At 47.1% G+C, this 71,524-nt stretch overlaps 3 protein-coding genes across 3 annotated transcripts; 1 reads left to right on the forward strand and 2 right to left on the reverse strand.

The window, feature by feature from the left end:
- Positions 1–27,290: 27,290 nt before the first annotated feature.
- Positions 27,291–31,521, forward strand: LOC123156550 (nuclear nucleic acid-binding protein C1D). The gene is made up of 6 exons (XM_044574700.1): positions 27,291–27,625; positions 27,715–27,770; positions 28,161–28,215; positions 28,315–28,395; positions 28,476–28,721; positions 31,086–31,521. Exons 1-5 carry the CDS (start codon positions 27,403–27,405, stop codon positions 28,682–28,684), a joined length of 624 nt encoding a protein of 207 aa, XP_044430635.1. The 5' UTR covers positions 27,291–27,402; the 3' UTR covers positions 28,685–28,721; positions 31,086–31,521.
- A 1,611-nt stretch (positions 31,522–33,132) lies between these two features.
- On the reverse strand, positions 33,133–36,166 carry LOC123156548 (uncharacterized). Its single transcript, XM_044574699.1, has 3 exons — positions 35,702–36,166; positions 34,412–34,540; positions 33,133–33,991 (listed from the first exon to the last, which is right to left on the reverse strand). Exons 1-3 carry the CDS (start codon positions 36,037–36,039, stop codon positions 33,343–33,345), a joined length of 1,116 nt encoding a protein of 371 aa, XP_044430634.1. The 5' UTR covers positions 36,040–36,166; the 3' UTR covers positions 33,133–33,342.
- Positions 36,167–48,617: 12,451 nt separating this feature from the next.
- Positions 48,618–57,322, reverse strand: LOC123156547 (long chain acyl-CoA synthetase 4). Its single transcript, XM_044574698.1, has 19 exons — positions 57,070–57,322; positions 56,863–56,926; positions 56,621–56,710; positions 55,575–55,631; positions 55,374–55,422; positions 53,811–53,887; positions 52,686–52,725; positions 52,501–52,595; positions 51,837–52,004; positions 51,625–51,735; positions 51,461–51,548; positions 50,895–50,961; positions 50,716–50,791; positions 50,485–50,602; positions 50,109–50,354; positions 49,879–50,018; positions 49,187–49,369; positions 48,971–49,090; positions 48,618–48,846 (listed from the first exon to the last, which is right to left on the reverse strand). The coding sequence occupies exons 1-19, from the start codon at positions 57,204–57,206 to the stop codon at positions 48,811–48,813; spliced, it is 1,962 nt and encodes a 653-aa protein (XP_044430633.1). The 5' UTR covers positions 57,207–57,322; the 3' UTR covers positions 48,618–48,810.
- Between the last annotated feature and the right edge of the window lie 14,202 nt (positions 57,323–71,524).

Consider the following 71,524-nt stretch of genomic DNA (forward strand, 5'->3'; position numbering starts at 1 on the left):
GCAATTAAATGGGTGGTGGGTGGGCAACGAATTTCTTCGTCGTCCGCCTCCCACTCGAGCCGAAGATAGTTCAGCCAAGAGTCTCCTAACAAAGAGAGAGACCTTAATGAATTTAGCACGTCAACGAAGGGTGAGTGTTGAAAGATATCCGCGACGGTGAACTCCATGATTGGTGCCTAGTCAGATTCAATGGGCACGGACGCACGCGGTCTGGAACCTAAGACTGGAGACAAGTCCGGGGGTCCGGTGACACAGATTTCCTTAGAGGTGGAGTCTGTGTTCGGCTCCAACACCGATGAGTGTGCGGCCTCCATGGCGGGGTCCATCCACCCATCCTCGGATGGCGTGATCTGCTCCAGATTTGTCACATCCCTAGTCTGGTATGACCTAGACTAGCTAGCCATTTGTGCATCATATTTAAATTTCATTTAAATTTGAAAATGAGGATTGTTGGAACCCTCAGAATCATTTTTGAAAATGACCCAAATAAAAATTTCTCCAAAAGGGTCCAAGAAAATGCTCATGTTGCCCTCTGAAAATATTGGACAGAGATAAAAATCAAAACAATATTTTTAGGAGCTCATGGACATTTATTTTGGCCATTTGGATTAATTCGATAAATATTTGCATTGGAAATATATTTCTATATATAGGAAATATGGTCCAAAAATTATGCCAATTGTAAAAGAGCTCTGGAATAATATATCTAGCTCCTGCAAAAATTGGCATAAGGAAATTAAATGATTTAATATATTTATTAAATCAAAACAAATGTCAGAAAAATTAGAAAACAAAAATAAAAGAAGGAGGGGCTTACCTGGGCCTCCCCTCCCCTGCGCAGCCCAGCAGCAGCAGGCCGGCCCAGCCAGGAGGCGGCCCAGCCCGCCTGGCCCCCCCTCCTCTGTCGTCTTCCCCCCCGACAGGGGAACGGTGTGTGCTCGACGCTCGCCGGCACGCGCGCGCGCCACCTCCCCCCCCCCTGCTGGCCACCTCCTGCTTCCTTCTCTCGCCCTCGATGCCCCGGACGAAGCCACGCAGCTGCCCCGCACCGCTCTCACTCTCCCTCGCCCTCCTCCTCTCCCCCTGCTCTCTCTCTCTCACCCGAGAACCACCGCCGCCGCCGTTCGCCATAGCCATCACCACCGACCTCCCCTCGCCTCCCCGACACACGCGGAAGCTCCGCTCCTCCGCCCTGAAGCTCCCCGTCAAGCCGTGCCCCTCCGGATGCCCCGTGGAGCCGTCGCCGTCGCCAAATTCGACTCCGGCCGCCGTGGACCCTCGCCGGCGATTCGGGAGCTACCGGGCATCCCCGACCTCGCCCTCGCGCTCGCTAGTTCCGCGGTGAGCCCCCGCACCGAACCCCCTCCTCCCCGTGTCCGTTTGCCCCGTCTAGCTAGCTCGCCACCGCGCCCGTAAGCCCCTCGCCGCCGGCCATGGCGCCACGGTGGCACGAGCCCAAGCCGGTCCCTTCCGCGCGCGTCCCCGTGTTCCTGGTGACGCCAGGAGCCCGTAGGAACCCTCCGTCTCCACTGCCGTGCACCACAACACCGCGGCCGCAAGTTGCCGAACTCCGGCCGCCGCCCTGAGCTCTGCTCCGGCGAGCTCCGCCGCCCCCGCAGCCTCCCGCGTGTTCCACTGGATGCGCGTGAGCGCGGGCTTCGCTCCCGTGGTCTCCGCCGCCCGAATGGTCGCCGGAACGGCGATCCCGAGCCCCTCCGCCGTCTCGGGCCTCGCCGGCGGCTAAACACCGGCGGGATTGACCGGTCAACCGCGCTAACCCCCCCCCCCCCTGACGCTGACCAGTGGGCCCGACCCCCCCTAACCTTTTAATTAAACTAATTAACCCCTGTTAACCCCCCTGTCACTGACGTGTGGGTCCCACACGTCAGATTTGACCTGGACAGCCGCGTTGACCACTGACGTCGTGCTGACGTCATGCTGACGCAATAAGTATTTTCTGGAATTTAAATAATCTAAATGATTAATAATTTCAGAAAATAGCTAAAACTTCAATAAATCATAGAAAATTAACCCTAACTCCAAATTAAATAAATTATATATGAAAAATTATCAGAAAAATTCAAGGAATCCATCTGTACCATTTTCATGCATGTTAGAACAACTTATAGCTGCTGTTTAGCACAAATCAATTAAAGGGCATTTAAATAATCACATATGGAGTTTGAATTTGAATCTTGTATTCAAACCAACTTCATTTAATCTGTTGCTAGTTGCATTAGCTCAAAACACATTCATTTTGCCATGTCATGATCATGCATCATATTGTGCATTGCATTGATTGTGTTCCCTTCTGTGTTGCCGGTATTTGTCCCCTCTCGATAGATGTGATACCGATGATGTGATCGTTGACACTGATGAAGACTCAATGTTATCTTCAGAAGTGCCAGGCAAGCAAAACCCCCTTGTTCATTCCGATACAATCCCACTCTCTCGCTCCTGCTCTCTTTTATTGCATTAAGACAACAATGATTCGTCTGTTACTTGCTGCGGTAGCTGAACCCCTTTATCCTTTGCATGACCTGTCATTGCCACAGTAAATAGATGAAACCCACTAGCATGAGTAGGAGTTGTTTGAGCCCTGATGTGCCTACTCATTCATGTTTGTTCGTCATGCCTGCTACTGCTTAGAGTTGAGTCAGGTCTGATTCATCGGGGATGAATCAGAGGCGTGTGAACATGTCCCCATGTGTGTGAGCTAAGTGTGTGAACACGTTTTGGTAAAGGTAGCGGTGAGAGGCCATGTAGGAGTACATGGTGGGTTGTCTCATTGCAGCCGTCCTTAGGAACTGAGTTCTGTGTTTGTGATCCATGACCAGCTACTACCACACATTGGAATGCTTAAGTGCCCCTCTCGACTTATTAATCAACATGATCTCTGTCCAGGAGTTGCAACTAGTTTCTGGTGTTTGTAGGTAGTGTTAGTAGTCTACCAAGTGGCACCCGGTACAGGTGGGCTTGGGACAGACTAGGCACAGTGGCCCGGTGTACCAAGTGGCACCCGGTTGGTGGGCTTGGGAACCCTGCACACATCGTTTGGGGCCGTAAGCGACACCCCGGCCGGATCTCCTTGCGGATGGAACCTGAATAGGCGATAAACCTGGACTAGAGACTTGTTCGGTTAGTCAGGTCGTGGCCGACTCCCTCGCCCGGCTTCCGCTTGAAGGTTGCCGAGGTACATGACGTGTACAGGGCGGTAAGTGGCGAGAGCGTGTGTGAAGAAGTACACCCCTGCAGGGTTAACATCATCTATTCGAATAGCCGGATTCCTCGGATATGGAAACGTGGACCCCTTGTACAGTTCATAGACAAGTGAAAGTGGATACTCTAAAATACGCAAGATAAGCGTGAGTGCTATGGATGGCGTTCTCGTAGGGAGACGGGAGCGGATCCATAGTGGTGTATTGATATGGTGAATATGTGGACTCGTGTGCGCCACCTCAAAAGAGTTGCATTGCAGTCGTAGTTCAGGTTAGCCACCGAGTCAAAGCTGGCTTGCTGCAGTCAAACTCCACCACCCCCTTTGTTGATAATGATGCATATGTAGTTAGTTCTGATGTAAGTCTTGCTGGGTACATTTGTACTCACGTTTGCCTATTTTATGTTTTTGCAGAGAGACTTCAGTCTCACTAGTAGTTCCACGTGGACTTCGACGTTTAGCTTGATACCTCAGCTACGATCTTGTGCCCTCGGCAGGATCTGATAGATAGTCAGGCTTCTCAGCCTTTTTCATTTATAGATGTCTGTACTCAGACATGATAGCTTCCGCTTGTGCTTTGACTGGTATGCTCTGATTATTGGGTCGTGAGACCCATGTTTGTAATGTCTCGCTCCTCGGAGCTTATTGAATAAACTACTTGAGTCGTAGAGTCATTTTGTGATGCCATGTTGTATTGCACATATCGAGCATATTGTGTGTATGTTATTGAAATGCTTGGTATGTGTGGGATCTGACTATCTAGTTGTTTATCTTTAGTAGCCTCTCTTACCGGGAAATGTCTCCTAGTGTTTCCACTGAGCCATGGTAGCTTGCTACTGCTCCGGAACACTTAGGCTGGCCGGCATGTGTCCTTCTTCGTTCCTGTGTCTGTCCCTTCGGGGAAATGTCACGCTTTGAGTACCGGAGTCCTGTTAGCCCGCTACAGCCCGGTTCACCGGAGTCCTGCTAGCCCAGTGCTACAGCCTGGTTTCACTCGCTGATGACCGACACGTTCGATGCTGGGTCATGGATGCCTGTCCCTGTAAGTCTGTGCCACTTTGGGTTTACGACTAGTCATGTCAGCCCGGGCTCCTTATCATATGGATGCTAGCGACACTATCATATACGTGAGCCAAAAGGCGCAAACGGTCCCGGGCAAAGGTAAGGCGACACCCGTGGGAATACCGTGCGTGAGGCCGCAAAGTGATATGAGGTGTTACATGCTAGATCGATGTGGCATTGAGTCGGGGTCCTGACAGTGTTGGTATCAGAGCTTGACTGCCTGTAGGATTACCAAGCCAAACTGGTCGAAGTTGAGTCTAGAAACTCTTTAGTTATATAAGGGAATTGATTGTGGGATGGAACGTAAGGCTCTTTTTACTCCTTATACCTCATGGCCTTCTGATCTGAGTCATCATCTTTTCTTCTACGGGGATTAGGAACTAGGCTATCTCTTCTTTCTATTAGGATCACGTGTTACTAATCCGTAGGCTTATAAGATTGTTGGATTTAAGCTTGAATTCAGTTTCTACTACTTCTGTATGATTATTGTTGATCTCGAAACCTTGATATTGTGCTTCTGAGTGGTTATGCCACCATTTTTGTGAATGTCTCAAATCTTTTCTGAGCATTTACAGCCGTTATGCTGTCCGAGTCATCCCAGGTTTCTAAATAGTCTGATGTATTTGCAAAATCCTTTCCCTCTGGTTTCGATGTTCCTTTATGCCAGCTCAATCACACTAATTGTTGAGTTGAGGTATTCTAATGCCTTGACATTATGTTGGAGTTACTATTATGGCCTAGGTGTTTAGGGAGTCACCTAGTAATCTAGCAATGTTTTGTGATCCCAGTGTGATGATTCTGGCTTTTATTCTCGAAAGCATCCCGTGATGTTATTAGTTAATAGGCATTCTGTTCCTGGGTTTTTGAACCCGAGATCCACCCTACTTATTTCATGTTGATAGTGTTTGCTAGTTCCTTTAGGGTATTAGTAACCTTTGCGATAGTCCTCGATGTTCGTGGTATTCCTTTCTTCCAAATACTATGAACCGCTTATGGCAGATGTTCCTCGCTGATCGAAAGATCACAATCAGAGTGCTCTCGATGGGTTCTCGATTCTACATTGTAACTCTGCCAGTTCTACTTTTCTGCATGGGTTATCCGGAAGAAACATGTGGAATTCGTTCGACATGCTAAACCATGCATCCACAACTCAAAAAATCATAAGTTCCTTTGAGTTGTCTCTCTTTAGTTGCATTCTGACCCTCGTCTATCAATTGATAGTCAAGAGTATGCATACCTTCGTTTGTCGATGCCTATTACCCTTGTGCTCCGTCAAGCCATTCTATCGCAGAACGACTAGGAGAAACAAACTCCAGTACCTCATCCATATTTAGGATTGGGTCAAAGTAGTTGTGTTCCGCAGATCAAGTTACAATCCAGCTTCTGGTCTGCTCTACCCTGAAGTATTACCTTCTTTATGACAGGAATTTCATGAGAATTGCACCACCTTTTGTGAATTCTTGACATAGTGATACTTCTCGCCATCCTTTCTCATTCCTCGGTTCCGTGTTGTTGCAGCCGGAGTGCCGACAAGTGAATCATGGTGTGTGAAATCAATACTCCCAGCAACCTCGTTGCTTGGTAGCTAAAGGATAATAATTTCATCCTTAGCGTGTTGGTTTTTGAATCACCATTCTAAGATTGATCATGCCACCTAGTCCTTATTTCCTGGTGCACTCTTTGATTGATGAGTAGGATTTTGTCAAGTCCTCGCTCATTTGATCATATCATCTTGCCCTGAAAAGCAAGATTGTTCTCGAGCTTAGTAACATATCGGTGGTTCGTGATTTCCGAAGATCTTCTCGGAAGTATTACCAGGTTGTCACCTGACCGCTATGTTGAGCTCGTGATCAAGTTGGTTTCTTGTGAACCACCTTCTCTCCAAGAATCGGTGTTAGATATCCCTGAGCTAGTTGGTTAAGCTAAACAATAACTTGGAGGGTTGGAAGATAAAAGCTTGCCTGACTTAGTTCGTTCCAAAGGGATATTCTTGTGTAGTGTGTGTTGAAGAAAGATGATATCTTCATCGATTGGTCCCTGTGATCAGTTGCTGGACCTATTGTCTTATCAATCCTTTGATTTGAGTGTGGGCTATTGTCAAATCAAGTCAGAACCAACGATGTTCGTAATGTTGTCTTACTCGTGGTTGATCCCTCGAGCATACACCATTATATCTTTTGGGGCTGACCAATGCTATCACCGTGTTCACACGATGGTGGAAGTCCAGTGATATGGAAATTCCGATGAGTTGTTGTTGAGCCCATTGACAACATTCTTATCTCCTCCATGATGTTGTTGAACATTAAGTTAGTGTTGGAAACTTTTGAAAGCATTTTCTTCATGCCCCGTTCATGAAGTATATGTTTGGATAAAAGAAGTGACTTCCTTTCATTCACGTGCATTTGATGTAAGCTGCCGACGTGAATTCGAGAAAGCATGTTTTTGCCTCCTCTGGAACCATCCCAAGTCAGTTATGCACGTGCGAAGTATTCTGTGTTTTGATAGACTGATCATCTTCATTCCATATGTGTATCCCAGCACATCAAGCCACCGACTGATTTGTTCAAGGAGAAGGAGTATCTTCGTAAGAGCTAATCCGGACTTATGAAAGAACTTCGTTATCCACGGTGATGGTTCCCAACCAGAACTCGGTAGTGTTTTATTGTAAGACTACCACGTGGTCATGCTTGTCCGGGACAACGTGTTCACATGTTTGTAGCAGAACCAGCTCATGTTTTGGAGCTTACTATCGTAGTTCATTTCCCGAGAATCTCGCAACGTCATCTCGTCGATTTGTGTTGCAAACTTTCATTTTTCTTTCTAGACTTGATGAGTCTGGAATATCCTGACATCAACCAGATCTGAGTCTCAGGCAGATATAATGGTTGGAATATTTCCCAAGAACTATAATATTGGTTCCTCGATAACCGGTAAAGTGGATGTCGTGGCCAACACACCCAGCCGGAAGACTTCTTATTGTAGTATCTTGTTTGAGGAAGTTGGCCACCTCCCCATAAGGATTTCGCAGGATTACCGCCATAACTGTTCCTTATGGATTCTATTGCTCCCGAAGTCCGACCTTTTACCTGATGTTCTAGTTATCAAACCATATCTATGAATGGGATACACTAGCACATCAAGAAGAACATTAGAAGCGGAGTGCTAAATGTCTCTCGGTCAATCATCCAGATTTTGTTTCCTTGGCCTCGCTAGGGTGAAACCTGAGTTGATGTTATCTTCCTTTGCATCTGCATCTTCCATCACCATTCATCATGGTAGTAAGTTGTGTTACCGGACCCTTGACACGGATGTTGGTAAAACCTGGATGATTATGGAATTGCTCAAGTTCTTGAGAGCACGCACAAGCGCTACGTGTTATCATCGGCACTAACCGGGATTGCTTCTAGTCTCGTCGGTTATGCTATGACCTATTCAAACAGTGAATTCACTCTCTATTGTTGGGTTCTTCCCTAGTTACCAGAATCATTCCCATCGTTTGCATTTTGTTCCCAGCTTGCACCGCCAATGTGCCATTCTACCATGGGTCTCTTCCATTTCCGGTGATGAGCAAACTCATCCATTACGTTGTCTTCAACAAGGTAATCCACATCATCCAAGTCCGAGTATGCCATTCTACCGACCCCCTCCAAACGATCGCTCAAGAATTGTCTTAGGCTGGCTTAAAGAGTTTCAATGATCTCTGAATCAAAAGTAATTCTTTTTGCCACTTAAGGAAATATCTCTACGAGTCACCTTCCCTAAGGTGTATCGTTATGGTATTAAGGCAACTCAACTCCTCGCTACGTGGACAATCGTTCACACCTTCTTAGGTGTGGAATTGTTGTCTACCTAGTGAACCTTCGTCATCTGCCTCACTCCATTCTTATGGATGTGTGCTTCGTTCCTCAGCTCGAGAGATGTTGCTATGTCTCATTCCGTGAGATAATCCTGAGTTGTTCGACCTCCGAGAAGACCGATCCTTCCAGAGTTTTCCTTTCCTCTTCTTGTCATGATTAGCTGGAGTTCTCAGAGCAAGACGACAAGACAAAGATGGTGTTCAAATCAACGTTCATTTGAAGTGCAACCTGGATCGTGAAGATTGTACTAGTTTGCATTTCCCCTTCATCCTACCCTACGCTTGAATCTCGAGACGAGATTCTTGTTTAGTGGGGGCGAGTTGTCACATCCCTAGTCTGGTATGACCTAGACTAGCTAGCCATTTGTGCATCATATTTAAATTTCATTTAAATTTGAAAATGAGGATTGTTGGAACCCTCAGAATCATTTTTGAAAATGACCCAAATAAAAATTTCTCCAAAAGGGTCCAAGAAAATGCTCATGTTGCCCTCTGAAAATATTGGACAGAGATAAAAATCAAAACAATATTTTTAGGAGCTCATGGACATTTATTTTGGCCATTTGGATTAATTCGATAAATATTTGCATTGGAAATATATTTCTATATATATGAAATATGGTCCAAAAATTATGCCAATTGTAAAAGAGCTCTGGAATAATATATCTAGCTCCTGCAAAAATTGGCATAAGGAAATTAAATGATTTAATATATTTATTAAATCAAAACAAATGTCAGAAAAATTAGAAAACAAAAATAAAAGAAGGAGGGGCTTACCTGGGCCTCCCCTCCCCTGCGCAGCCCAGCAGCAGCAGGCCGGCCCAGCCAGGAGGCGGCCCAGCCCGCCTGGCCCCCCCTCCTCTGTCGTCTTCCCCCCCCCCCGACAGGGGAACGGCGTGTGCTCGACGCTCGCCGGCACGCGCGCGCGCCACCTCCCCCCCTGCTGGCCACCTCCTGCTTCCTTCTCTCGCCCTCGATGCCCCGGACGAAGCCACGCAGCTGCCCCGCACCGCTCTCACTCTCCCTCGCCCTCCTCCTCTCCCCCTGCTCTCTCTCTCTCACCCGAGAACCACCGCCGCCGCCGTTCGCCATAGCCATCACCACCGACCTCCCCTCGCCTCCCCGACACACGCGGAAGCTCCGCTCCTCCGCCCTGAAGCTCCCCGTCAAGCCGTGCCCCTCCGGATGCCCCGTGGAGCCGTCGCCGTCGCCAAATTCGACTCCGGCCGCCGTGGACCCTCGCCGGCGATTCGGGAGCTACCGGGCATCCCCGACCTCGCCCTCGCGCTCGCTAGTTCCGCGGTGAGCCCCCGCACCGAACCCCCTCCTCCCCGTGTCCGTTTGCCCCGTCTAGCTAGCTCGCCACCGCGCCCGTAAGCCCCTCGCCGCCGGCCATGGCGCCACGGTGGCACGAGCCCAAGCCGGTCCCTTCCGCGCGCGTCCCCGTGTTCCTGGTGACGCCAGGAGCCCGTAGGAACCCTCCGTCTCCACTGCCGTGCACCACAACGCCGCGGCCGCAAGTTACCGAACTCCGGCCGCCGCCCTGAGCTCTACTCCGGCGAGCTCCGCCGCCCCCGCAGCCTCCCGCGTGTTCCACTGGATGTGCGTGAGCGCGGGCTTCGCTCCCGTGGTCTCCGCCGCCCGAATGGTCGCCGGAACGGCGATCCCGAGCCCCTCCGCCGTCTCGGGCCTCGCCGGCGGCTAAACACCGGCGGGATTGACCGGTCAACCGCGCTAACCCCCCCCCCTGACGCTGACCAGTGGGCCCGACCCCCCCCCCTAACCTTTTAATTAAACTAATTAACCCCTGTTAACCCCCCTGTCACTGACGTGTGGGTCCCACACGTCAGATTTGACCTGGACAGCCGCGTTGACCACTGACGTCGTGCTGACGTCATGCTGACGCAATAAGTATTTTCTGGAATTTAAATAATCTTAAATGATTTAATAATTTCAGAAAATAGCTAAAACTTCAATAAATCATAGAAAATTAACCGTAACTCCAAATTAAATAAATTATATATGAAAAATTATCAGAAAAATTCAAGGAATCCATCTGTACCATTTTCATGCATGTTAGAACAACTTATAGCTGCTGTTTAGCACAAATCAATTAAAGGGCATTTAAATAATCACATATGGAGTTTGAATTTGAATCTTGTATTCAAACCAACTTCATTTAATCTGTTGCTAGTTGCATTAGCTCAAAACACATTCATTTTGCCATGTCATGATCATGCATCATATTGTGCATTGCATTGATTGTGTTCCCTTCTGTGTTGCCGGTATTTGTCCCCTCTCGATAGATGTGATACCGATGATGTGATCGTTGACACTGATGAAGACTCAATGTTATCTTCAGAAGTGCCAGGCAAGCAAAAACCCCTTGTTCATTCCGATACAATCCCACTCTCTCGCTCCTGCTCTCTTTTATTGCATTAAGACAACAATGATTCGTCTGTTACTTGCTGCGGTAGCTGAACCCCTTTATCCTTTGCATGACCTGTCATTGCCACAGTAAATAGATGAAACCCACTAGCATGAGTAGGAGTTGTTTGAGCCCTGATGTGCCTACTCATTCATGTTTGTTCGTCATGCCTGCTACTGCTTAGAGTTGAGTCAGGTCTGATTCATCGGGGATGAATCAGAGGCGTGTGAACATGTCCCCATGTGTGTGAGCTAAGTGTGTGAACACGTTTTGGTAAAGGTAGCGGTGAGAGGCCATGTAGGAGTACATGGTGGGTTGTCTCATTGCAGCTGTCCTTAGGAACTGAGTTCTGTGTTTGTGATCCATGACCAGCTACTACCACACATTGGAATGCTTAAGTGCCCCTCTCGACTTATTAATCAACATGATCTCTGTCCAGGAGTTGCAACTAGTTTCTGGTGTTTGTAGGTAGTGTTAGTAGTCTACCAAGTGGCACCCGGTACAGGTGGGCTTGGGACAGACTAGGCACAGTGGCCCGGTGTACCAAGTGGCACCCGGTTGGTGGGCTTGGGAACCCTGCACACATCGTTTGGGGCCGTAAGCGACACCCCGGCCGGATCTCCTTGCGGATGGAACCTGAATAGGCGATAAACCTGGACTAGAGACTTGTTCGGTTAGTCAGGTCGTGGCCGACTCCCTCGCCCGGCTTCCGCTTGAAGGTTGCCGAGGTACATGACGTGTACAGGGCGGTAAGTGGCGAGAGCGTGTGTGAAGAAGTACACCCCTGCAGGGTTAACATCATCTATTCGAATAGCCGGATTCCTCGGATATGGAAACGTGGACCCCTTGTACAGTTCATAGACAAGTGAAAGTGGATACTCTAAAATACGCAAGATAAGCGTGAGTGCTATGGATGGCGTTCTCGTAGGGAGACGGGAGCGGATCCATAGTGGTGTATTGATATGGTGAATATGTGGACTCGTGTGCGCCACCTCAAAAGAGTTGCATTGCAGTCGTAGTTCAGGTTAGCCACCGAGTCAAAGCTGGCTTGCTGCAGTCAAACTCCACCACCCCCTTTGTTGATAATGATGCATATGTAGTTAGTTCTGATGTAAGTCTTGCTGGGTACATTTGTACTCACGTTTGCCTATTTTATGTTTTTGCAGAGAGACTTCAGTCTCACTAGTAGTTCCACGTGGACTTCGACGTTTAGCTTGATACCTCAGCTACGATCTTGTGCCCTCGGCAGGATCTGATAGATAGTCAGGCTTCTCAGCCTTTTTCATTTATAGATGTCTGTACTCAGACATGATAGCTTCCGCTTGTGCTTTGACTGGTATGCTCTGATTATTGGGTCGTGAGACCCATGTTTGTAATGTCTCGCTCCTCGGAGCTTATTGAATAAACTACTTGAGTCGTAGAGTCATTTTGTGATGCCATGTTGTATTGCACATATCGAGCATATTGTGTGTATGTTATTGAAATGCTTGGTATGTGTGGGATCTGACTATCTAGTTGTTTATCTTTAGTAGCCTCTCTTACCGGGAAATGTCTCCTAGTGTTTTCACTGAGCCATGGTAGCTTGCTACTGCTCCGGAACACTTAGGCTGGCCGGCATGTGTCCTTCTTCGTTCCTGTGTCTGTCCCTTCGGGGAAATGTCACGCTTTGAGTACCGGAGTCCTGTTAGCCCGCTACAGCCCGGTTCACCGGAGTCCTGCTAGCCCAGTGCTACAGCCTGGTTTCACTCGCTGATGACCGACACGTTCGATGCTGGGTCATGGATGCCTGTCCCTGTAAGTCTGTGCCACTTTGGGTTTACGACTAGTCATGTCAGCCCGGGCTCCTTATCATATGGATGCTAGCGACACTATCATATACGTGAGCCAAAAGGTGCAAACGGTCCCGGGCAAAGGTAAGGCGACACCCGTGGGAATACCGTGCGTGAGGCCGCAAAGTGATATGAGGTGTTACATGCTAGATCGATGTGGCATTGAGTAGGGGTCCTGACAAGATTGGAGTCCAGAGCTACTGCAGGTGCGATATCCTGAATACTATCCGATGGCCGATCTAAGTCATGCTCGTCATGATTGTTCGGCGCTCCTGGCGCGGGCTCAAACCCATCGAAGATCAAGTCTCCGCGGATGTTGGCTGTGTAGTTTAAGTTTCCGAACCTGACCTGATGGCCAGGGGCATAGCTATCGATCTGCTCCAGATGGCCAAGCGAATTGGCCTGTGATACGTCTCCGTCGTATCTATAATTTTCGATTATTCTATGCCAATATTATTCAACTTTCATATACTTTTGGCAACTTTTTATACTATTTTTGGGACTCACATATTGATCCAGTGGCCAGTGCCAGTTCCTGTTTGTTGCGTGTTTTATGTTTTGCAGAAAACCAATATCAAACGGAGTCCAAACAGGATAAAAACGGACGGAGAATTATTTTGGAATATTTGGGATTTTCCAGAGGAAGAATCAACGCGAAACGGTGTCCGAGGTGGCCACGAGACAGGGGGCGCGCCCACACCCCCTGGGCGCGCCTGGCACTCTCGTGGGCCACCCGTAAGGCGGTTGATGCCCTTCTTTTGCCGCAAGAAAGCTAATTTTATGAGAAAAATCTGGGCGAAAGATTCACCCCAATCAGAGTTATGGATCTCGGGATATTAAAGAAACGGTGAAGGGGTAGAATCTAGGAACGCAGAAACAGAGAGAAACAGAGAGATAGATCCAATCTCGGAGGGGCTCTCACCCCTCCCAAGCCATGGGAGCCAAGTACCAGAGGGGAAACCCTTCTCCCATCTAGGGAGAAGGTCAAGGAAGAAGAAGAAGAAGAAGGGGGGCTCTCTCCCCCTTGCTACCGGTGGCGCCGGAACGCCGCTGGGGGCCATCATCATCACCGCGATCTTCACCAACACCTCCGCCATCTTCACCAACATCTCCATCTCCTTCCCCCTTCTATATTCAGCGGTCCACTCTCCCGCATCCCGCTGTACCCTCTACTTGAACATGGTGCTTTATGCTTCATATTATTATCCAATGATGTGTTGCCATCCTATGATGTCTGAGTAGATTTTCGTTGTCCTATTGGTGGTTGATGAATTGCTATGATTGATTTAATTTGCTTGTGGTTACGTTGTTGTCCTTTGGTGCCCATCATATGGGCGCGCGCGTGGATCACACCTTAGGGTTAGTTGTATGTTGATAGGACTATGTATTGGAGGGCTAGAGTGACAGAAGCTTCAACCTAGCATAGAAATTGATGCATACGGGATTGAAGGGGGATCAATATATTTTAATGCTATGGTTGGGTTTTACCTTAATGAACGTTAGTAGTTGCAGATGCTTGCTAATAGTTCCAATCATAAGTGCATATAATTCCAAGTCAGGGATGACATGCTAGCAGTGGCCTCTCCCACATAAAACTTGCTATCGGTCTAGTAAAGTAGTCAATTGCTTAGGGACAATTTCACAACTCCTGCCACCACTTTTCCACACTCGCTATATTTACTTTATTGCATCTTTATCTAAACAACCCCTACTTTTTATTCACATATTCTTTGTTATCTTGCAAACCTATCCAACAACACCTACAAAGTACTTCTAGTTTCATACTTGTTCTAGGTAAAGCGAACGTCAAGCGTGCGTAGAGTTGTATCGGTGGTCGATAGAACTTGAGGGAATATTTATTCTACCTTTAGCTCCACGTTGGGTTCGACACTCTTACTTATCGAAAACTGTTGTGATCCCCTACACTTGTGGGTTATCAAGACCTTTTTCTGGCGCCGTTGCTGGGGAGTCATAGCGTGGGGTGAATATTCTCGTGTGTGCTTGTTTGCTTTATCACTAAGTAATTTTTATTTGCCGTTCTTAGTTGTTTTCTATCTTTAGTTATGGGTAGGAAACACAAAATACCAAAAAAATTAGTTGTACCTACTACACCAATGGTTGAAGAACCACTCAAAATCTATCGCACTCCTAAAGCTTTTTACTTGGATCGTCTTCAATCCCTATGTGCTCGTGCTGAAACCCCCACTAGCTTAGTTGAGGGCAAATCTTTAGATGAGCATGCCTGTTATGTGCGACACCGTATATCTGAAAAAGGGAAACTATTATCGGATCAAATTCAAATGTTGAAGTGGTATGCTAGGCAACTATGCTTGAGATATGATATTACTTGTTGCTCTAGGATGAAGGCTCCACACCTTCCCTTTTCATGCAAATTTAATGGTAATGAAACCTTAGCTTCTTATGCTAATGGTATATATGATTACTATGATGTTGAACAAATTGAAGAATTTGTTTCTTTTAAGGTTGCTTATGAAATTGAATCTTTGTTTGAAAAGTATGAAGCTTTTGATGATGATGTTTATAGGACTGAAAATCTTGCTATACTTAGATATTGCTATGAAAATTATGAATACAATTACTATATTAATGCATTTGTTGAGAAAGTCTCCGTTGTCCAAGAAGAGACTAATATTTTGCAGGAAGCTATGGAAGAAGAAAGTGATGAAATTGTGAGCTCATTGGATGAAAAAGATGATGAGGAGAGCGAAGAACAAAAGGAGGAAGAGCGGATTGATCACCCATGCCCACCTTCTAATGAGAGTAACTCTTCAACTCATACATTGTTTAATTCCCCTTCGTGCTTACCGAAGAATGATTGCTATGATCCCGTTGTTTCTCTTGAAATATCCCTTTTTGATGATGCTTGCTATGCTTGTGTCCAAGATGCCAATATGAATTATGCTTATGGACATGAACTTGCTATAGTTCCTTATGTTAAACATGAAATTGTTGCTATTGCACCCACGCATGATAGTCCTATTATCTTTTTGAATTCTCCAAACTACACTATATTGGAGAAGTTTGTGCTTATTAAGGATTATGTTGATGGGTTGCCTTTAACCATTGCACATGATGATTTTGATAGATATAATATGCATGTGCTTGCAGCTCCTACTTGCAATTATTATGAGAGAGGAACTACATCTCCGCCTCTTTATGTTTCCAACATGATAAAATTGCAAAAAACTGTTGAGTGCTTTTATATAGTTTAAAAACAAAAAAAAATAAAGAGGGGAACCTAAAAAACATTTCAAAAAGGAAAGTGAATGTGAGAGAGACAAGAATTGTTGAAGTGGGAGAGCTCCTTGAACTTTGTTCATGCTCACGGAAACTTTGTGAATCTTGATTATAGAAAATTTTCATCAAAAATAATTATCCCCTTGTATAATTCCATTGTATTATAAAAATAATGTGTCAAGGTTTGCCTTTAGGATGTTTACAATGCTTGTTGGTTTGTACGGTGCAGGACAGAAATTTTGGCTGTAGTGCGCGATTTTACATTTTTAACTGGAACGTCAATTGGTTCTGATTCCTTTTGCACTGTCTTGATGTACAACTTATTTATTTTTCCTAATTTTGGTAGAAATTTTGGGGTCTCAGAAGTATGGTGAATGTTCAGATTGCTACAGACTGTTCTGTTTTTGACAGATTCTGTTCTTGATGCATAGTTTGCTTGTTTTGATGAAACTATCAATTTATATCAGTGGATTAAGCCATGGAAAAGCTATATTACAGTAGACAAAATGCAAAAAAAATATTAATTGGTTTTCTACAGTACTTAGAGTGGTGATTTTCTTTATTATACTAACGGATCTTACCGAGTTTTCTGTTGAAGTTTTGTGTGGATGAAGTGTCTAATCGAGGAGGTCTCGATATGAGGAAAAGGAAGAGAGCAAGAGCTCAAGCTTGGGGATGCCCGAGGCACCCCAAGTAAATATTCAAGGAGACTCAAGCGTCTAAGCTTGGGGATGCCCCGGAAGGCATCCCCTCTTTCTTCAACAAGTATCGGTATGTTTTCGGATTCGTTTCGTTCATGCATTATGTGCAAGTCTTGGAGCGTCTTTTGCAATTAGTTTTTACTTTTCTTTTATGCACCATGCTGGTATGAGATACTCCTTGGTTAATTTATAGAATGATCATTGCACTTCACTTAAATCTTTTGAGTATGGCTTTATAGAATGCTTCATGTGCTTCACTTATATCATTTGAAGTTTGGATTGCCTGTTTCTCTTCACATAGAAAACCACCATTTGTAGAATGCTCTTTTGCTTCACATATAATTGTTAGAGTGTGGGCATATCTTTTGTAGAAAGAACTAAACTCTCTTGCTTCACTTATATCTATTTAGAGAGATGACAAGAATTGGTCATTCACATGGTTAGTCATAAAATCCTACATAAAACTTGTAGATCACTGAATATGATATGTTTGATTCCTTGCAATAGTTTTGCGATATAAAGGTGGTGATATTAGAGTCGTGCTAGTTGAGTAATTGTGAAATTGAGAAATACTTGTGTTGATGTTTGCAAGTCCCGTAGCATGCACGTATGGTGAATCGTTATGTAACGAAGTTGGAGCATGAGGTGTTTTTTTTATTGTCTTCCTTATGAGTGGCAGTCGGGGACGAGCGATGGTCTTTTCCGACCAATCTATCCCTCTAGGGGCATGCGTAGTAGTACTTTGCTTCGAGGGCTAAGTAGACTTTTGCAATAAGTATATGAGTTCTTTATGACTAATGTGAGTCCATGGATATACGCACACTCACCTTCCACTTTGCTAGCCTCTATTGTGCCGGGCAACTTTCACCGGTATCATGAACCCATTATTTACCTTCCTCAAAACAGCCACCATACCTACCTATTATGGCATTTCCATAGCCATTCCGAGATATATATTGCCATGCAACTTTCCACCGTTCTGTTATTATGACACGTTCCATCATTGTCATATTGCTTTGCATGATCGTAAGATAGCTAGCATGATGTTTTCATAGCTTGTCCGTTTTTTGATGTCATTGCTATGCTAGATCATTGCACATCCCGGTACACCACCGGAGGCATTCATATAGAGTCATATCTTTGTTGTAATATTGAGTTGTAAGTAAATAAAAGTGTGATGATCATAATTATTAAAGCATTGCCCCAGTGAGGAAAGGATGATGGAGACTATGATTCCCCCACAAGTCAGGATGAGACTCCGGACTTTATGAAAAATAAAAGAGGCCAAAGAAGCCCAAATAAAAAAAGAGGCCAAAGAAGCCCACCAAAAAATAAAAAAGGAAAAAAGAAAATAAAAATAAAAAAATGAGAGAAAAAGAGAGAAGGGGCAATGTTACTATCCTTTTACCACACTTGTGCTTCAGAGTAGCACCATGTTCTTCATAGAGAGAGTCTCCTATGCTTTCACTTTCATATACTAGTGGGAATTTTTCATTATAGAACTTGGCTTGTATATTCCAATGATGGGCTTCCTCAAAATGCCCTAGGTCTTCATGAGCAAGCAAATTGGATGCACACCCACTTAGTTTCTTTTGTTGAGCTTTCATATATTTATAGCTCTAGTGCATCCGTTGCATGGCAATCCCTACTCACTCACATTGATATCTATCGATGGGCATCTCCATAGCCCGTTGATACGCCTAGTTTATGTGAGACCATCTTCGCCCTTTTTGTCCTCACAACCACCACCATATACCACCATAGTGCTATGTCCATGGCTTGCGCTCATGTATTGCGTAAGAGTTGAAAAAGCTGAAGCGCATTAAAAAGTATGAACCAATTGCTCGGCTCGTCATCGGGGTTGTGCATGATTTGAATGCTTTGTGTGATGAAGATGGAGCATAGCCAGACTATATGATTTTGTAGGGATGAGCTTTATTTGGCTAGGTTATTTCGATAAGAAATAATTGCTTGGTTGGTATGCTTGAAGTATTATTGTTTTTATGTCAAATGATAGACTATTGCCTTGAATCACTCGTGTCTTAATATTCATGCCATGATTAGACATATGATCAAGATTATGCAAGGTAGCATTCCACATCAAAAATTATCTTTTTTATCATTTACCTACTCGAGGACGAGCAGGAATTAAGCTTGGGGATGCTGATACGTCTCCATCGTATCTATAATTTTTGATTGTTCCATGCCAATATTCTTCAACTTTCATATACTTTTGGCAACTTTTTATACTATTTTGGGGACTAACATATTGATCCAGTGCCCAGTGTCAGCTCCTGTTTGTTGCATGTTTTATGTTTTGCAGAAAACCAATATTAAACGGAGTCCAAACAGGATAAAAACGGACGGAGAATTATTTTGGAATATTTGGGATTTTCGGAGGAAGAATCAACGCGAAACGGTGTCCGAGGTGGCCACGAGACAGGGGGTGCGCCCACACCCCCTGGGCATGCCTGGCACTCTCGTGGGCCACCCGTAAGGCGGTTGATGCCCTTCTTTTGCCGCAAGAAATCTAATTTTATGAGAAAAATCTGGGCGAAAGATTCACCCCAATCAGAGTTATGGATCTCCGGATATTAAAGAAACGGTGAAGGGGTAGAATCTGGGAACGCAGAAACAGAGAGAAACAGAGAGATAGATCCAATCTCGGAGGGGCTCTCGCCCCTCCCAAGCCATGGGAGCCAAGGACCAGAGGGGAAACCCTTCTCCCATCTAGGGAGAAGGTCAAGGAAGAAGAAGAAGAAGGGGGGCTCTCTCCCCCTTGCTTCCGGTGCCGCCGGAACACCGCCGTGGGCCATCATCATCACCGCGATCTTCACCAACACCTCCGCCATCTTCACCAACATCTCCATCACCTTCCCCTTCTATATTCAGCGGTCCACTCTCCCGCATCCCGCTATATCCTCTACTTGAACATGGTGCTTTATGCTTCATATTATTATCCAATGATGTGTTGCCATCCTATGATGTCTGAGTAGATTTTCGTTGTCCTATTGGTGGTTGATGAATTGCTATGATTGATTTAATTTGCTTGTGGTTATGTTGTTGTCCTTTGGTGCCCATCATATGAGCACGCGTGTGGATCACACATTAGGGTTAGTTGTATGTTGATAGGACTATGTATTGGAGGGCTAGAGTGACAGAAGCTTCAACCTAGCATAGAAATTGATGCATATGGGATTGAAGGGGGATCAATATATCTTAATGCTATGATTGGGTTTTACCTTAATGAACGTTAGTAGTTGCGGATGCTTGCTAATAGTTCCAATCATAAGTGCATAGAATTCCAAGTCAGGGATGACATGCTAGCAGTGGCCTCTCCCACATAAAACTTGCTACCGGTCTAGTAAAGTAGTCAATTGCTTAGGGACAATTTCACAACTCCTACCACCACTTTTCCACACTCTCTATATTTACTTTATTGCATCTTTATCTAAACAACCCCTACTTTTTATTCACGTGTTCTTTATTATCTTGCAAACCTATCCAACAACACCTACAAAGTACTTCTAGTTTCATACTTGTTCTAGGTAAAGCGAATGTCAAGCGTGCGTAGAGTTGTATCGGTGGTCGATAGAACTTGAGGGAATATTTATTATACCTTTAGCTCCTCGTTGGGTTCGACACTCTTACTTATCGAAAACTGTTGCGATCCCCTACACTTGTGGGTTATCAGCCTGCAGTGCGAAGCCGCCGAATACGAAGATCTGTCCGGGGAGGAATTTCTCACCCTGGGCCGTATTGTTGTTGATGATTGAAGGAGCCATCAAGCCTTGTCGCGACGACACAGTGGAACTCTCAATGAAAGCACCAATGTCGGTGTCAAAACCGGCGGATCTTGGGTAGGGGGTCCCGAACTATGCGTCTAAGGCTAATGGTAACAGGAGGCTGGGGACACAATGTTTACCCAGGTTCGGGCCCTCTCGATGGAGGTAATACCATACTTCCTGCTTGATTGATCTTGATGATATGAGTATTACAAGAGTTGATCTACCACGAGATCGTAGAGGCTAAACCATAGAAGCTAGCCTATGATTCTGATTGTTCTTGTCCTACGGACTAAACCCTCCAGTTTATATAGACACCGGAGGTGGCTAGGGTTACACAGAGTCGGTTATAGAGAAGGAGATCTAACATCCGAATCGCCAAGGAGAGTCCCATCCGGACACGGGACGAAGTCTTCGATCTGGTATCTTCATAGTCCAATAGTCCGGCCAAAGTATATTGTCCGGCTGTCCGGATACCCCCTAATCCAGGACTCCCTCAGTCGGCGCCCAGCACCTCCAAATGGGCCGCTAGTTAGGCGCGGTGGTGGAGCCTAGGAAAAGGGCTTTATAGGCCGAGGTAGCTGAATATTTCCCGCTCTGAGTCCACTTCCAGGAGATCTTGTCGGGCGCGTCAGAGAGTTGGACCTGCTGAATACGCCGCCAGAGATCAAAGTACTCGATCGTGGCAGCCGGTCCCAGGGAGCCATGGATGTCGCGGATCCAGGTCTAGTCCATGATCCCATCACGCACTGATCTGTTGCATCTACGCCTGCGTGGAATGTGAAGCAGCAATGTCAGTGCGATCTCGGCCGCGGTTGGACCAGCAGCCAATGATCGGACCAGAACTGGCAAGTCCGGCCATCCCGCAAGGTCCAGGTCGTGGAAGCGCGAAAAAACTGCCTGGTCTCCTTGTCCCTGGGGATTGGTAGGTGAATCCATGGGCGATCGGGGTCGGTGGCCTGCAGCTAAGGCCAGCGCGCACGAAACGCGATGCAAGTGCGCTGGAGGTCAGGCACGGCAAGCCCGCCGAGCTCCAGTGGCCGGGAGATCTTCGGCCAGCTGACGAGGCAGCAGCTGGCCCTAGCGTCCTTGCGCCCATGCCACAGAGAATCGCGGACCACCCTGGTAATCTTCTTGAGGATTGGAGGGTTTATGGACATTGCAAGTAATCATGTGAACTTGATATGTGTTCGATATTTTGATGATATGTATGTTGCCATTCTCTTAGTGGTGTCATGTGAACATCGACTACATGACACTTCACCATATTTGGGCCTAAGGGAATGCATTCTGGAGTATTTATTAGATGGTGGGTTGCGAGAGTGACAGAAGCTTAAACCCTAGTTTATGCGCTATTCCGTAAGAGACCGATTGGATCCAAAAGTTTAATGCTATGGTTAGAATTTATTCTTAATACTTTTCTCGTAGTTGCGGATGCTTGCGAGAGGGTTAATCATAAGTAGGAGGTTTGTTCAAGTAAGAACAACACCTAAGCATTGGTCCACCCGCATATCAAATTATCAAAGTATCGAACACGAATTAAGGCAACATGATGAAAGTGACTAGATGAAATTCCTGTGTACCCTCAAGAACACTTTGCTTATCATAAAAAACCGTTTTGGCCTGTCCTTTGCCTCAAAAGGATTGGTCTACCTTGCTGCACTTTTGTTACTACTTTTGTTACTTGCTTGTTACAAATTATCTTGCTATCAAACTACTCCGCTACTTACAATTTTAGCACTTGCAGACAATACCTTGTTGAAAACCACTTGTCATTTCCTTCTACTCCTCGTTGGGTTCGACACTCTTACTTATCGAAAAGGCTACAATTGACCCCATATACTTGTGGGTCATCACGCCACGCCCCGTCCCGTGCGCTTCTCCTAAATTTTGAATCCCGTGAGATCCGGAAACCAAAGAGAAATCAATCACACCAAAGATATCACATTCCAATTCACTCAAAGATTTGCAGCATAATTCACTTGGTGATCTCACGAACCAGAATCGATCAAGGCGACTGATGCAGGGTTAAAGTACCAGTATGCTTTCCAGACCTTGGTGAAATGCCTCTGAAGCATTGAATCGAGTCGGAACCAACTTCAACCTTTCTTCATTCGGACCTCAATCCATTCAGGGGCTAATGATGATGACATGTGTCTTAGGCCTGACCTAGACACCCTACCCAAGGACACTTCCCTAAAGTCAGAGACATGCAAAGTGCAACAGAAGATACAGACTGAAATCACCCTGAAGTGTAATCCACTCGACGATGATTCCACTCAGATATCCCAATTCCACTCGACCTGACAACAACACTCGACCATACCCAAGAATCACTCGAAGCACAGAAGGCCTAGAGTCACCCGAGGATGGCAACGGTCAGGCATTCACTCCATCTTCATAAATATCATTAATAGCGGGCGTTACTAAGGGAGTCCTAGATTAAGGGGTCCTCGGACAGTCGGACTATATACTTTAGCCGGACTGTTGGACTGTGAAGATACAAGATTGAAGACTTCGTCCCGTGCCCGGATGGGACTCTCCTTTGCGTGGAAGGCAAGCTTGGCGATTTAGATATGAAGATTCCTTTCCCTGTAACCGAATCTGTGTAACCCTAGCCCCCTCCAGTGTCTATATAAACCGGAGGGTTTAGTCCATAGGACAACAACAATGATAACCATAGGCTAGCTTCTAGGGTTTAGCCTCTACGATCTCGTGGTAGATCAACTCTTGTAATACTCATATCATCAAGATCAATCAAGCAGGAAGTAGGGTATTACCTCCATCGAGAGGGCCCGAACCTGGGTAAACATCATGTCCCCCGCCTCCTGTTACCATTAGCCTTAGACGCACAATTCGGGACCCCCTACCCGAGATCCGCCAGTTTTGACACCGACAGTTACCAGTAATGCCCCAGTCTTAACTCACATTGAACTCTGTGTAACGGAGAGCTAGGAGGGTCCTGGCACTCTCTATATAAGCCACCACCTCCTCTGGCACAAGGGTCCGCACCCCCTGTAACTTTCACACATTTCCAGTTGACAAAGCCTCTAAGGCACTGAGAAGTAGGGTTGTTACCTCCTCCGAGAGGGGCCTGAACTCGTAAACTTGTGTGTACAACCTCGCCGTAGCTAGGACCTTGCCTCCTCCTACGTACCCTATACTCTTATTGTCAGACTCGTTCCCACGACAAGCACATCTATGATCGATAGGACCACTCGGCCTCTCTTTCCTCCCCGTCCAAACCCTAGACACTCTAGTCTGATCTGATCTGATGGCCCCTTTTCCGGTGGTCATTGCCACCGCGAGCGATACACATGATGCAGCAGTTCCCCGACAGAGCATTGCCCTTTTGTTCTTCTTCGCACCCATTATTTTGGCATAAGGTTTTTTGGTTCTAAAAAAGAAACGGTTTGCTCAATCTTATGAAATGAATTTCTAGGTCCCAGGATTTGTTAACATCAAGTTGGTAAAAATGCCTCGGTTTGTTGGCAATTGCTAGAATTATCCATGGTCTATTTTCGAAATCTTTTTCTTGTTTAGACTGTGATGCCCTTCCATGCTCCCTCTCGACTAACTGTCAAGCATCAAGACCGGTGTAGTAGGCGCACCATATCCTCGTTCCCTCCTCCTCACGTGAGGCTAGATAGGAATTTCGTCGACACTGAAACAAAAAAGTCCCTTGCCTTTCTTAGTTCAGCCCGAAAAACACACTCTTCCATTTTCTCTTCTAAAAGTGGTGGCGACGAGCATCGTAGGGCGATGGGCGGGCGTCACTAAGCTCTTCCCCTAGCAGTTGCCTGGCAGAAGAAGAGACACATCCCATGGGGGAGAAAGAGGTTTGAGGAGGGTGGACGGGAACACTTGGCTTCTGAGCAATAAAGAAGGTGCAAGTTGTTGTTGTCCCGATCCCTCCAGTGCTACATCCACATGTAAACTGCTTCTCACTGAGAACTTGTACCGTGTGTTGGCCGCTCACTTCTTTTTTCCATCTGTTCATGGATGCATCTGTGTTTTATGCTTAGATCATATAAATCAATTGAAGTGCAATCATCTTCCCTAAGTGAGTTTTAGTGATAATGACAATTTGAATTGAAGACTAATCTTGTGCGCTAAGTATTTACAGGGTGAATTAGTGAAAGAGGTTGAAGCAATGGTGTTTGTGGATCCCTAATTATAAGAGAGAAAAGATGATGGTATACTCAAGCATTCATAAGTATTTTACATTCTCTTGAGTGTAGGAACACCGCACGTTAAGAGGGGTGCTCAATGAAAGTAAGGTGGAACTCAACTCTCTTCTGGTGCATTCCTCTATAATCAGCAAAATATACCCAATTCATTTCCTATACCATATGAAACCACCATAGCCCAAGAAAAGTTCTTGAAACTCATATGAGCCTAGAAACACATGCCTGAAGTTCCTCCGGAATCTGGCACCTACTTTGGAGTGAGTTCCAGAATTGACCAGGGATCTGTTAGCTCGATGTTCTACTCTGAAAGTACTCCGGAAGTAGTGGTGGAATTCAGACTACCCAAAATGTTACCCTGGAACTTTAGAAGCAACTTTTGAAAGGTGTTTGATGCATTCCAATGGCCACATTTCGAAGTGGGACTATATAGGCCACTTATTCTTCCCCAAGAGGTATACGTCTATTAACTTTTGAGTTGTTCATATTCTTCCTCTTGCTCCATTTCTCAAAAGCTATAAATGCCAAATCCTCCACTTCGCTCCATCAAAATACATCACATCTTTGAGGAAAAGATAGAGGAGCTTCCAATCTACATTTCCACCAAAGAAAACATTGATCATTTGTTACTCTTGGAGGTTAGAGACTCCTAGGTGGATAGGATGTTTTCGATGAGGAATCAGCTTGTGATTTACCCTTGAGAAGTTTGTAAAGGTTTGAAGCCTCCCTCAAGGTCACCTCTAGTGGTTAATAATCATATTCGTTGTGATATGTCAAGGAGAATAGGGTGAGCCTTCGTGGTGTTGGTGTGTCTTCATGGTAATGTGCACCCCTCCAACGGTGACTAGCTTCCCTCCAAGGAAGTGAACATGGGATACATCCTCGTCTCTAGAGTTGAAGTTATCCCTAACTCTACCTCAATACTTGTGGTTACTTTGGTTGACTGACCCTGCACTTGCTGTGTCTATTGTGTTGTTTAGTTTCTAAATATTGTTGTTGTCTTCCTTGCTTGTAACTTGACCCACATTAGCAATTCTTAGGCTCGCATTTATATCCCGCACTTGCCTAAAGTTGCTACTAAGTAATTAATTTTTGTAATCGTACTTATTCCACACCCGGACTAGTCAGCGGGTCATGCCCTCCTTCGGGTACCAACCACCCAGTGGTGGCTGGTATCTCCCTAATGCCTCCGCGCACTCAGAGGTCCAAGACCCCAAGCATCCACTTGCTGAGTCAACCTCGATAAAACCCTTTCTTTAGGAGACATTTTTTTGGGAAGGCAATATGTGTGTATGAGTGAAATGAGTTTCCCAACTCCCTAATCTCAGCAACCCCTCTTAATAATACATTTTCTCCTATAACTCAAATCAATCAAAAAACTTTCCGAGCCGCCGAAGAAAAATGTCTTTTGTCCCCTTTGAATAGGGGGTCATCGGAGTTCGTAGACACACACAAGATTCCAATGTCCTAAGATAAACTTGACAACCAACATTAGATCTCGCTAATCCTATTATTATCAAAACCAAAAAAAGTAATTGGGTGACAATGCACTTTTACGGGGCCTTAAGTACTTCGGTCGATACACATGGTTTGGAACGAATTAGTGTTCCATCAATATAAGGTTCGGACAATCATTTTACGATGAAAAACCCATTGACAAGGCACTGACACACCCTGCTCTTTCTTGCCACTATCATCTCCATTTATAGCCATCATAATGACAATCATGCAAGGACATCGTTACTCGCATCGAAGCGGTCTTGGCTCCCAACAGCACGGCCATGGCGAGCCCACACGTGCCCGTGTGGTGATCCCCAGGAACACTGTGGCGCCTTCCCCCTCCTCTCTGGTGACCACATCCGAGTGTGCCCAGCCCACCTGCCTACATGTTCGTCCAAATGCACGAGCACCTATTTCTTCTCCGAAATTGTGCAATAATTTGCCAATTCATTGATTTTTTGCGTGAATTAAGTCGTGGGAAGTGCCATTGTGCAAATGGCAAGCTCAAGATCGCTCATCTGAGACTTTTTTTATGACTCCCCGACAAAGAAGGAAGAATGGGAGGAGGGATACAATGTTTTTTCTTACTATTCATTGCCCGCCCGCCACATCATCAATGTAAGTGCCGAAGCTGTGGGTTTGAAGTTTCATAATTTTAGAAAGCCAATTCATTGCGCGCCTGCCACATCATCAGTCCTGTGTTGTCTACAGTTTGCGTGCCAAAACGGTTGCTAATTTCGTACAACTTAGTAGGTCTTAATAATGCAACGCTTCGCGACCGTGGCAACCCTATACCAATTAAATAATATGCTATAGTGCAGCCTAGTTTTCCTTTTTGCAAATTAGTCTATTTCGCGCACGGTGAATAGATGCGCCCAAGGCCGAGAGAAAGGGCTGTGGTGGATAGCCGCGTCTCGACGATGCCACAACAAATGCACACAGAGGCAGTGCATCATCACTGGTGTAGGCGTAGAGGAGAGTTGACGGGTTTAGGTGGTTTTTTTCATTTGGACACCACTATGGCACGACATCGGTATCGCACGATGTTGTCAGCCGATGCATCACACCCCTTTTCTCATATCTTGCACGAGAACGAGCATGAGTTAAAAATCCGACAACACATAGGGTGTTCCGTTGGATGACCACATGACAAACATGCGCGCCTTATATACTCTCTTTCATTTTTGACCGCCAATGAGATTAGGCAGCATCCAAACTCGACATGACCGGACGCCACGTCGTTGGCGAGGGCTCGCCAGAGGCGTGGACGACGTGACATCACCGTCGGAGGAGAGATGTTAGGCATGGGGAGAAAAAAACAAAGGAGGTGGAGGTTGAAGATAAGGAGAGGCAAGGTGCGGAGAAGAGAGTCCAAGAGAAACCGGAGGTTAAAGATGAAGGGAACCCAACTGTCCGAGACTGTTCAATACTCGGGCCCAGTTAAATGACCGGTTGATCCCCAAACACGCGGATTTGAAACCCTAAAACACCCCAACGCAAATCGAACTCGCTTCGCTTTACTTTTTCGCCAAAAGAAAAGAAAGCTCGCTCCGCTTCCGCCGCCGCCTAAATCGAGACCATGGACAGTGCCGCCTCCGTCGCGGGAGCGCCCCCGGCGGTGCCGCCCGCGGTGCTGTGCGCCGCCGAGGAGGCCCTGGCTGCCACCGAGTCCGTGGGGGACCACCTCGCCGAGATGCTCGCCGCGGCGGCCGAGGACCCCGACGCCATAGCCGAGCTCCCGCCCCTGCAACGGGCGCGCGCCTTCCTCGCCGTAGCCCACGCCGCGACCTCCCTCTTCTCAGGCAACGGCTCGCGCCTCCTAGTTCTGCCATATAGCTCGCGCATACATCCTTCTGAATAATAAAGGTCGTTCTTTTTCGGTGTTTTGCAGTGCGGCTGCGGTGTTCGGGGATAAATCCGGACGAGCACCCTATCAAGAAGGAGTTCGTAAGTTTCTCTTTGAACACACATGTGATGCTTCCCTGTATCGTTCGGTAGTTGACGCGCAGAAGTATGTTACCGTGTTTGCCGAATATAGATAGATTTTGCCTGTCAGAACAGATCTGGCAGGGTTTGAGACTTTCACCTCTGCCTGTTTAGTGGGATGCTGTCCTGTTGGCATCTCTTCCTCTGCTGTTGGAGCACAGAGTTACTGCTTATAGGGAGGATGATTTCCACATGAGAAAGTTTTGAGACCTGTGTTTCTGGGTGTCATGAGAATTACATCATGACTTTCCTTTTGTCTTTTGACGCTAAGCAAGTTGGAGATTTCCTTTTCTTTTTGTGTGCTCAAGCAGGATGTTTCATTCGTAAGAGCTTTCCTTGTTTCTTTTGCAGGAGAGGTTAAGCCTGTGGCAGGAGAAGTTAAATCGATTGAACGAATGGGACAAGGGTACTTGACTTATTCACTCTTGCTGCGTGCTTGGCTTACAAATTGATATTCAGTAATAAGATTATAAAAACCAATAACAACCTGGATTCTGAATTGCAGCACCACTGCGACCTTCCACCACCGTGAACACGCAAGCGGCTGCAAGGTTCATTGGTCGTTCGTTGTCCCATTTGACTGATGGTATATAACTGCTTGTCGAATTTGTATGGTCTCGTCTCTGTATGGTATAGAGTTGTGGTTCTGATTCTTATTACTTTCAGACCAGAAGAGGGGCATGCAGGCAATCAGTAAAGGGGAAGGGGCGGGCTGGTCTGGGAGGAAGAGGAAGTCACAGCCACTGCCAGAGAGGAAGTCTGTTCGTGCTGCCGCGGAAGAGTTCCTCGCGAAGGCTTCTCAGGAGCTCATTGGGTATAATGGTAGCGGGGTGAAGGGCCCTGTTAGAACTGTTTTTGATGAAGACGAGGACTAGATTGATGTGTTGGTCTTATCTCTTGTGCAGCTCTCAGGTATTTATTGCTGCTTTTGTGCATTCAGAACCTCACTAAGTATTTATTGCTACTGAACAAGGTCTGTCAATGTTTGATGCAAATCCTTTCTCCGGGTATTACCACGGTAGACTTAGTACTATGCAATGGCCTGAATGTTCCAAGACTGCCACTCCCTAAAGGAAAACTTTTCTTTCCATATGTTTTTATAATTCATTCTTACACTGTAAATTTGACCTCAAATAAATCACAGGTAACAAATCCTTATTAATAAGGAATGGTGCCTTTGCAGTACCAAAGTAAACAGAGCAGTTCCTCAATGAAAAACTATGCAAAGATGCCAAAGTGACATCTTGGAGGCACCGGAAAGATTTTCTCCGGAAGTAATGGACCAATGCCGAAACGGCTCGGAAGTGCCAGGGAAAACTTATCGTAGCTAACAGAGAAGGTTTCAAAATTCAAAGGAAACTTTGATTGGCAGTACCAGAACAAGATGTGCGGCAGTTCCAGTGCTGTGGAAAATTGGATTTGCTCTCTGGGTAAACTAACTACTGAAGGATTGATAGTGATGGCTAGAAAAACACGGTGGTACTAGGGCTTTGGAAAAGCCGAGGAGTTGAGTGGCTTGAGTTGATTGTTTCAGGGCTTAGGCTTAGGATTTTCTTGGAGTTCAAACCAAAATACATTTGCTTGTACCCCTCTTGATAGTACGACCTCCCTACAGTCTGAATCTTGGAATCACCAAAAATCTAGAAATTTCATTGTAAAATCTCGGAACCACCTTCGGCCGACTCGCGGCTAATTCCATTCGTATAAACTGCCAAAACTCATCTAAGCTAATACTGAATAAACCGAAATTGATCTCGTTTCTTGTGATTTTGTGCCGTAGCGTGTTGCAAGGCTGTCCTCGGCCTAGTGCAGTGAACGATTTGTCCAATCATTCATCGATCTCTGGTGGCGGATTTCGTGTCACTCAACCAACTCTTGCTGACTATCATCACTAATCTCACTGTTGCCGAAGAGTCGTGAAGGTAGTATGTGGCTTTTGATTAAACCAGATTTAATCTTGTTTCTTGTGCTGCGTGGCGTAGCATGCCAGGTAGCTATCCTCAACCTGGCGCGTTGTCTGATCATTCACTACTCTTCGGCAACAGGTTCCGCGTCACTCAGTAACCTCACGTTGTCTCCCACCAGTAATCTCATTCATACCAGCTACCAGAACTCATTTAACCTTACAGTGTCCTAGAGTAAACCAAATTGGACCTTGTTTCTTGTGGTTCATGGCATGCCAGTACCATGGGCATGTTGCTAGCCAGCTCTTATGAAAACTTTGGGACAATGTCAACCGGTCTTGGGAGGCCTGGGTGCTGTGGATTTCTCAGTTATGAATGTTTACTGAGTAGATGGTTGTGGAAAGTTGATAATTAAGAGGGCCTCTGTCAGGAGCTCATTAGGAATAAATAGTTCAAGTAATGTAAATTTGCCAGTGTAAACTGAAGCCTGTACATTTCATTTCTGGTATGGTCTTATGAAAGTAAAAGATACATTTTCAGAAAAAATTGGTATGAACATGGGACTAGATTCTGGGAAGATGTATGGCTGGGTACCATCAGCTTAGCTGAGAATTACAGACTTTATAATCTGTGCAGCAATAGAAATGTAAAAGTTTCTAAAGTTTTTGCTGATGGATGGACTAGCTTTAGTTTAAGAAGAGTGATTTGGGGAGGGTTAGCTAGCCTGCGGGGTCAAATGAAGAGTGATTGTGCTGGAGTGAAGCTCACAAATGAGATGGATAGATGTGTATGGACACTGACTAAAACTGTCAAATTTACGGTTAAGTCGGTGTACGGTGCTATTAAGGCTAGACAAGTCCCATGTCCTTTTAGGAAACTTCGGTTCATTTGGATTCCTTTATATTTAGAAGTTGAAGTGTTCTTGTGGCTGGTTAGTAGGAAAAGTAGGATGATCTGTTACATAGAGGATGGATGGGTAGTTCGTGGGTGTATGTTTTGCAGCCAGTTGGATGAGGGGATTGACCATTTGTTTTTAACTTTCCCGGTAGTGAGGCGTGTTTGGTATGTGGTGAAATGTGCTTTGCCTGCAGTCTAGCCGCGTGGATACAAAGGTTTCCTGTTAGTCGTCGTAAAGATGTGATTGCCTGCGGTGTTGCCATGGTGTTGTGGGGCATCCGGAAAACATTGGTTGAATTATTATTGGTTTGGATACAAAGCTTTCCTGTTAGCCGCATGCATACAAAGCTTTCCTGTTAGCTGCGTGGAACAGTCCGTGCTCTGAAGGAGCGCTGCCTTGAGATCCTACAGCTGTTGCCCTTTTTAGTGTCTCACACATTGGTTGAATTAATTGTTGGTCTGGTCTGGATTGCAGGGAAACAGGAGCTCGGAAAATCCGTCGCAGCGGGCGTGTGGCAAGTCTTCCTGGTCCTGACGGCCAATGGTTTCTTCAGCGTGAAGCGAGGCTGGCCTCGTGTCATTCTCAGGATCGGAGACGGTTAGAAGAAAAGCTGTTGTGGGGATAAGTCTCGTTAGCTGTATGTAGCGTTGGACATATGTATTTTTAGTGGTTGCTGTTGCTCGTTCGTTTTGAGATGTTTGGAAGAATAATTTACCCCTGTGCGGGTCTTGTGTGCCAGAGGCACTTTTGTTACTCGATCTGAGGTTTCGAAAAGCCTGTTTGTGCTGTGGCCGGTAAAACTTGCTCTGAGATTCTCACGGGGTGTGCTTGGTAACCTGCACCGAATTTAGCCCATATGTGACTGGGTTGGGTTTGGCTGAGTGAATATAGACCAAAACCATGTTGTGTACATAGTTTGTTTGCCTGCATTCTCCACAGCCTGGCTGTGAAGAAACGTATTGCATGTTTGTTCTAGGCAGATGCAGAGTGTGTTGTATTTGGTTACATGCAACACGTGATGTTTGGATACCATCTTTTAAAGTGGCGAGGTAAAACAAAGTCTGAAACATTCCACGCAAAAGGTTTAGGTGATAACTTTCTGCGCATCCATGGCAAATTGCCTCCTCGTGTTTCTTCTACTTTGGTCACCACCTCATTGAAAATGATCACCTTCAGGGTCTGATGAACAAGGGTGAAGGCGGCCCAACCCTTATCAAGGGTGAGCATGTTGTTGATCATCCAAACCGTCACTGTCCAGGCGCAGCTGTCAAGTGACATCGGCAGATACTCCAACTTAGAGTGCTGGGATGACCTTGTACAAGTCGGCAGATACTCCTCATAGAAATGAAATGGCCCTAGTTCTTCGGCCGCTTGGGGGCGTTGCCGAGCTCCACCACCGCCTTGCCTTTCTTGTTGGCCACAACAACCTCTTTGCCATTATGATGACCAAAATTACCATAGCTGCTGACCAAAGATCAACATTCCTTCATCCCACCCAGCTAATCCAGAGCCTCTATCTATCTACCACCGCACTTCACTATCTCTTCCAACCCCCCCCCCCCCCCCCCCCTCCCTCTCTCTCTCTCTCTCCACTTCCATAGTTCTCTCCTTGTCCCACCACCGGTCAACCATCATGAACTCCATCCCCGACGACACTGGATGGAGGGCATTCCTTCTTGGGTGCTTGCTCGGTGACCGCACAAAGTTCCCGAAGACCACGGCTATTTTGTAGCCCAATGAACACACAATTAGGCCCTACACGCAATGAGCAGAAGGCCCAAATGGCCCAACTTCTACGGTACTATTACTACATCGAGCACAACAATACGCGCGCAACATCCCTAATCCCTATCGAGCATGGCACCGCCGCTGATATATCCAACTTCCTCCGTCCCATAATATAAGAGCGCTTTTGACACTATTATGTACATCATCTTTATATAGCCATGATATATCTTCATATTTTGCACATCTCATCTTATCAATCGAACAACTTAGTTGGTTTCCTTGTATTTTTGCCTATGGTTCAAGGGGTCTTTAGTTGCTTCCGTCTCCGTGCATGTGCCGCATTTGCTGCATTTTCATTTCCCATGGTATACATTTTTCATATTCGTTTTTGGGGTTTATGCATTCATTCATTTTCGCTTTCACAAAAAAAATATAATAGCAACCGTTTCCATTCCATTTCATCCCTGGTAACAGCCAAATACTAGTGCCGTGGGTCGAAGGACACGCATGATCACCCACCCATCACGATTCCTGTCCCTGCCAATCTTTTTCAACGTTCGATGTGTGTTCCATTCTACTCTACGGTCCCTTCTGAACCGAACCTGCAGCTTGCGCGCGCGTCTCGAGTCGCTGCAAAGGAGAAAAGGTTGACATCTCTTGTACTCCAGTAGTTAGTAGTACGTGTTGTGTTTACGTTATGTTCCCGTTCTGATGCCCCGTTTCTGTATCATCGTTGACATTCTAGTCCTGCACCTGGGAATGAATACCCTGACGGTGATACCTCTGGGAAATGTCGTTCAAGTACATATACAGAACCCATCATCTAATCTAAGAAATGGTGAGGCGCGAGGCGTACAGACGCTGTCATGTACGTACTCCGTACCAAAATAGACACACCCAGATGGTATTTTCTGACGGTGATGATGGATTAATAATACATACATACATACCGAAACCTAAATGATCCGACTGTTCTTTACAGAATAATCACGCCTCGATTCGTTCACGCGTCTCCGTGTTGGCCATGGGAGCTGGAAGGGTGGCCGAACATGGGGTCGAACTGGAACGGCAGGTGCGCGTCCAGGTCGTGCTGGTGCAGATACATCGAGTAGTCGAAGCCGGCCGGGTCCGAGGCGGTCGCCGCCGACACGACCTCGGCGAGCTCCGGCGACTCGTGCGCCCCGCGCGTGCAGTGCGCGAAGTAGCCCGGTCCGGCCGACGTCGTTGCAGCCGGCGACGAGAAAGACGCCGGGACGAAGCAGCCCCCTCCCTGCAGCAGCTGCTGGCCGCCGCTCCCCGCCGGCGAGTAGCCCGCTGCTCCTGTGGCGGCGTAGGCGAACGAGAAGGCTGTGGTGCCGTCGCCATGGAAGGGCAGCGGCGGCAGCCCGTCGGTCTCCACCTTGAGTCCGTTCCTGAAATTCTCGAGCAGCTGCATCTCCGGGTCCTGCAACGCCGGTGGTGACCGTTGGACGTCGTGCGCGGCGGAAGGAGGAGGAGGAGGGGAAGGCGCGGCGGCGCGGCGCTGCGCCTGGAGGCAGGTGTGCGCGCCCTGGTACGTGACGTCGAACACGGCGAGGTCGGCGTCGGAGCGCTGCACCTGCCTCGTGGCGGCGCACCCCTGCGCGTTGCGGTACGTGCACCTGTAGTAGCCCCTGCATGCGCGGCATATCCCCACCACCGTCGTCAGTCAGTGTTACAAACTGAAGCTGGTCAATTTTGTACTACCTCGGTATCAAAATATAAGATGTTTTTGTAGTTTAAATTTATGTGCAAAAACGTCTTATATTTTGCTACGGATGAAGTATTTTTTTTTTCTCATACTCTTTTGCCTATCTAACATTTCTTTATAAAACAAATATAAGATGTTTTAGGTCATTAAAGCTGTCTTATAGTTGTTTACAGAGGAAGCATAATTTTATGCGAGATTTATTCTATCTGATACTATGTTCATAAGTATTTTGACAAAGTCGCAATATTGAAATTTTAGGGCAGCTAAATATTTAGTGTAAAAAACACTCTTATATCATGGGACAGAGGGAGTACATGATTTTCATAAAATAAATGTCACAAACCTTGGGAATTTGGCGCCGAGGATGTCCTTCTGGCCGTACTTCCTCCAGCTGAATCCGTCGTCCGGCGTGTACTCCAAATTCGCGTCATCGGGTATACGGAACTTTTCGGTCCATCTTGGCAAGCCCTTCCTGTGTCATACCCAGGACCAGGCAACTTCTTTTAGACTAATTCAAATGCTAACGAATGCCCAATTGCTGGCTAGCTATATGTATGGTCATGGTAGATGCATTTCTCTTTGACCAAAACACCAAAACCCCACTTTGTGCCATTACTCTACGTCGCTTTCTAGTTTCCCCGTTCGAGCGGTTGGGTACCTTTCAGACAAAAAATCCTCATATTTGAGAACCGAATAGTTATTTAATTATCCACATATTTGAGAAATTTAAAAGAGGAATGAAAACTTCCATATATAGGAACAAGTGATGAACATTTGGAGTGTGTATTTACTTAGTTTCTTCTATGTTGGATTTATGTATGTTTCCTGGCGATGACATCTTGACGGGCCGGGAACAAAAAATGCCACTAACTTCCATTATATTAGATGTCCCCGTCTTTAATTCTTGCTGTACTCTTATTATTTGTCAATTTGGCCATGCCATAATGATGCGGGACAAAGGTTAACCAACTCTTGTATGCAGGTTTTATTCTCTTGTAGTACAACTTGTTAATGTCATTGTCTATGCTACAACTATATATCGTAGCATATGGCGTTGATGAACCATAGCGCGAAGAGATTGGAAGAGCTCAACGGCAGCAAGTTGATATCCATGTGTGGATGGCGAGCATACATGCAACTAGTTGCCCAGTGTCTTATTGAATCATGCTCCAGTCAATTCATACAAACGTCTGAGCTGATGGAGAAGGATGGTCAATATATTTCAATATGTCTAACATCGATCGTGTTACTTCTTTAGCTAGTGTGGCTTGCCGCATGCAATTTTTGACCATGTTACTTCGTTTGGTTGATGGTGCCATAGCGAAACAGTGTAATAATCTTATCGGATGTGAGAGTAATAAAGCTACTCCATTCGATCCATTTTTTGTAGTAAATCAGCGAGAATTAATATGGATCCGAGGGAGTATCATATTTGAGACCAAAACATGCAAATATTTTGAGAATGGATTTGAAGCATTGGCATGTGAAAAGAAAAAGAATTCAGAGACACGAATATGTGAGCGTTTTCACTACCCTACTGGCTACTATATATAGCTGGCTAGCTCGACATTTCTGTAGGTACGTAGAAAAAGTTTGCCGTCCTAAATTTGAAATCATAATCGTACGTACGCACCTTCTCTTGCAGACGCCTTGACCTTGGCGCTCCTGCGCCTGCGCCGCGTCCCTGCCGGCGCCGGCGCCCTCGTCGGCTGACCGCGGCGAGTCCCCGCCGGCCGCCTCGATGGCCTTAGCGACGGCGATGGCCTTCCTGAACGTGCACAGCAGCTGCTCCGCCACGCCCCGGCAGCACTGGGCCGCCGGTCCCCGCCCGAGCAGCTGCCCCTCGTCGTCGGCCGGCGGCAGCTCGCGGAGGAGCCGCCTCGCCTGCTCCTCGCCGTCGGCCAGGATGCTCAGGAGCAGATGCATGCTATTGCCGTCCCCTCCTCCACTTCCTCCAGCGTCCTGCTGCATATGGCTAGCTAGCTTGCCGGCAACGGCAATGGCAGGCTGGCGGGAAGTACGAGGAGTGCAAGACGCAAGGAAGGAGCAGGGCGAGTTCAAAGAAACCGAGGAGAAAAGTAGAGGAGAGGAGACGAGATCTGACGGTAGATCGACGATGATGTGGTGGCCACGGGCCACCGGATTGCATATATATGCTGAGCTCTGAATTGCTGATGCACTTCCGGTCCTAAAGTTTGACCCAGGGAAAGGGAAACCGAGTTTTTTTGGGGTTGACCGGTCTCTGGTCCTCATACTTATCATCGTACTGCTTAGAAGGCTGGGTCGAAATTGCTAGGTCCACCCGGGACAACCAATAGGGAAAATAATTTCTCGGCCGTAAAGCTTATTGGCATAGCATCATCTTAGATAGTGGAGTGTAAAATTCCAGGATTGTCTCTTGTACTTAGTGTGGACATTCTGCTGATTAGTTGGTAAGGCGGATATATTCGCTACTTTAAACCCAAATTTGTCGTTGTGTTTTTTTTTTGTTTTGTTTTTTTGAACTACGAATTTGCTTAGAAATAGCTGGGAAACCGCCGTCGTAAGGGGTGCAGGAAACCCATGAAAATGACATTATTCCCCCTGAGCCGGCCAGGGGAGACTTCCTTCAAAGTAGCATGCCGATAGTTAAAAAACAAAACGGAGTGTGATGCCTAGTTCGGGGAAATAGCAGGATGCCAAGGCCATGGTACACTGCACAAAAATTCAAATTTATAAGACTTAAACAATTCCAAAGAAAATGGTCAATGCTCACGAGATATGTATCCCTAAAAAGTTGAAATCCAAAATTGAAACTCTTGAAAAATATCAGGTGATACCATGGATTAGGTGATCCCGCTGCACAAAACTCAAATTTAAAGGAGGGGTGACTTATTCGCGTGAAACGTACCCAGCCGTCAGGGCACTCATACCTAGCCGCCGCTAGGGTTTCTTCTGCCTCCGGCCGGTGCTGATGCTAGTCTGCCTCGTCTCCTATGGCCTTAGGGTCATGGAGATGTGGTGGATCCTGACCCTTGCCGTGGGATGGCTTTGTTTTTTGATGCTTTTCTGAGTTTTTTTAGGGTTTGTGTCCTGCTCAGACAGGCAAGCCGTCGACAACTCTCTTAAGATGGAATAAGGTACTTGAGGGAGTTCCGGACTAGGGGGTGTCCGACAGCCGAACTATCATGATTGGCCGGACTCCAAGACTATGAAGATACAAGATTGAAGACTTCGTCCCGTGTCTGGATGGGACTTTCCTTGGTGTGGAAGGCAAGCTTGGCGATACGGATATGTAGATCTCTTACCATTGTAACCGACTTTGTGTAACACTAGCCCTCTCCGGTGTCTATATAAACCGGATGGCTTTAGTCCATAGGACGAACAACAATCATACCATAGGCTAGCTTCTAGGGTTTAGCCTCCTTGATCTCGTGGTAGATCCACTCTTGTAACACACATCATCAATATTAATCAAGCAGGACGTAGGGTTTTACCTCCATCAAGAGGGCCCGAACCTGGGTAAAAAATCGTGTCCCTTGTCTCCTGTTACCATCCGCCTAGACACACAGTTCGGGACCCCCTACCCGAGATCCGCCGATTTTGACACCGACATTGGTGCTTTCATTGAGAGTTCCTCTGTGCCGTCACCATCAGGAAGGATGCCTTTTCCCGTCTTTAAAGACGGCACCGTCGTCAAGGGAGCTTTGGCCGCCGGCCAGACTATCCGGCTAGGCGGTTTTCTTATGACCGCCTGTTCGGCCACCGCTCCGACAATGACCTCTCAGGTCATTAAAAGCGATCTTCACGTCAGCTCGGAATTCGCCGAGCAGCTAGATCCGATTGAGCTCTCCTCCGTAAACGAGCTCTTGGATCGCATCGCCGCCCTGGGAGTCGCTACCGACTACGATCAGATTGGGCTTAAAACCGATCTGAGAGAAATTAACTCTCCCCAGGTTACCCACCACGTTGTTGTGGTAGAGGAACAATGCGGCGACTCTTCTTCTATGTTAAAAACCAACTATGTCCGGATTCCCGATCCCTCCATGCCGGATTCCCGCGGAGGGACGGACGCTAATCAAATACTGAACCTAAAGTCAGGCATCGGACCAGATTTGTTGGAAAGCATCCAGCAAACCAAGCTTCCGAATCCGGAAGCTTCTTGGCCTTTGAGCCTCAGATCGGGCGGGGTTCCGAACTTAATTCCACCCGCCCACCCAAACATAAGCGATCTATCTCAAATACGGCAAGAGCCCGATGAAACAGTACATCATTACTGGGCCAGATTCCTCCTGGTTATGAACAGGATAAAGGACTGCCGTGAAGAAAGCGCGATTTCAATTTTCTGCAACAATTGCACGGACAAGGGAATCATAAACGCCATCAGTCGTCGCGAAGTTACACGCTTCGCCGACCTAGCGACCATTGTACAAAAATACTGCGCGATGGAGAGTGCCTGGAAAACCGAAACTAGGTTTTGGGACAATCCGGCCCTGAATACAACCCCAGTCCGAAATAAAAGGGTGCGTCATACTCAAGCACCTGGGTTAAAAACCAAAAAGCAAAAAACCCCTAAAGGGTACGGAACCGTACTGGAGGGATGGCTCAACGGACCCTGCAAAATCCACAGTACGGAGGGCGCCACTCCAACACATAGCCTTCGAGCATGTTGGATACTACGGCAGGTGGCCAAAAGTGGCGAAGGCTTTTTAGCCCCGGGCAACCAGCCCAGCAGTACCAGTACGGTATTAACAGTCTTCGAGACTTTCGCATCAAATAACATGCGGAAACGAACAATCCGCAGCCTCGCCGAAGTCTACCAAGTAGCAACAACAAATCCATGGAGCGACACGGCTATCACCTTCAATGCCAGCGACGAACCTAAATTCCGAACAGCTAGAGCACCAGCCGCATTGGTCCTCAGTCCGATAGTGGACGGCTTTCGTCTTACCAAGGTACTCATGGATGGCGGCAGCGGATTAAACCTCATCTACGAGGAAACCCTTCAAAAAATGGAAATTGACTGGAGCCGCATTGAGCGAAGCAGCACAACCTTCAGGGGAATAATCCCTAGTCGAGAAGTACGCTGCACAGGAAAAATCACACTAGATGTAGTGTTCGGCTCGCCGGACAATTACAGGTCCGAAGAGGTCACGTTCCAAGTGGCCCCATTCGGCAGCGGATATCACGCTTTGTTAGGGCGAGAGGCATTCACAATCTTCCAAGCTATACCCCATTACGGGTACATGAAGCTCAAAATGCCCGGACCCAATGGAATAATCACTCTCGCCAGTGATCCAGATACAGCACTCCGCGCTGAAAATAAGACAGCCGCACTGGCCCTAGAGGCATTATCCGAAGCCCTAGCGGCAGAGGAACTAACTGCGCTGCGCTCCACGGTGGATAGGGACGATGTGATACTCGATAAGAGGTCCAAGTCCACCTCTTTTAAACCAGCAGACGAAATAGTCAAATTTCAGGTCCATCCAACGGACCCCACAAAGACGGCCTCCATTGGGGCACAATTAAATCCTGATGTAGAAGCCGCACTACGAGAATTCCTTCGGGAAAATTGGGACATTTTTGCCTGGCACCCTTCAGACATGCCAGGAATCCCACGCAGGCTGGCAGAGCACAGCCTAAATATCCTAAAAGGATTCAAGCCAGTCAAACAAGCTCTTCGGCGATTTTCCGAACCCAAAAGACAGGCAATGGGAGAGGAGCTAGCCAAACTCTTAGAAGCCGGATTCATCAGAGATATAAAACATCCGGACTGGCTAGCCAACCTAGTAATGGTACCAAAAAAGGACAAATCCTGGCGCCTCTGCGTCGATTTCAAAGACCTTAACAAGGCCTGTCCAAAGGACCCTTTCCCTCTCCCTCGCATCGACCAAATCATCGATGCTACCGCAGGGCACGATTCATTGTGCTTCCTCGATGCATACTCCGGATACCATCAAATCAAGATGGCGGAAAAAGACCAGGCCGCAACGGCATTCATTACTCCATATGGGCCATTCTGCTTCAACACAATGCCCTTCGGACTCAAAAACGCCGGCGCAACATATCAGCGCATGATTCAGACATGTCTGGCTACCCAGATAGGCAAAACAGTAGAGGCATACGTAGACGATGTGGTCGTCAAGACCAAACACGTCGAAACTCTAGTAGACGACTTGAGGGTGACATTCGACAACCTCCGAGCATATGACATTAAGCTCAACCCGGAAAAATGTGTCTTCGGAGTACCAGCCGGAAAGCTTTTGGGCTTCATTGTATCCGGTAGAGGAATTGAAGCAAACCCAGCCAAGATCCGAGCTCTGTCACAATTGGATATCCCAAAAGACCTCAAGCAAATACAAAAACTAACTGGATGCGTAGCGGCTCTAAGCCGCTTCATCTCCCGTTTGGGAGAAAAGGCTCTGCCCCTCTATCGCCTCCTCCGGCGCACCGAACACTTCGAATGGACGGATGCTGCCACGGCCGGACTCGAAGAAATCAAGGCCATACTGGCAACAAATCCGGTCCTGGCCGCGCCCAACCTGGGCGAACCTATGTTATTATATATCGCAGCAACACATCAAGTTGTCAGCGCGGTACTCGTCGTCGAACGAGAAACAGAAGGGCACAGATTCCCTCTTCAAAAACCAGTGTACTACGTATCCACTGTCTTAACTCCATGCAAGTCCCGGTACCCACATTATCAAAAGATAGCGTATGCGGTGTTCATGGCATCCCGGAAGCTGCGACACTACTTTCAAGAGTGTTCCATAACGGTGGCCTCCGAAGTACCTCTCAACGATATTATAAACAATCGCGACGCAACGGGCAGGATTGCAAAATGGGCCATTGAGCTCTTACCATTTGACATAACCTACAAACCACGGCGAGCTATAAAGTCGCAAGTTCTGGCTGACTTCGTCGCCGAATGGACCGAAGCCGAACTCCCTAAAGAGTACGGCGCGTACTCCAATTGGATCATGCATTTCGACGGATCCAAAATGTTGGCTGGCTTGGGGGCTGGCGTCGTCTTGACGTCCCCAACTGGAGACACAGTCCAATACGTACTTCAAATAATGTACATGGACTCCAACAACGCAGCCGAATACGAGGCCCTTCTACACGGCCTCCGGATGGCAATCTCCATGGGCATTCAACGCCTAGAGGTGCGCGGGGATTCAAACCTCGCAATATCCCAAGTAAATGGAGACTTTGACGCCAAAGATCCGAAAATGGCAGCTTACCGCAACGCCGTCCTAAAAATGTCAGCTCGGTTCGAAGGACTCGAATTCCACCATGTAGCCCGGGATAATAACCAGGCAGCAGACGTGTTGGCACGCATCGGCGCAAAACGCGACGCCGTCCCTCCAAACATCTTCCTGGAACGGCTCTTTAAGCCATCCGTATTATGGGAAGAGGAGTCCGGAAATAACAATCCGGAGCCAGCTGCATCACCTAACTCAGACCACTCTGACACAATCGGCGGCTCAGCCAATGAAATAACACCTTCAGCCCACGAAATAATGGCAGTAATTGCCCCGTGGACGGAACCATTCCTAGCCTACTTAATCAGGCAGGAACTTCCCGAAGACCAAAATGAGGCCCGCTGCATAGTTCGGCGATCTAAAGCCTACAAGGTCCATGAGGGAGAACTTTATAAAAAAAGCACAACCGGAGTCCTTCAAAGGTGTATCTCCGAAGAGGAAGGGCGAAATCTCCTGGCTGAAATTCACGCCGGACTCGGCGGGCACCACGCTGCAGCCCGGGCCCTTGTAGGCAAGGCCTTCCGTACAGGATTTTATTGGCCGACAGCCCGGGCAGATGCTCAGGACTTAGTCCAACGATGCGTCGGTTGCCAGCTCTTTGCTAATCAGAGCCACATGCCACCCACCGCCCTCAAAACTATACCCATCACCTGGCCGTTCGCGGTCTGGGGGCTTGACATGGTTGGACCCCTTAAAGGGGGAACCCACAAGCACAAATACTTATTGGTCATGGTGGACAAATTCACCAAATGGATTGAGGCCAAGCCGGTTAAAACGGCAGAATCCGGACCTGTGATAGACTTCATATCCGGGGTAGTACACCGTTTTGGCGTCCCCCACAGCATCATCACTGATAACGGCACGAATTTCACGGCCGACGAGGTTAAACTCTGGTGCAAAAACATGGGCATCAAGCTCGACTACGCTTCAGTCTATCACCCCCAAACTAACGGTCAAGTCGAGCGAGCAAATGGTCTAATCATGAGCGGCATCAAACCCAGACTAGTGCGGTCCCTCAAGGAATCTAACACGCACTGGGTAGAGGAGCTCGACTCCGTACTCTGGGGGCTGCGGACCACGCCAAACCGAACTACCGGATTCACACCATTTTTATGGTGTACGGCGCAGAGGCAGTTCTGCCCTGCGATATAATTCATGACTCACCTCGCGTGCGCATGTACGAAGAAAGAGAAGCCGAGTTGGATCGGCAGGACAGTTTGGACGCCTTAGAGGAGGAGCGGGACGTGGCAAAAGCTCGTTCCGCATTCTATCAGCAGCAGGCTCGAAGATATCAAAGCAGAGAAGTACGGGCCAAAACTTACAATGTTGGCGAACTTGTTCTACGCCTGCCGGACAAGAAAAAGGACAAACTTAAGCCCAAGTGGGAAGGTCCCTTCATCATCGACCAAGTCCTGACCGGCGGAGCATACCGTCTACGAACGCATCTGACAACCGACTCGAGCCGAACCCATGGAACGCAGCCCGTCTCCGAAGATTCTACGCCTAACGCCGGACTCAGAGTTCGTCTCACTCCTCCGTCCACCTTTTTACATTTTCACTGTCTCTTGTCCCCCTCCTTCTTCCCACTTTTTTTTCAATACCTTTGATAGGCTGATTTGCGCATTGATTCGCACACACTTGATGTGCTCCTAGCACTCATTATACCTGGGGGCTTCTTTAACAGAAGCTTATTTATACGGGCTTCATGCCCAACACATGTGTCATACTTCCGCATGTACCTTTTATTCACCATTATATGCATCGATATGACTTAAGTTTTGGCCAAGCTGGGTTGCCTGGCTCCTGTGCTTACCCCTACGTTCCCGATTGTTCGGCTAGGAGGTAAAGGGAGCACCTCTGCGATTGTTACTGCCGGGTCAGCCGGATGTGTACCTCAGACTGGGTGAAGCCGAAAGCTAGCGTTCTTAAGAGAATATTCGGTCGGTGACTTGAAAGATGATTTATTACTTACTTATTTATCTGCCCCCAGATGCTTTTTCTGCTATTTTCGCAGTCCGGACATGCACTTTAGGGCATGCCTCCCAGGGAAAGGAACCCTTAACGGAACTATTCTCCCTGGAAGATGTTTCTTACTAACCATGTAATATAACATAGCTAGTTGGGCACTTGTCTGATAAAGCAATTATGACCCCGACGCCTTGTCTCCATGCATGCCCCGGTTCTTTTATAACCGTAAGGGTATTCGGACACACTCCGGACTGTTGGGTCCCGAGGTTGAAGCGAAAAGGTCCGCAAAGACAAACGATCTACAATCCGGCTAGAAGGCATTTTACATGTCATTTTAAATTACATCGTCAAACTGACTGATTGTACTCCTCTTCAATCCCATCTAACAGGCTGTCTAATTTACAGTCCTGTTGGGAATATTTCGCGGCCAGCTCTACTTGGCCGTACATCAAGCTCACAGGGATCTCCTTCCCATCAGGCCCCACAGGTCCGACCTCGGCCATGTGGTTTGGGTCAGCCTTCGGGTACCGCGTCTTCACCATGGCCCAGGCCTCCCTGGCGCCTTGACGGCAGGCCGATATCTTCCACAGACGGAGGCGTCGCCGTACTCCCTGAAGCTTCTCAGCAAGCCCTCCAAGGCCCTCAGGTAGGGAGACGGAAGGCCATAAGGCATGAACGGCGCCACTCATCGCCTGCCGAACACGTTCGAACAGTTGCACCAGCTCGGGAAGTTGGTCACCCGTTAAACCGGGCATTTCCTCCGCAGGGCGACCTGTGAGCACACCTAAAGACACATTTCTGTCAATCGACTTCCTCGCCGAATTCTTCTTTTCAAAGGAATTTGCTCAAGCACTTACTATAAATGCCGCGACGAAGCCGATGATTCTCCTTCACGGAGCCAGACAGCTGGGCCCGAACATCTTTTAGATCTTCTCCTAGCTGGGTGTGGGCATCTTGGAGCTTGTTCCTCTCCTGTTGCACCTTCATAAGCACCCTCTCACCGGCCTTTAGCTGACGCAGTAGCTGTTGCTTGTCCGGATCTAGTCCGGCGCCCTCTGCAATATTATTGTCAGATTTACGCACACGCCGCACTTTGTTAACTACTTATCTTTTCGAAGTACGTATTACCAGCGGGGGTCTCTGTGGCTCCCCCTGTGGCGGCCAGTGCGGCCTCAAGTTGGGCCTTGCACTCTTGAAGCTCCTGGGACAGGTGGGTATTCTTCTCCGTAAGATCCTGCATAATAAATGATCCTTAAATCAGTTATTTTAACTATTTTAAGTCTCGGGGCTACTGGCATATATAACTATTAAAATTACTTACCCGTATGTCCTTCACATACTGCTCCGTGGCTCTGGTTAAACCATCTTGAGCGGCACGGAGGTGCGCGTCTCCCGCATCAAAGGCATTCAACGCCTCCGGGGAGAAACACGCGTCACGAAGAACTGTCCGGCGACGCCTGTGATTCATGGCGCTCTCCACCTCAGACCGGGTGGCGGACAGCCTGTCGGCATCCTCCGTCGGAGGAGCATCCGGCTCATGCCTTGTGTTCGCCTCCCCTTCCGGACCACGCGTTGGAGCATGGCTGGCGGAGGCTTGATTGGCAACCTCTCCGGACACTGTCCGGCGAGCGCTCTTTCTCCTGGAAAAGTTATGAGCATTAATATACCTCCTAGGGATCCTTCCCTTAAAAACAGCGGTGCGCCGTACCGTTGCGGCGACGTTTCGATTCGCGTCGCACTCCTCTTCCGCCTGCTGGGCCGAACTGACCCTTGCTGGTCAGCCGCCGCAGGTTCGGCTTCCCGCCTTAAAGGCACCTCCTGCGATGCACCATCAGTATAGGATGGTCAGAATTGAGCATGGATCAAATGATGGTGTCAAGACCTCGGTCGTAGTCACCTGGGAGGCCGGAAACAAACCGGGGTAGTCAGCCGTAATGGCGACTAGGGCATTGTCCATGCTAAGTTGGTGGAACACCCCGTCAATCAGCTCCACCTTTATGTCCGGATCCTCTTCGGAGGCCGGATCAAGGGATCGTTCCGGATCCTCGGGCTGTGGAGTTAGGCTTTGTATGCCCTCCACGTCCCGGCGCAGCTCCTGCGTCGAAATCACAAAGTAAGATACTTGACTTTGGAAGTATGGATCGGGTAGATAAACGTCCGCTTACCCAGCTCCGAGGGTTATTCATGGAGAATCCATTCAATGGATTCGTGCGGAGGAAGTCCTCCTCCTCCCCCTTGTACAAGCCGGACAGGATCTTTGCCAGATCGGCTGCCGAGCCCGGCCCTCTGCGGCCATGACGGGTGGCGTCATCTTCCCCGTTGAAATCCCACATAGGGTGGCCCCTATATTGGAGTGGCTGCACCCCTCGCATAATGCACGTGGCCATGATTCCAATCATGGTCAATCCGGAGTGGGCCAGTAACCTAATCCGGCCCATCAGATAATGGACGCTCCCATCATCCTCCCGTTGAGGGCTCCGCGGGCGCCAACTCAGGCGTTTCTTCAAGGGAGCATTGCTGAACTCCGGGAGGCCGATCCGAACTGGATCCGGCAGAGGGGCGTCCTCCATGTAGAACCATTCCGAAGGCCAGTCTTCGGACGCCTTCTTCGGGGTGCCGGATAGATATCCGGTCCCGGCGATGCGCCATATTTCGGCTCCGCCCACTTGATATATCGACCCCTCGTGAGAACGGGGTACGAGGCAAAACAATCTCTTCCACAGCGCAAAATGGGGCTCGATGCCCAAGAACAGCTCGCAAAGAGCTACAAAGCCCGCGATGTGCAAAATGGAGGCAGGTGTGAGGTGGTGAAGCTGGAGTCCGTAGAACTCCAGGAGCCCCCGGAGAAACGGATGTATGGGAAATCTGAGTCCCCTTATTAGATAAGGGATGAAGCATACCCGCTCTCCTTTGGAAGGGTTGGGGACGCTCTCCGCCTACTTTCCACCCCTGAAGGTGGCCAGTTCGGCTCGAACCGGAACCATGAAGGCTGGGGGAAGATATCCCTCGGTTTGGAGTGCCACTAGCTCGCTGTGTGGAACTGAGCATCTCCCCCAATCTCTTGGCTTAGGGCTGGGAGCGCGAGAGGAGGAGCCACGTCGACTATCCATGATAGAATAGATTTTTGTCAGAGGCGCTTCGATGAGTACTTGCGGAGGAGGATGGTGTGAGTTGGATCTAGATCCTCGCCTCTCTTATAGGCGGCTCGTTCGCATGGCTAGGGGGTAAAATGTAAAAATATCCTAGCTTTTCGCATTCATACGACACGTGGAAGAAGGCCATTATTGGGCGTAGAAGCCAAGGAGCGCAACATTTATACGGAAGTCGGACACTATTCGATAGGAACATGAAGTTTGAAGGAGAACCCGCCTTGCAACGCCGAAGACAATATACGCGCCGGACTCGTCGTGGCTGAAGCCTGGTTCGGGGGCTACTGAGGGAGTTCCGGACTAGGGGGTGTCCGGACAGCCGAACTATCATGATCGGTCGGACTCCAAGACTATGAAGATACAAGATTGAAGACTTCGTCCGTGTCCGGATGGGACTTTCCTTGGCGTGGAAGGCAAGCTTGGCGATACGGATATGTAGATCTCTTACCATTGTAACCGACTTTGTGTAACCCTAGCCCTCTCCGGTGTCTATATAAACCGGATGGCTTTAGTCCATAGGACGAACAACAATCATACCATAGGCTAGCTTCTAGGGTTTAGCCTCCTTGATCTCGTGGTAGATCCACTCTTGTAACACACATCATCAATATTAATCAAGCAGGACGTAGGGTTTTACCTCCATCAAGAGGGCCCGAACCTGGGTAAAACATCGTGTCCCTTGTCTCCTGTTACCATCCGCCTAGACGCACAGTTCGGGACCCCCTACCCGAGATCCGCCGGTTTTGACACCGACAGTACTCCTTGCCTAGCTCCCGGCCGGTGATGCTTCAAGCGTCATCGGAGGGCATGTGGAGGTTTGTCTCCGGCGGATCTCGCGGGATTTAGTCGCCGTTTATCTTTGGTGGATCCATGTGGATCCGGTAGGTTTGTGCGTGTTCGTGTGTCTACATATTGGATCCTTCCGATCTAATCTTCTATTCAACAGCGACGGGTGTTGTTGCCGTTTGTCTTTGGTGGATCCATGTGGATCCGGTAGGTTTGTGCGTGTTTGTGTGTCTACATGTTGGATCCTTCCGATCTAAACTTCTCTTCGATGGCGACGGTTGCTATTCTGGTGCGCCGGTCCTATACGGCTTAACACGACGACTTCCCGACCGTCTATTACAAATTTTTTTTGCCCGGCTCCAGTGAGGGATGTGTGATGATGGCGGCACGCCTTCGGCTCGCTTCCGTACATATAGTCGTCGCTAGGTGGTATACATATCTGAACGTAATTTTTATTATTTCTGGTATTCGTTATGCTATCATGATTGATGATGAATAGATTGGAAGTTTCCCCGCAAAAAAAAAAACTCAAATTTAAAAGTTGTAAAAACTTCAAATTCAAATTTGAAGTACTCATGGAGAACAAAAGAAAGAGACAACGTCTCCTTTTCATTTTTTGTTTGCGAATGGTCTCCTTTTCATTTTCGACTACGAATTTGCTCAGAAATAGTCGGGGAATCGTCGTCGCAAGGGGAACAGGGGAACCTCAAAGCCCTGAAAACGACACGATTCCGCTTGGACACCTGTTGCGCCTCACACAAACGGCACGGCAATGCATGTAGCACCAAAAGAGAAGAAATGTATATGTTCCTCCCTCCCTGACTGAAACCTCAGCGACGTGTAGAATGGAATTTCAGCGGCAAGTATGCGCGGTCTCGCTTGCGACGGTGACATGCTCCGCGCCATCTAGCCGATGCCTCTCCCTTTCGCGTTGGCATTCACTCGCTTGGTAGTAGCATGTGGACTGCTTTTTGGAAAGTTCGTCCATCAGTGGAGCTCAGAATGTTCAAAACTGCAGCACAGCGTTTGACTGCTGACCATTGATTCAACGCTCCCCTCCAGTTTTAATGGTGACAAAAAAGTAATATCTCCTCTAAAAATGGCGTCAAAAGCACAGTGATAATATTGGTGGGATACAGGTCAACAAAGACACAAGAGAAGATTCGGAAGAACTGACCCCTGCGAGAATCTAAAAGCCTGTCTCCGCGTATAGGGCAGGGAATGCCGGAGGGTGACGCCGGCGTCCGGGCCTGCGCTGACGCCGGGCTGCTGACCGGAGAGGAAAGCCGCACAAGCAACAGTTGTTTGCCAAGCCAATCAATCAGAGGGGTGCAGACAGAGCACCGAATAGGATTCAGTTCAGAGGGAGGGAACATATGTTGTGTGAAAAACGTAGGCAGCCTTCAACAACAAGTCTTGTATTAATTAACCCGGAGGGAATATCATCATTGTGTGAAAAACGTAAGCAACCATTGACAACAAAGTCTTGCATATTAATTAATTTACATACACACGCGCGCACACACACGAGGATTCGACGGGAAGCTCCGAGGATCTAGAAGCCGTTTTCGCTGTTGTTCGGAGTGCCCGCACTCTTATTTTGAGCTCTTGTACAGCGCGTCGATGGCTCCCTGAACGTTCATGGGATTATGTATCAGGTAAGCAATGGGGATACAAGAGCTAGAGAAATTTGGAGAAACAAGGGAATGATGATAGGCCGGAATGAATCAGGGGAAAGCGTGTATGAGGTCTGACCTGGTAGTACTTGAGCATCTGCGGCCGTTTCTTCTTGTACGTCGGGGTGATGAGCTCGCGCTCCATGTCGAACGGCACCGCGTCAAGATGGACGGCCCTTATGAACTCGAACCCTTTCAGCTGGCAAAGAGGAAAACACCGGGGACTCGTGTCAATACTACCTGGAACAGACGCCGTGGTAATTGGGCTGTAGATGGCTAAAACACAGCGCTTTACCTTCTTCTCCTTTGCAGCCTTTGCGAGTTCTGCTATAAAATGCTCTTTAGTCTTTGTGTTCTCGCATACTTCTTCCAGATTTCCAGTGATTCCATTCTGTCCAGCCCAGTTCTCAAGCGCTTGTTGGTTGGGGTTTATCACAGCGATAAGGAAAGATTCAAAGCTGTTCCCGTACACCCATATCTGAAATTGATCGGCAGAAACATGAATACTGAGACAAATGGCGGATGAATTGGACATAGAAAATAGACCAAAAACATTATATATGTCTTGCATGTATGCCCTTTTTCTTTCACATATGTGCTCTGTGTAGTCTCTCAAATGATCGCAAGTGAAACGACAAGAGAAACCACCAACACAATATAATTTTGAGAAGCCGCTGTTTTCAGGGATTAACATTGATGCATGTTTGGATTATATACCCGTAACTAATGGCTGTTGCAGTGCTACTATGGTAAAAAAATATATTACTGAAGAAATTAAGAAACATGTTATGGCATCAGCAGTCATCACACTATACCAACTACGAACTTGTCTTCAACTTCAAACTAACACTTTAATTACCTACCTTCAAAATCATGTGCCCTACACAATTTTTTCACCAAGCATATGGCAGAAAAGTAGGACCAAACACGGTGAAGACAGAAATCGTGGCAGTTACTTGCAAAGTGAATAATTGACTAGATATTTACCGAATCAATCTCTGGAAGAACACCGTAGATATTCTCTAGATTTTCCACTGCAACATATTCTCCTTGTGAAAGCTTGAATATATTTTTCTTTCTGTCAATGATTTTCAAGGCTCCGTTTGGTTGCCACTCACCAACATCCCCTGTATCATTATTCAACTCACAGTCATCATCTAAAATATAATAACTTATGATATCCATTGCCTCCAGTTGAAGTTAGGGATATAGCTTACCTGTGTGAAACCATCCATCAGTCAGGACTTCCTGTGTTAGGTCCTCTCTTTTGTAGTATCCAGAGAACAGAACACTCCCCTTTACGCATACCTCGCCACGAGGAATGCTAGCCAGAGCATCATAACCCATCTCTGAAACTGACTCAAGGCGAACGTCTATATGTGGAACTGGTGGGCCAACAGTCCCAGCCATGGAGAATTCATTTGGTATGGCAGCAAAAGATCCCGCACAGGTTTCGGTGAGTCCTAAAATTGAAAAAATTGGAATTATGCAAAGCTTTATTAGGAAGTGCTTCTGTCATCTAATAATATGTGCAATTCATCTGCAGGGCTTGTCTACGTAATAATAAAGGAACTTAAACAACAAGGTGCATACCATAGCCTTGAACAACATGTGCACATGTCACAACCCTCAAAAATTCTTCAACCGCCATAGCAAGAGGAGCGCCACCAGACACGATAATACGGATTTTTCCACCCAGCCTTTCTTTCACCTTAAAGATAAGCACTACGTTAGGACATAGTATATAGACATAAAGTTGTATTGACATTTTTAATTCTATCTGATGAGGTATAAGATTGGTTGCTCTTGAATGTCTAACTGTACCTTGCTGAAAACTAACTTGTCAAAGAATGGAGATGCCTTCTCATGTTTAATTCCTTTCTTCATGCTGTCTAGTTTCCTGATGATTCAATAACTACCATCTCAAAATTGTATCATGAATGTGCAAAATAATATGCGTACTTAAAAAAAGGGTTCTCGGTTATAATCATGTGCAAACTTACATCTTGTAACCAAGATTAAATAAGGTTTTCTTTAATATACCACCAGCAGAAATCTTGGTCGTAAGACCTACATAAAAATAATAATGCATCGAATATTAGGCAAAGTAAAAATAGACATTACAAGTAATCTTCCATTGAAGCTGTTCGTTACATGACATCCATCTCTGAAGTTTGATAGTTAGTACATCGACTGAAAACTTAATTAGTCTCTGTTTATTTCCTTTTGTAGACTTATTGATTTTTTCCACCAAAACTTTAGGTATGGTTTCAACAACTAGATCAACCGAAAGCTAAGGTATTTCCTCATTGGTGATTTATCAAGATCTTTTGAAATCTATAATAATGTAACCACAGCAATAACTTTTATTAATGCATTTGGAGATAATGGAACAAATATAAAATAATATCTGAACATGTTCACGTCACTGATAGAAGAAAGCCAGAGTTTACAGAAACTTGTGCAGTTATTACTTCTGTAACAAGTTATGCAATCAACGATAAGTGCTTTATCCAAATGACACAATAATGGATTTTGTATAAATATCTAACTATGTTAACAGCTATACCTGAATATATTCTGTCGAGTACACGTGGAACAGCACAAAATACTGTTGGTCTTAGTGCTGCAATATCGTCAACCAACAACTTGACATCCTACAGATGCATGACAGTAATTTCAGTATGAACCCATTGACTACTTGGGGAAATAGAATATATTCACAAAGCATACCCCACGCCAAAATCCGATTCTCGATCCATGAGATATAAACACTTCCTCAAACATTCTATCAAAGACATGAGCTAGTGGAAGATATGACAAATAAACATCGTCTTGATCAAACTGCAACCACAAAGTGGAAAATAACCAGCATTACTTGTGTGATTCATTGAAGCATGTGCAACGATTATTTCATTATGAAATGTGTTGGATTATATACTTACAGCTTCACCAATAGATTGCACGACAGAATCAGCACCGGCCAGGTTAACAAGAAGGTTTTCATTTGATATCATAACACCTTTAGGGTCTCCTGTTGTTCCACTTGTGTACATGATCGTGCAGATGTCGGATTTCTTCTTTTCAGGAAGATCAACAGGTTCATCTCCACCCTACAGACATTGTCAGCCACACAAGTTTATGAGTAACTTTATTATAATGATTCAGCAGCATGTCATATGACTCGGAAACCTTACATTATGAATGAAATGAACTATTTCAATAATAAGGGACCAAGAGTATTCACAAAATTTAACTTCTTGGTTGTGCAATATATACTATTATAACAATCGTGCAGGACATATAAGTACCTAATATGCCACATTTAATATGATATAGGTGAAACTAAATTCAGGGCTTTGCAGGGGATATTAAAGATCTTATTAGGGAGCACAAGATCTATAAAAAGAAAGTCATTAACCATGTCATGTCTTGTATCCATTTGGAGACAGGCCACACAACGGCAAGTTAAATGTATCAAATAAGATCAAAATGAGATAATTTGCATTGCATATTTCTCTTCTTAAAAAAGAAAGATAGTTGTGAAGAACTTCTTTCCATAACTTGTAGCAAAACACCTAAAGAAGCTAGCTGAAGACCAAATCTTACCGTGATCAGGAATTCCTCCCATGAGAAAATGGACAGCCCATGGTTCTTAGCTTCCTCTTTCTGATCATTTGTGACTCCTCCGAAGCTGATGATTGCTGAAAATGAGTTAACAATAGAACCAATGTAAATCCCACAGTGACGAACCATCTAATTGGTCGATACCGCTTATTATTGCAAGAACTTACTTTTCAAATACTTTGAAGTGGCATGACAGGTTTTCAAGAGCTGCCATAATTGAAAGCATCAGCAAACAGGGGGACTATGAAGTCTCAAGCAAACAGTAAACTGAACCAGAATTTTTTTTTTTTTTGAGACCATACTCCAGACCCCCCACCCCTTGCAGTAGTAAACAGTAAGCACATAATCTCTTGCCAACACATCGCCTGATCTGTCAGGATAAACATAATTGAGAAAATTGCTTCCATTGGACAGAAGTGAGACCTCTCCGCGGCTCACTGACGATGAATCGGATAACTAGCCATCTACGGAGTAGTAAATAAGAACTAGCCCAACCTAGAACCTGCGGAGTTGACCCGGCCGTCGCAGTTGGCCGCGGCGGGGGAAACCCGGGAATCGCCTGCAGCGAGCCCATCGCACTCGCCTCTCGCGCGGAACGGACCGCCGTGACGCCATTCGGACGGGGCGGCGCCTCCCGCTGCAAATCTCGAGCGGTGATTCCGCCAGGAAAGCCTGGCGGCGTCGCGCGTGCTGCACGGCGGAGACCGGAGCGGAGAGGCTCAGTACGCGCGACCTTACTGGGCCGGACCGCCGTGACGCCATTCGGACGGGGCGGCGCCTCCCGCTGCAAATCTCGAGCGGTGATTCCGCCAGGAAAGCCTGGCGGCGTCGCGCGTGCTGCACGGCGGAGACCGGAGCGGAGAGGCTCAGTACGCGCGACCTTACTGGGCCGGGCCGAAGTAAGGCTACGACTAGACGGGCCGAAAGGGACATACTGGGAGAGATGTGCTTGGTTTATAAGCCCGTGTAAATCTTCTCCAAAAAAATAATAATCAGCCCGTGTAAAATTCCTGCATTCCCCCTCTTTCCACATCTCTCAAAGACCATAAAATTCTTCTAAAAAAAGATCATGAAATTCTTAAAAAATACCATAAAATTAATACAGTTTGGTATCGATTTTTCAAACCGGGTTGATTTGTGTAAAACTCCTCAGATTTGATATTCATTGTGGGCCAGTCGTGCGTGCTTAAGAGGAATAAAAATAAACATAACCTAGTGTACTAAGTGATGCTCTTTGTTTTAAACTTATTAATGGAGTGATGAAATTGAGGACTAAGTGGCCGCATTGGTACCTCGCCAATCTTCTTCTCTTCCACGAAAGCAATAAGGAGTTCAGCATGGCAGGTGATAAATTCCACTGCATTAGCACCTGAACAAAAAAGAGAGTATTAGTCAGATTCAGTCTTGATTAGCCTTGCGCCTTTGCTAGTCAGGTAGATTAGGATAACATTCATGTTTCTATCCTTCTTTCTTCTGGCGAGCATCTGACATAGAAATTTTTAAACCCTAGAAAAGTGTGGTTGTTACTAATGGGGCTAGGCAATTGTTTTCAGTTTTGCTAGAACTCATCTAGATGAGATATAATTTGGTCTCATTCACCTTTTATAGCCATTGGATGTGATGCTATAAGATGCGTGTGTGCTGACGTGGGTTGTATTTGTTCTTGTTTTCCAGGTGAATGAGACCATATTATATCTCATCTAGATGAGTTATAGATACTCCCATTGTTTTTGCCAAGAATAAAATAAATTATACACTCCGTCCCAAAATATGCTACATGGTTTCAGTTTAAATTTTGAACTAAAACCATGTCACTTATTTTGGGATGGTGGGAGTAGTAAGTACTCCCTTCGTTTCTTTTTCCTCTACATATTGGGTTTTCTCAAGTTAGACTTTTGTGAAATTTGACTAAATTTATATCAAAAATAAATATATCAAAATATGTGACATGGTTTTCTAAAATTGCATGCACTAGCCAGTTCACCTAAAAGCTCAAGCTGATGAAAAAAGGTGGGCTATGCTTTTAATACGTCAACACTCCCCTCACGTGTGGCTTCGTCAGGCCTAAACATGGACCGAAAGTGGGCTACAAATTTTTATTTTTAAATTGCATCCGTCGGGTTTTGAACTCAAGACCTCTTAGCTCTGATACCATGTAAAATTGCATGCATCAAAAGCTCAAGGCGATGGAGAAAGATAGGCTATGCATTTATACGTCAATAGTTTGATGACTATGGTTTTGTGACTTATAGTCCTGAGATGCAGGGATTTGTATGGGGTGGTAGGTCGGTTGTGTTTTGTCTTAGGACAATAAGTTTTTTCGATGTGCTAGGTTCTAGTTTGAGTTGAAGTAGGTTTGGATCGTCGGATTGAGATGGAGATTACAAGGAGGGCTGTTTTTTTTAGCTAGACGGTAATTATATGACCAAGTCAAAAATATCCAAGCCCTGTTATATTTGTATTCGATATGGCTTGGAGAAAAGAAAAATACAAGATACTCTCTCCATTTCTTTACTTCACATATTAGGTTTGTCTTCAGTCAAACCTTTTAAAGTTTGATCAAGTTTATAAAGAAAATACAAACATTCACAATACCGAATACATATAATCAGGTCCATCATAAAAAAAATATTGTGTTTATTTGGTATTGTGGATGTTCATAATCTTTAATATAAATTTGGTCAAATTTCACAAAGTTTGACTTGAGAAAAACCTAATATACAAAGAAAAAAAAGAAACACAGGGAGTACTTACTAATATTATATTATATGCAAAAAACAATTTTCTAGCCCTTTTAGTGACTAATTTTCTAGGGTTTTAAAAGTGATCTGTTAGACTTGGCAGATACTACGTACCAAGAGTGTCGTAGAGCGGCACGCAGCAAACTCCGAGGGCATTGCAAGCCTGCAGTATATGGTGGAATTAGTTGCAAAGCCAGACAAAAACATATGTATATACACTACTATTCATCTGGAAGTACTGCAATGTTTTTCCCTACAACATCATATACGGGGATAAGCACTGTTTAAACGAGGGATGATTAAGTAATGATTTACCTCCATGCTGATGATCCATTCCGGACAATTTGCACCATAGATGCCAGCGCGTTCACCCTGAAATTAACATCATTTTATTTCCACTTTCTTGTGAGTATATTATGGTACGTATCAGAGGGTTCAGAACATGATAGAAATGGCTTAGTTTGTAGAGATTGGGACAAGACGAGAGTTGTTTTTGTCAAACAAAAATTGATTTAATTGGCGTTAATGGAAAACGAATACGATAATCAAAAGGATCGGGATGGGAGATGCAGCATCTACACGGCAAGCACGATCGAACTGGTCAACTCTTCCCTGGAGCTAGCGTATGAGCTGGGTCAGACGTGAGATGGTTCCGGTGAAGACTAGACTATTCCATGGAAGAGAAAACTTCAAGGGTGGACTTTCTTCGCATGCAGACAAGCTAAGCCATATCCATGTGACAGTGGTTGTATTTTGTAGTACTAGTATATATCTGGTTGTAATTTAAGCTTGTATATACTGGATACTGGAAGGGATAAGCATGCTATCCTTTTGATAAAGCCAAAGGTGCTAACGCTAGCAGTTATTGGCTGATGATGCGCCCCATCACCTTTTTAATTGAAACACTTGCAGAGTTGCTACCCAGTAACAACAAAAAAATTCTCATCATGAGTCTATTAACCAAGTATTCTCAACCTGAACTATATTGGCAACAGCTTCTTCAACTTGGCAGCTAGCTGTGGAGATCTTGGTGCACCCGGGCTCCAGCTAGTTAACCGATTATATATACGAGCAAGCTATGCTATGCACGCGATATGGGCATATTATACATCCACTAACGAACTGTATTGCCAATGATATAATATAAGCAGCCTGGCGTACTTAATTGTATAATTCCGGAGGATTAGGATCAAGCGCAGTGCTTGGGATTTTCTTCTTCTCCCCATGTTGGCTCGATGCATTCGTATAGTTGACCATCCCGGGCCTGTGACCGTCGATCCGGTTGCTCAACATTGTGATAACTAGCTAGTCTACATCATCATGGTCACAATCAAGCTGTGTGTATGCACGCACGCACGCACCTGTTTGACTCCGGACTTGCTCATGGAGGCGGCGAGCTTGATCACGACGTCGCAGACTTCCCTGTAAGTCATCCAGGCGTAGTCGCCGGCCTGCAGCATGCGCAAGGCTGGCCGAGTAAGAAGGAGATGCATGATGAACTCGGCAATTTTGAGCCAGCTGCTGTGCTGGCTCCGTTGATTCAAGCTGGCGGAGGGAATTAACACGGGCTGACTAGCTAGCTGAACTGAGATGGAAGAAGTACCTTGCCGTCGACAACTGGCCGGCGACCGAGCATCGGGTTGCTGGGGTACTTCTCCACGGAAGCGCTGCACGGTTGATCGCAACAGACATGCATGAAACAGAGCGATATTGATCCATGAATCGATTTCAAGCGTATGCTTGTTGGCACGGTGGTCGTCGGCCGTACGTCCGGTGAGGTGGGATAAGATGGGAGGGATTGGTAGCTCACCAGAAGAGGTCCCAGAGGCAGTCGATACCGGGCGGCGACTGCAGCAGGCCGGTGTCCTTGGCTAGCACGTTCCGGTACGTCGGCCCGGCATTCCCCTCCGCGCCGCCCGACTCCACCAGGAACTTCATCGTCTCCATCTCCGACGACGACTAACTACTACACGAGAGCGAAGGGAGAATAGTCGAGGATGATAGGTCGGAGAAAGGTAGCTGCTGACACGATGCTGGAATTAATGGACAGAGACCGGAAAGATACATAGCGTACCATATATACAGCCGTTGGGAGACGTGCTGCAAGCTATTACAAGTTGCAGTATAGTCGTCTTAAGACTGAATCTCTGGAAATAATATTCGTACACGAGGCCCACCAACCCGCCCGTACGGTGGCAAGCAACTCACGGAATTGCATTACAGATTACACTAGGCATGTAGAGTAGGACGGTAGGAGTACGGCGCGGCAAGCGTGGTAAGCAATCTTCAACTGATATCTCCCCAAAAAAATTCTTCAACTGATATCAACAGCATGTAAACAAAGTTATACTACGATTATTCATAAATACAAGACGTTTTGGCAGTAAAAGTTTAACTTCCAAAATGTCTTATATGTCGTGGGAGTAAGTCTGACAGTAAGAATAGGGGATACGTAGGAGGAGGTAAGATCCTAGCTACGGTGAGGTTGTACACACAAGTTTTACGAGTTCAGGCCCCTCTCGGAGGGAGTAAGTCTGACAGTAAGAAAAGGGGTACGTAGGAGGAGGCTTACTATCAAACTTACTCCCACGACAGTTGGCGCCCACCATGGGGTCGGCGTCTAAGCGACTTCCGGTGAGGTTGCGAATTTCGTTCTCCGACAACATGGTTTCTGGCGGTGGTTTGGCGTTGGGCCGCGAGATCCGTCTCGGCACGCTCGTTTTCATCGCCGACGAATCCGCCTGGCTTCAAGAAGCTTCCCTTGACGTCGAGGCCCTCCCCGTCCGCGGGGCGACGCACTTCCCTGCGAGTGCTTGCGGCGTTCTTCTTTGACAGCCGCCGACCGAGTATCGGTCGGCCCTGGTGACATCATCGCTCCCTGTTGTTCGCCATCGCAAGCGGTCCGGCCGTTCGCGGCTCTAGCGGTGGGTAAAGCATGCGGTGGCTCGTCAATTGACCACCCTCCAAGTCACGGTGATTGAGCCCGACGAATCTTTTTATGGTCTGTTCGATCTGCCGACTAGTCACTCAGATTCTCTCTCCGAGTGTGAGAGTAATGATCCAGCAGCAGAAGTTCTCGTGGTCACTTCCCAGCACGGCCCGCCCGGATTTCGCCGCAACGGTGGCGGCGATGGCGGCGCTGTCCCGTCACAAGGGCATGATGAGTACGTCCCCGAGGCCGTCACCACGGAGCAGAGGGAAGAGTTGCATCGTCGCAACGTTCAGGCGCTCCAGACCCCCATCATTGGGGAGACCTCCGAGGCTCGGGCCCTGGAGGCTGCGCGCTTGGCTACTTTGGTTGAGCGTACACGTTTTAGAGAATCTGCAGAAGGCACTCGACGAGCGTGCTCGTCAGCGGGCTCCCGAATCCAGTCAACGGGTGCGGAGGTTGTTTCTGACTGAAACTCAGGTATATTGTACACTGATCCAAAATGTTGCAGCAGCATGCAGCACGCATAGCAGAGTCAATTCAGCCATCACGTTCATAAGCTGGTAGAGGTTTAGAGCAGATCCGTGCATTGCTTAAAGCCGTTGGAGAACATAATTCTATTGTTTCCTAGTCGCGCAACAGAATTCATAGTAGATCAGTGGTTGCAGACACGATTCAGTCGGCACATAGTCCGAGGTCACCCCGGCGTCGGGAGGATCGTGGTCCCCGCCAGGACCAGTACCTGGAGCGGTGCCACATGCAGTTTGATCATCAGTTTTCCCGCGATGACCACTGTCGAGTGCTTACGCCCCCTCCGAGGGGCAGGTCGTACGCACCCCGGTGTTATGATGATAGGCACCCGTATGGTGATGAGCGGAGAACCCCGGTTGACCCAAGAGAGCGGGGTTCGATGCAAGATCACTCCTTGTGCAAGGTTTGGTCGAGAAAGGTCGAGCGAACAGAGAAGGGCAAGGCAGAGATCGTCCGACCGGGAACAGAGCATTTATTTCTGGGCTTGAATGTTTCAGTATGGCCATCTAATCAGCTGAGATCCCTCCCAACTTCAGGATGGTAGCGGGCGTGAGTAAGTTTACCGGAGAATCAAAGCCAGATACCTCGTTGGAAGACTACCGAGTTGCTGTACAGATCGGTGGTGGTAATGATGATGTAGCTATGAAGCACCTCCCCCTGATGCTTGAGGGTTCGGCCAGAGCTTGGTTGACTCAGTTAGCCCCTGGGAGTATTTTCTGCAGGGATGACTTGGCTCGAGTGTTCATCGAAACATTCAAGGGCACTTGCAAGCGACCTGCTGGGCTGACTGAATTGCAACACTATGTTCAGAAACCGAATGAGACTTTGAGAGATTTCATCCAGAGATGGACCGCCCTTCGTCATACGGTGAAAAATGTGTCAGATCACCAGGCGGTTTGTGCCTTCAAAGAAGGCGTCAGGTACAGAGAGCTTACCCTGAAATTCGGTCGATCCGGAGACATGCCTCTGACTCGAATGATGGAGATAGCCACTCGGTATGCCAATGGTGAAGAGGAAGACCGACTCCGCAACGGCAAGGGGAAAACAGTTGTCCAGGACTCTGGAGCAGGGAATTCCAATCGGAAACAGAAGCATAAAGATGAACCTATAGGTCCTGCTGAGGCTGCAGTCCTGAATGCAGGAGGAGGAAAGTTCAAAGGAAAACCCAAACCGCAGTGGAAACCCAAGAAGCTGAAAGACCAGTTAGGACAGGACGTCCTCGATTTGCCGTGTTACATACACACGAAGATATGAAGAGGGTAACTTGATTCAACCCAAGATACCACTCGGCAGTGCCGACTTCTGATTCAGAGCTTCTGAGAGAATCAGTCCAGTGAGAAAGAATCTGATAAGGATGATGAGAATGAGGAAGATGATGGTTACCCTAAGGTCAATGCTACCTTGATGATTTTTGCTGATGTAGAAAGCAAAAGTCGACTGAAGGTCATTAATAGAGAAGTGAATATGGTTGCTCCGGCAACTACTACATACTTGAAGTGGTCGAAGACTCCCATCACATTTGACCAATCAGATCACCCGGCGCATGTTGCTACCCTTGGGCGGCAAGCGCTGGTGGTCGACCCAGTCGTTGGGGGCACCCGATTGACCAAGATCCTTATGGATGACGGAAGTGGGCTGAACATTCTGTACGCTGAGACCCTGGAAGGGATGGGCATTACGATGTATAAACTTAGTGAGAGCAATATGCAGTTCCACGGTGTCATTCCTGGGAAAGGCAAAGTCACTCGGGCAGATTACTCTTGATGTGGTTTTCGGTGATTCCAAGAATTACCGCAAGGAAAAGTTGACATTTGAGGTGATGTATTTCCACAGTGCTTATCATGTCATTCTGGGCAGGCCTGTGTTTGCTCGTTTCATGGCTCGACCATACGTATATCACAAGTTGAAGATGCCCGGTCCCAGAGGTGTGATCACAGTCACATGAAACAGGCAGAAAGCAGAAGAGTGCCTTCGGAAGGGCTACAAGATTGCAGATGAGCAGATGGCAGCCATAGAGATGCAGGAATACCAGAAAACTGCAGATCCGAGTGATTTGCTGCGGTCCAAGAAGCCTGCTTCAGAGTCTGCATTTCAGTAGGCAGGAGAAACCAAACCTGTTCATATCCACCCGAAAGACCCCAATGCAGCTCCGACTAACATATCAACGACACTCGACAGCAAATAGGAAGTCGCGCTCATCCAGTTCCTCCGTGAGAACTGGGACATCTTTGCATGGAAACCTTCTGACATGCTGGGTGTACCCAGGGGGCTGGCTGAGCACCGTTTGTGTGTTGACCCTAAAGCAAAACAAGTCAAAGAGCATCTTCGACGGTCCGCCGTTGAGAAGAGAAAGACGATTGGCGAGGAGGTGGCTCGGCTCCTAGCCGTTGGGTTCATCCGTGAGATTTACCACTCTGAGTGGCTCGCCAACGTCATCATGGTCCCTAAGAAGGATGATTTGCTTCGTATGTGTATTGACTTCAAGCATATCAATAGGGCCTACCCGAAAGATCATTTTCCTCTCCCCCGCATCGATCAGATAGTTGACTCGACAACGGGGTGTGAGCGTTTATCCTTCTTGGATGCGTATTCCGAGCACCATCAGATCTATCTGTATGGACCTAATGAAATAAAAATAGCCTTCATCACCCCATTCGGGTGTTTTTGCTATGTTACCATGCCTTTTGGTCTGAAGAATGCTGGAGCCACGTTCATGCGCATGATAGAGAAGTGCCTGCTCACTCAAATTAGTCGGAACGTGGAAGCATACATGGATGATATTGTGGTCAAGTCACGCAAGAGTTCTGACCTGCTGACTGGCCTCGCTGAAACCTTTTCCAACCTAAGAAGATATGACATCAAACTCAATCCGTCCAAGTGCACATTTGGGGTCCTAGGAGGGAAGTTGCTCGGTTTTCTTGTTTCCGAACGAGGAATCGATGCAAACCCAGAGAAGATTCGAGCAATCGTCTGAATGAAACGCCTTGTGCGTGTGCGTGATGTTCAGAGGCTTACGGGTTGTTTGGCTACACTCAGTCAATTCATTTCTCGCCTCGGTGAAAAGGCATTGCCTCTTTACCGACTAGTGAAAAAGTCTGATACATTCAAGTGGACTCCTGAAGCTGAAGAAGCGTTTGTAGAGCTCAAAGCCCTACTTTCCACCCAGCCGGTATTTGCTGCTCCAGTCAGCAAAGAGCCTCTGTTGTTATATATTGCAGCCACTGGGCAGGTTGTTAGCACAGTGCTCACAGTCGAGTAGGACGAAGAAGGCAAAGCCTATAAAGTTCAACGCCCAGTGTGTTACATCTGTGAAGTTTTGACTCTGTCCAAGCAAAGGTATCCGCCTTACCAGAAGCTTGTCTATGGAATCTATATGACAACGAAGAAAGTTGCACATTACTTTGCAGATCACTCGGTTTTAGTCGTCAGTGATGCCCCATTGTCAGAAATTTTGAACAATCGAGACGCAACTGGTCGAGTGGCTAAGTGGGCTATTGAACTCCTTCCTCTTTATATCAAGTTCGAAGCAAAGAAGGCTATTAAGTCTCAGGAAATTGCAGATTTCTTGGCCGAGTGGATTGAACAACAACAACCGACTCATGTCCACTCGGAACACTAGACCATGTTCTTTAACAGATCCAAGATGTTGAACGGTTCTGGTGCTGGAGTGGTTCTGGTATCCCCGAGAGGCGACAGGCTCAGTTATGTATTGTAGATTCACTTTGATTCTTCCAACAATGAAGCTGAGTACGAAGCGCTTTTATATGGGTTGCGTATGGCCATTTCACTCGGCGCCCGTCGCCTAATGGTCTACGACGACTCAGATCTGGTAGTGAATCAAGTGATGAAAGAATGAGATATCAGGAGCCCGGCCATGACAGGATACTGCAATGCAGTGAGAAAGTTAGAAACGAAGTTTGAAGGGTGGAAGCTCCACCACATACCCCGACTCAAGAATCAGGCTGCTGATGATCTGGCAAAAATAGGTTCCACTTGGAAGCCTATTCCAAGTAATGTGTTCTTGGAGCATCTGCACACCCCGTCAGTTCAAGAAGATCCCTTTACAGAGGAGCCCCCACAACCGATAAGTTCAACTGATCCGACTGAAGTTGAAATCCCAGCAGTAGTCGATCTAATCATGGAGGTTTTGGTGATCATCCCCGATTGGACAGTGTCGTACATTGCATACCTTCTTAGGCAAGAGCCCCTAGAGGATGAAGATGAATCTCGTCAGATCGTTTGCAGATCCAAAGCCTTCACAGTGATAGGTGATCAACTTTTCAAAGAAAGTGTGACTGGTGTTGCTCAGCGCACTAGTGCAGAACCGGGCTATAGCCCCGGTTCGTAAGGGGCTTTAGTGCCGGTTCTGTAACCGACACTAAAGAGTGGGGACTAAAGATTTCCCTTTTAGTATTGGTTCGCCACGAACCGCCACTAAAGGACAACCATGTGGCACGAGCCGGGGCCGGGTGGCGGGAGACCTTTAGTACCGGTTGGTAACACCAACTGGTACTAAATGTTTGGGCTGTTTTGGTTTTACTATTTATTTTTTCTTTAATTTTGTGTTTTCCAATTAATTCTTTTTCGTTTGCTAGTATTTTACGATACTACATATTATACACGTTATGTATATATATAAATAGAATTTCTCGTAGAACTGATTATATAGACCTACTAAACTAAGCCTGCGTGCATTTTGTCTTAGTGTACGCTCCGGCCAATCGACCCAGCCGGCCAGTACTCGTTAATTAGGCGGAACCATGCCCGCTTCGCTATTTCCACTTTCCTCCGCGAGAAAAATCCATAGTAACGAACTACGATCTCCCTTGCCTTCATCTCGGACAACCAATTGATCGTAACTGACCATCAGAACGTAGTAAAAGGAAGTGCTTGCCAAACCACTAATTCCTACCGTCAGTAATTGGCATGTACGAAGTAGTAACGAAGTTACCATCACTCTTATAGGAGCAGTAATCAGGAAGTATATATTAATGAAGCTACCATCACGTTTATAGCAGTAGTATTTAGTAAGTACTAGTACGTAGTAACCAAGTTAGTATAGCTATTATACACTATTATACCATCAGTAATTGGCATGTACAAAGCAAAAAAGAAGTTATCATCATTATTATAGCAACAGTAATTAGGAAGGACGTAACGATGTTACTATCCCTTTTAGGCTGGTCATAGTGGGGAGTAACATATGGTAGTATCATGCATATGATACTAGTATCTGATACTACACTTATAGTGCATAGTATCATAAAGTAGTACCATAGATGGTCTCATTTATTGCCATGCATGACATATAGTAGCATTATATTTATTATGATACGGTATCTACCTATGTTACTATGACCCCTCTCTCTTCTTTAATTGTCTGCCACATAAGCATGTTTGCGAGTCCCAAGTACATGATACTAGTTATGTTACCCCCACTATGGCCAGCCTTATAGCAGTAGTATTTAGGAAGTACGAGTAGTAATGAGTTACTATCATTCTTATAGCAGTAGTAACTGGCCCTTAGGAACTCGGAACGCAATTAGTGTCACCTATAATTTCCCTTACAATAATATATACTGTAACACTAGTTATTAACGAATTATTGAGCATGTAGTAATTCGTTACTATATAATACCATGGTTTTACTATGTTCACAAGACCATCCATAACTCATTGCAGGGTAAAGAATTTTCCTCCGTTACCATCTACTCTATCTCTATTATTGCCAACAGTTAGTGTCTTTACAATCGGGACGTCGTGGACCATGCATGGTAACCAAATTAAATCCGTTACTTTTTCCCACACACACATTTACCCTCAACTAATTATCGCATCGAGTGGCCTACCCCTGGTGCGATCCATCCACCCAATTAGACCGGAGCGCACGGTAAGCCATTCTGCACGCTCGCTCACAATAGCGCAGCCGTATATATACACATCCCGGCTATTCTACAACCCATTCCCGAATAAGCTATTCAGGAACCTTCCTAACTGCGCGAGAACAAACACCTAACTTTGTGACCTATACTAGTTAACTGTCGAGCGGACTTTTTCTGGCACCGTTTTTTCGCTTTGTTTTTCGGTTGTAGTTATTGAACCATTCATCGGAATGATGCATATGATATACCGTTGGATAGCTATTGAAAAGGAGCAAAAAACTCATGTTGACCTTTTTCCCAAAATTGATTTGGTTTTTAAACACAATTTAAAAACCTGAAAATCGATCAAACGAGTTTCCAATGTTTTTGTGAAAGGAATTTTTCTAAAAATATATCAGAACGAATGCGTATGATATACCATTAGAAAGCTACCGATTATCCCGAACTTTGGCATATATAACACATTCTTAGGGCGTGTTCTGAAACTGACGAGCTTCTTAAAAACTTCCTAGATTCAGCTTCTCGCATAGCTTCTCACTTCAGGTGGCGAACTAAAAAGCGTTCGGCGTCGTAGCTTCCGTTTTCTCTCTTTTGGCATGGGGCTGCCAGCCCATTTGAGCACAATAAGCCCAACTCGGAGGGATTGGCAGGCCAGGTTGGGGCCCAATACTAATCGCTAACGTGAGACAGCGAGAGTTTCCGGAAAGAAAATCGAACCGGTACGCAGGAAGTCACTTGGCGGTGGCAACCTGCTGTAATTCTTCTCAACTTCAACTTCTTGGTTTTCACGGATCTGGTCCAGACCAGCTTCCCCAACTTCTCCTTTTTTACACTAGACAGGTCGCCAACTTCTCGATTTCTGGGTTTGTTGACTTAATCTCTATTTCTAATGGAGCAGTTGATAGTCTTCGTTCCGGGTTTTTTTCCGTCCCATCTTCCATCTTCGTCTGTTTTTTTTCCGTCTCCCACCACTACCCTTCCCACTGCATTTTTTCTCGGGTTTTTTTTCGCTGCACCTCCGGTCTTTTCCAATACACAGCTAGAGTCGCACGACATGCATGCAACGCCACCCCGCTCGGTCTGGATCTCGGTGGCGGCAGCGACGGCTCCTCCCCACGCACCGACGCATCCCCGGAGCCCTCCCCACCTCTGAGGGAGTCCTGGATAAGGGGGTATCCAGACAGCCGGACTATATACTTTGGCCAGACTGTTGGACTATGAAGATACAAGATAGAAGACTCTGTCCCGTGTCCGGATGGGACTCTCCTTGGCGTGGAAGGCAAGCTTGGCGATTCGGATGTAGATCTCCTCCTCTATAAACCGACTTTGTGTAACCCTAGCCCCCTCCGGTGTCTATATAAACCGGAGGGTTTAGTCCGTAGGACACAACAACAATCATACCATAGGCTAGCTTCTAGGATTTAGCCTCTCTGATCTCGTGGTAGATCAACTCTTGTAATACTTATATCATCAAGATCAATCAAGCAGGAAGTAGGGTATTACCTCCATCGAGAGGGCCCGAACCTGGGTAAAACATTGTGTCCGCAGCCTCCTGTTACCATTAGCCTTAGACGCACAGTTCGGGACCCCCTACCCGAGATCCGCCAGTTTTGACACCAACATTGGTGCTTTCATTGAGAGTTCCACTATGTCGTCGCGATAAGGCCCGATGGCTCGTCTCGTTGTCAAAGACAACATCACCTCCGGGGGAGCCCTGGCTTTAGGCCAAACTCTCCGGCTGGGCGGCTTCGTTATGACCGCCCGATCGGCTGTTGCGCCGATGATGACTTCTCAGGTCATTAAAAATAGCCTCCATGTTGATTCGGAATTTGCCGAACAGATGGACCCAATGGAGCTCTTCTCCCTCAATGAGCTCTTGGATCACATCGCCGGCCTAGGCGTCGCTACGAACTATGACCAGATCAGGCTTAAACCTGATCAAAGGGAGATTCACTCTCCACCGGTCACCCACGAGATAGCGGTAGTGGAAGAGCATCATCCTAATTCTCCCTCCACTTTGAGGACGAACTATGTCCGGATTTCCGAGCTCTCCGAGCCGGATACCCGCTCGCGGGAGGACATGACCCTGGTCCCGGACTCAGGATCGAGGGGCGGGCCGAAGAAATCGGGTAACGCCCTAGAACCCGAGCCGTTAAGCTCGGAAGCTTCTTTTCCCCTGGGTCCCAGATCGGGTCGGGATTCGGATTCAAAACCGCCCACCCACCCAGATTTATCCAATCTTTCCCATATCAGACAAGAGTCCCAAGAAACAGTACATCACTACTGGGCTAGATTCCTTCTTGTGATAAACAGGGTCAAGGACTGTCGCGAGGCAGATGCAATCTCCCTCTTTTGCAAAAATTGCACGGACAAAGGGATTCTCAATGCTATAAGTCGCCGTGAAATAGTACACTTCGCTGACTTAGTGGCCATAGTGCAAAAATACTGCGCGATGGAAAGCGCCTGGAAAACCCAAACAAGTTTTTGGGACAATCCGGCTCTAGCCAAATCCTCTATCCGAACTAAAAGGGTAAACTCTCATAAGTCACTCGATTCAAGTACCAAAAAAATAAAGCCCACCGCAAGGCACGGAAACGTATTGGGAGAATGGCTAAACGGGTTGTGCAAGATTCACAGCACACCCGATACTATGCCAACGCATAGCCTTAGAGCATGTTGGATACTCTGGCAGGTAGCAAAGAGCGGCGAGGATCTCCTCATAAAACATACAGCAGAGCAACATCCCGCCGGAGACAACAAAACGGTATTTACAGTCTTCGAGACTTTCGCCTCAAATAATAGGCGCAAGCGAGCTCAGCGCAGCCTCGCAGAAGTTTGCCACATGGCAACAATAAACACATGGAACGACACGGCTATAACTTACAATGCCAGTGACGAACCTCAATCCCGAACAGTCCGAGCACCGGCCGCTTTGGTCCTTAGCCCAATTGTGGATGGCTTCAGGCTCACTAAAGTGCTCATGGACGGCGGAAGCGGACTAAACCTCATCTATGAGGAAACCCTTAACAAGATGGAAATTGACAAGAGCCGCATTGAACGAAGCAGCACGACCTTCAGGGGAATCATCCCCAGTCGAGAGGCACAATGCGCGGGAAAAATCACACTGGATGTGGTATTCGGCACGCCGGAGAATTACAGGCCCGAAGAAATTACATTCCAAGTGGCCCCCTCAGCAACGGATACCACGCCCTCTTGGGGCGGGACACATTCACAAGTTTTCAGGCTATGCCCCATTACGAGTACATGAAGCTTAAAATGCCCGGGCCCAATGGAATCATCACTCTGGCTAGCGATCCGGACGTCGCACTCTGCGCCGAAAATAAAACCGTCGCCCTCGCCCTGGAGGCATTATCAGAAGCCCTCGCGGCCGAAGAACTGACAACACTGTGAGCAACAGTGGACAGAGACGATGTGATACTCGACAAGCGACCTAAATCCACCTCCTTCAAACCAGCGGACGAGATAGTCAAATTCCAGGTCCACCCAACGGACCCTTTGAAGACAGCTTCCATCGGGACACAGCTGAACCCCACAATAGACGCCGCACTGCAAGACTTCCTGCGTGAAAATTGGGATATTTTCGCCTAGCATCCTTCAGACATGCCGGGCATCCCACGCAGGCTGGACGAACGCAACCTCAATATACTAAAAGGATACAAGCCAGTCAAGCAGACTCTTAGACGCTTCTCAGAGCCTAAGCGGCAAGCCATGGGGGAAGAGCTAGCCAAGCTACTCGAGTACGGATTCATCAGAGACATCAAACATCCGGATTGGCTAGCAAACTTGGTAATGGTACCAAAAAAGGACAAATCCTGGCGCTTGTGTGTCGATTTTAAAGACCTCAATAAAGCTTGCCCTAAGGATCCCTTCCCCCTCCCCGGCATTGATCAAATAATCGATGCCACCGCAGGACACAACTCATTGTGTTTCCTCGACGCATACTCCGGATACCATCAAATAAAGATGGCGGAGTCCAACCAGGCTGCAACAACCTTCATCACTCCGTACGGCCCCTTCTGTTTCAACACCATGCCCTTCGGGCTCAAAAACGCCGACGCAACCTATCAACGCATGATTCAGACATGCCTGAAAAAACAAATCGGCAAGACAGTAGAGGCCTACGTAGACGACGTGGTCATCAAAACAAGACACGTCGAAACTTTAATAGACGACTTGAGGCTTACGTTCGATAATCTCCGAACATACGACATCAAGCTCAACCCGGAGAAGTGTGTCTTCGGAGTACCCTTCGGAAAATTGCTCGGCTTCATCGTTTCCAATAGAGGAATTGAAGCCAATCCGGCAAAAATCCGAGCTCTGTCACAGTTGGCTATCCCAATAGACCTCAAGCAGATCCAGAAACTAACTAGATGTGTGGCTGCCTTAAGCCGCTTTATCTCCCGCTTAGGAGAAAAAGCACTACCCATGTATCGCCTTCTTCGACGCACCGAACACTTCGAGTGGACGGATGCGGCCACGGCTGGACTGGAAGAAATAAAGGCACTCTTGGCCACCAACCCAGTCCTGACCGCGCCAAACAGTGGCGAACCGATGCTATTATACGTAGCCGCAACAAACCAAGTTGTGAGCGCAGTGCTCGTCGTCGAACGAGAGGCAGACGGACACAAGTTCCCGCTCCAAAAGCCAGTATATTACGTGTCCACGGTCCTCACTCCATGTAAATCTCGGTACCCGCACTATCAAAAGATAGCGTATACGGTCTTCATGGCGTCCCAGAAACTACGACACTACTTCCAAGAGTGTTCGATCACGGTGGCCTCTGAAGTACCACTCAATGACATAATACATAACCGCGACGCAACAGGCCGAATTGCTAAATGGGCTATTGAGCTCCTTTCGTTCGACATAACATACAAACCACGGCGGGCCATTAAGTTGCAAGTACTGGCTGACTTCATCGCCGAATGGACAGAGGCCGAACTCCCTAAATAGTACGGCGCGTACTCAAATTGGATCATGCATTTCGACGGCTCCAAAATGCTGGCCGGATTGGGAGCAGGTGTCGTCCTGACATCCCCCACCGGAGATACGGTGCAATACGTCCTCCAAATATTATACACAGACTCCAACAATGCAGCCGAATACGAGGCTCTATTGCATGGTCTTCGGATGGCAGTCTCCATGGGTATTCAACGCTTCGAAGTGCGCGGGGACTCGAACCTCGCAATATCTCAGGTAAATGGAGACTTTGACACCAAGGACCCAAAAATGGCGGCTTATCGCAGTGCCGTCCTCAAAATGTCAGCTCGGTTCGAGGGGCTCGAATTCCACCATGTGGTCAGAGAAAATAACCAAGCGACCGATATCATCGCCCGCATCGGCGCTAGACACGACCCCGTCCCACCTAATATCTTCTTAGAAAGGTTGTTCAAGCCGTCCGTGGCATGGGAAGGGGAGTTCGGCACTATTAGTCCGTCTCCAAACACAACCCCAGATTCTGAACCTTCTGATGTAATTGGAGGCTCTGCCACCGAAATAACATCTTCGGCCCACGAAATAATGGCTGTCATCGCCCCGTGGACCGAGCCCTTCTTGGCCTACCTTAATAGGCAAGAGCTCTCCGAGGACCAAAATGAGGCACGTTGTATTGTGCGATGCTCTAAAGCCTACAAAGTCCATGAAGGAGAACTCTACAAGAAGAGCCCCACCGGAGTGCTCCAACGATGCATCTCCGAAGAGGAAGGGCGGCAGCTCTTAGCCGAAATCCATTCCGGACTAGGCAGGCACCACGCGGCAGCCCGAGCTCTCGTGAGCAAGGCCTTTCGGATAGGATTCTACTGGCCGACAGCCCGGGCGGACGCACAAGACCTTGTCCAACATTGCGTTGGTTGTCAACTATTTGCCAATCAGAGCCATATGCCCCCTATCGCTCTCCAAACGATCCCCATAACTTGGTCCTTCACAGTCTGGGGGCTGGATATGGTGGGACCCCTTAAGGGGGGAAGGCATAAGAAAAAAATACTTATTGGTCATGGTAGACAAGTTCACCAAATGGATAGAAGCCAAACCAGTTAAAACGGCCGAATCCGGACCAGTGATAGACTTCATATCGGAGGTTGTACACCGCTACGGTTTCCCCCACAGTATTATCACTGACAATGGCTCCAATTTTACAGTCGAAGAGGTAAAAGCCTGGTGCGGCAAAAAGGGCATTAAGCTCGACTACGCCTCTGTCTATCGCCCCCAAACAAATGGTCAAGTTGAACGTGCAAATGGTATTATCATGAGCGGTATCAAACCCAGACTAGTGCGATCCTTGAAGGAATCAGACACGCATTGGGTTGAGGAACTCGACTCCGTACTCTAGGGGCTGCGGACCACGCAGAATCGCACCACCGGATACACACCATTTTTTATGGTGTATGGCGCAGAAGCAGTGTTGCCCTGCGACATAATTCATGATTCACCTCGCGTGTGCATGTATGAAGAGAAGGAAGCCGAGCTAGACCGACAGGACAACTTAGATGCTTTGGAGGAGGAGCGTGATGTCGCTAAAGCCCATTCCGCATTCTATCAGCAACAAGCTCGAAGGTATCAAAGCAGAGAAGTACGGGCCAAAACTTATAACATTGGCGAACTCGTTCTACGCCTACCTGTGAAGAAGAAGGACAAACTCAAACCCAAGTGGGAGGGTCCCTTCATCATTGATAAAGTTCTCACCGGAGGAGCGTACCGTCTGCGCAGCGTATCTGATAACAGACTCGAGCCGAACCCATGGTACGTGGCCAGACTCCGGAGATTCTACACCTAGCGCCGAACCCAGTATTCGTCTCCTTCACTCCGCTTCTTCAATTATGTTCCCTTTCCTCCTTTCTCTCCCCTTTTCTTTTTTCCTTTTTTTACAGCCTTAAAACTGTACGGATGCCCTGAGCATTCCGGCC

This window comes from Triticum aestivum, chromosome 7B (genome assembly GCF_018294505.1).
Source record: "Triticum aestivum cultivar Chinese Spring chromosome 7B, IWGSC CS RefSeq v2.1, whole genome shotgun sequence".
Lineage (NCBI taxonomy): Eukaryota > Viridiplantae > Streptophyta > Magnoliopsida > Poales > Poaceae > Triticum > Triticum aestivum.

Bases quoted from the DNA above. Each gene is read 5' to 3' on its own strand.
- LOC123156550 (XM_044574700.1), top strand. From the start codon at position 27,403: ATGGACAGTGCCGCCTCCGTCGCGGGAGCGCCCCCGGCGGTGCCGCCC. The intron at 27,771-28,160 runs GTAAGTTTCTCT...TTTCTTTTGCAG, and splicing joins ACCCTATCAAGAAGGAGTTC to GAGAGGTTAAGCCTGTGGCA. The intron at 28,216-28,314 runs GTACTTGACTTA...TCTGAATTGCAG, and splicing joins ATTGAACGAATGGGACAAGG to CACCACTGCGACCTTCCACC.
- LOC123156548 (XM_044574699.1), bottom strand. From the start codon at position 36,039: ATGCAGCAGGACGCTGGAGGAAGTGGAGGAGGGGACGGCAATAGCATG. The intron at 34,541-35,701 runs GTGCGTACGTAC...GGTATGACACAG, and splicing joins CAAGGCGTCTGCAAGAGAAG to GAAGGGCTTGCCAAGATGGA. The intron at 33,992-34,411 runs GTTTGTGACATT...CCGCGCATGCAG, and splicing joins CTCGGCGCCAAATTCCCAAG to GGGCTACTACAGGTGCACGT.
- LOC123156547 (XM_044574698.1), bottom strand. From the start codon at position 57,206: ATGGAGACGATGAAGTTCCTGGTGGAGTCGGGCGGCGCGGAGGGGAAT. The intron at 56,711-56,862 runs GTACTTCTTCCA...CGCATGCTGCAG, and splicing joins GGCCAGTTGTCGACGGCAAG to GCCGGCGACTACGCCTGGAT. The intron at 55,632-56,620 runs GTGCGTGCGTGC...TGTTAATTTCAG, and splicing joins GCAAGTCCGGAGTCAAACAG to GGTGAACGCGCTGGCATCTA.